At 41.2% G+C, this 72,089-nt stretch overlaps 1 protein-coding gene and 1 long non-coding RNA gene across 3 annotated transcripts; both read left to right on the top strand.

Annotated features, from left to right (window-relative positions):
• Window positions 1-24,490: 24,490 nt before the first annotated feature.
• On the top strand, window positions 24,491-38,325 carry LOC121856766. Of its 2 annotated transcripts, XM_042352456.1 has the most exons (6): window positions 24,491-25,734; window positions 27,430-30,804; window positions 31,093-31,164; window positions 34,694-34,876; window positions 35,964-36,134; window positions 37,134-38,325. In XM_042352456.1, exons 2-6 carry the CDS (start codon window positions 28,991-28,993, stop codon window positions 38,059-38,061), a joined length of 3,168 nt encoding a protein of 1,055 aa, XP_042208390.1. In that variant the 5' UTR covers window positions 24,491-25,734; window positions 27,430-28,990; the 3' UTR covers window positions 38,062-38,325. The 2 variants fall into 2 exon arrangements, with proteins under 2 accessions (XP_042208390.1, XP_042208391.1); XM_042352457.1 differs by lacking the exon at window positions 35,964-36,134.
• Window positions 38,326-43,532: 5,207 nt separating this feature from the next.
• On the top strand, window positions 43,533-45,111 carry LOC121856770. Its single transcript, XR_006087050.1, has 2 exons — window positions 43,533-43,864; window positions 43,925-45,111. It is a non-coding gene; the product is annotated as an uncharacterized LOC121856770 (long non-coding RNA).
• The last annotated feature ends 26,978 nt before the right edge of the window (window positions 45,112-72,089 follow it).

Raw genomic sequence — 72,089 nt, forward strand, 5'->3', positions numbered from 1 at the left:
CTGGGGTGGTCAATCTTCACGTGAACCATTTCCACTAATATTTACAAACACTTGTTAATACACACCGAGATTAATACTACTTGAGTCCCACCACAATATTGCAATGGAAACACTGTTACACTGTACAGGTAGAAATATTTGTGTTATCTAATGGGTTCTAATGCAACTCCTAATGGATGAAGAGATTATGCTCTTATCTGACAAGGGGGGGGGGGGGAGAACTTCATCAACTAGGGGATATATGCTTCATGACATACATACATACATGGATAGACATTTTTTAAGTAAAATTGTTATAAAAGTTTACATTCGTTTCAGTATGTTTGCATAGACTCACACACATATACACATACATACACACACACACATACATACACACACACATACATACACATACACATATACACACACATAGATACACATACCCCCTACACACTCACCATCACTCGTACACCAGACAATTCAACGGAGTTAACAGTATTCAATTTATTTTTCTCCCTCCCTCCCTCCCTCCCTCCCTCCCTTTCCCTCCCTCCCTCACTCCCTCCCTCACTCCCTCCCTCTCCCTCACTCCCTCCCTCCCTCTCCCCTCCTCCCTCCTTCTCCCTCCCTCCCCCTCCCCTCCCTCCCCTCCTTCCCTCCCTCCTTCCCTCCCTCCCCCTCCCTCCCTCCCTCCCTCCCTCCCTCTCCCTCTCCCTCTCTCTCTCTCTATCCTTTTCCTATCTTTCCTATCATTGGTTCCTACGTTATAATTCACAGCCGACACATTGACCACACCCAAACTATTATTTCTTTCTGTACAGTTATAAACCATTTTTTCCCTTGTAATCTCCCAAACTGAGTTAAAGTAACGAAATATACAAACTGGGGATAGTGAGGCAATTTTTTTCCTCTCCTGTGTAGTAAAAATATAGAAAGTGAAGGAATTTATGGTGGAAAAAATAGAAATATGATCAATATAGGTGGAGCTTCTTGACCTGTGGGTGGGTAGGTCATAGGTTCCATTAGTAGGTAATAAGGGGTAGGCTCCACTCGGCTCAAGTGCCCTTATTGTAGAGTGTAGACTAAGCCTTTTTATCTAGTATACAAAGAGGTACTGTATCCGGCACTGTACTTGATTGCCCTCACTTCCTCAACTGTAATGTGTGTGTGTGTGTGTGTGTGTGTGTGTGTGTGAACTATATAGACCTTGGCTGAGCGCTTTGTTCGACCGCCACATTCCTGATGGTTTAATATAGTGGTGATATTAACTACCAAGAATGTGTTTGATCTTAGTATTGTATGTGTGGTCCAGCGCTCGCTCTCCCTTCTCTTCCCTTCCTATCCACCTTCCTTCTCCACCTTTCCTCCCCTACACCCCAAACTTCACCCTCTCTTTCTCACTTCCTTCCCTTCCTCTCTATTCCTCCTTCCACCTCCTTCCTTCTCCACCTTTCCTCCACCCCTTACCTCAACCCATGGCCAGCCCTGAAGGTCCAGCGCCTCTTATCACCACCAACCCGTGCAGGACTCCCTAATGAGATAACGTTATCACCTGCACGCCTGATAACACACTGTCGGTCCCGGGTCCAATAAGACTAATGCTGCCTTGATTTGTCCTACATTAACACACTCCTACTGACGTCATGTTGTCTTGGGGGGGGCGGGGGTAATTTGTATTAAGAACAGGAGGATTAATTGTTATTGGTGGGAGTATTAATGTTTGTTATTATTGAAAGGTAATAATAATAATAATAATAATAATAATAATAATAATAATAATAATAATAATAATAATAATAATAATAATAATAATAACAATAATAACAATAATAATAATAATAATAATAATAATAATAATAATAATAATAATAATAATAATAATAATAATAATAATAATAATAATAATAATAATAATACTAATACTAATACTAATACTAATAATAATGATAATAATAATAATAATAATAATAATAATAATAATAATAATAATAATAATAATAATAATAATAATAATAATAATAATAATAATAATAATAATAATAATAATAATAATAATAATAAAATAAACAAAATAGAAAACAATTACAAATGAGAAAACTAAGAATGAATAATGTACAAAATGACAAAGATAAAAACAAAGACATTAATTAAAGAAGAAGAAAAACGAATAAGAATAATAGTAACTGAAGAAGAAGAAGAAAATAACATGAAAAGAACAAGAAACAAAAATAGAGGAAACGAAAGCAAAATACGAAGAAATAGAGAGGAAAAGTTAAGAAAAAACCAAATCCATTAGACCACAAATAAAAAGAAAGAAAGAAAGAGGAGCAAAGAGAAAGCAAACAGATAAAATACTATGAAACCCAGACCACCAACCACAACTTTCTCTCGCTAGTGAAAGAGATGGAAAAGGAAAAACAATAGGAAAGGACTTTACGAACGAGAGAGAGAGAGATTATCTATAATTTTCTTTCACGATTAAAAGGTGAAGAAGAATTAAGAACAAAAAGCGAAAGATTAAAGAAAGGGAAGAAGAAGAAAGGAACAAAGGAGAGAGAGAAAAAAGAGTTGGAGAAAGAAAAATGAAAGACCCATTAGGGAAAAAAATGAAAGAAAGAAAGGAAGAACAGAGACAGAAAGAAAAAGTATTACCACACCAGACAAACTTGTGCGAAAGAGCAGTGGATCACCCTTCACCACAACCATCTACCCAAAACGGATTCATTAATTTACAAGTATTAAAAAACAAATTACCTCACAAAACAGCAAAATACACTCAACCTCTTCACTTTAACTTATCTGTTCGTAGTAATGTCTTAACCTGAATATTTAAAATACTTGTAAATCCTTTTCAAAACATATTTCAGTCACCATGAGGTAATTTTTATGTTAATACCAATGTGAACTTAGAATCAGAGCTAAAACCTGGCTCTGGTCTGCTGCCACCTGTGTTAAGACGAGGACCCAAGGACTCTCACAGCCAGAACCACCTCCTGGGGCCACCGTAAGAATACCGCGTTTGGGTGATTCATGCGCTACATTAAGGACCGTCATTGACATATTCGTTGCAGTCAGGAATTTGGCGGTATCCATTTATCACCTCACCAAATACTTTTCTCCCCCGTATCTAACAAGTGGCTGAGGGTATTAATGTAGTATTATCTGAGTGTACGAAGAGGCTATTGATTATTATTAGTATTATAGCCTCTCTCTCTCTCTCTCTCTCTCTCTCTCTCTCTCTCTCTCTCTCTGTTATAGAAAGAGAGAGAGACAGAGAGTAAAGAAAAATGGACCCTACAATACAGCCTCCATAATTATTCAACTCGTTGCTGAGGTGTTGAGTCATCTGATGTGTTCCCACGTTACGCTGTTGTAGAGAGAGACTACACCCATACTATCAACCCAGTATTGATTAACTCAATTTACCAACTCACTGAAGAGCGATTGTGTGATATTGGAAGCGCACAAAATATTTCTACAACAAACACACATTTTTTCCCCCTATTTTTGTTGCGAAATATAATATTAACTTGACCAACATCTGTACATTATTGTGTATCTAGGGTATAGAAATATTTGCTCGGGGAATTATTTAAAATTATCAATTATTACAGTACGCGGAAATGTTTTTAGAGCACAAAATGTGGAATGATTCTGTGAGTATTACATCAGATTAATTGGTGTCTTTAATAAGGTTTCAGCGGCAATAATGACTGAGCCACCAATTGGTCCATCACCGCCTGTTGGGGAGGAAACTATTCACTCGGGTATACAAGTTCCTTTACCTTAATTACAGGTTATAATAACGGAGAATTACAGGGAATATACAGTATTTATTTGTTTATACATATTTATATGATGTATACATACACATAAATATGTATAAATAGAGAACAACAACACCACCTCCTTCCAGATGAATACATATACCTAAGAACATAAAAAGGATTTGTGTTTTTTCAGCCTAAGAAAATATGAACCATATATGTGACTGGCCAGGGAAGTCATGTATGTTCCTGGTCATAGGAGAAGCCATATGTGTTCCTGACCAATGGATGAACTATATATGTTATTGTATAGGGATAAACCTTATGTGTTGCCGAGAAGAGAAACAACCTTAAGTGTTTGTGGGTAAACAAGAATCCATAGGTGTACCTGAACAGAGAAAGAAACGTATTTACACACATAATTACGTAGAGAAAGAAACGATATTTACGTATAAACGTATTTACACACATATTTACGTAGAGAAAGAAACGCATTTTCACACATATTTACGTATAATTCTGATAATTGTAAATACTAAATTTGAAGGAAAAATTTGAAGTATCTTTTTCGTGTTCATTTTCCCTATTCATTCAGCCACCCTTATAGTCACCGTAATAAACAAGGTATAAGAGTTGTGAAAATTGAGATCCAGTCATAAGAATGTAGCGCCCGGATAGCCACTCACCTAGGGAGGTCTGGGGTGGGAGGCACAGGACTAGAGGTTCAGGGTGAGAGGTCCAGGATGAGAGGTCCAGGGTGAGAGGTCCAGGGTGAGAGGTCCAGGGTGAGAGGTCCAGGGTGAGAGGTCCAGGGTGAGAGGTCCAGTGGCATAGGTTACGAGGATTAGACAAACAGAGCAAATGAGTTTCAGGGATTGATGTGAGAGACAATTTGCAGAGTAAGCGGGTGACAATGGTGGCCCAGAGCAGCACTTGAATACGACAACATGAGTCAATGCCACTTAAACTAAAGCCTGGACGTAATGCTGTACTTCAGAACTCGTACTTAAATACCTTCACATACGGAATAACCTAACCTAACCAAACCTAACCTAACCTAACCTGGAGCTAAGGAAATATTAGGAAATGAAAGATTAAAGCTGTAAAACAAAAATACTAACTCACGAATGACTTAAATGATGCATAGCTTGAATGTCTCAGTTTTACAGGAACGATAAAACTCATTTTTGTTGTGTAAAGTTTAAGAAAGTTCAAAATAGTTTAGATGTGTAGTAGTCTAATTTTTACACCGGACCGTCCTACTACACCTCAAAGTCTGTTAAAACGACATCTTTTTAAAAACAGTTATACGTTTTTGTTTTTTTATGTAGTGTATAAAAGTGAAATATAAACGTACTTGTTTGTAGGTCTGTCGCGGCCACACACGTCCGCCCTCACACACAGGACCGTATAACACCACTTCACACTCTAACAAACTTTGAAAAAGGGCCAAAATGTGACCACTGACCCGGGAACTGATGCTGACGCACCCTAAAGCCCTGAGAAGTACTGACAACATCACCCATAGTAATACTGTCACTACCCATGAAGACAGTACCACCGCTGCTGACAACATTTCTCGAAGAATTAAAAGTAACATGAGATATACGTTCTTCCTTAACCTATAATTCCTAAGCAAAACAAAACAAAAAATAATAAATTATGACAGAAAAAATCCCTTATAATATTTCAACATAAGAGAGACACCGAACTTTCCTGGCGTCAAAACTTATCCGTTATTAGTACGAGTTTTAACAACATCCACTGACCCGTTCCTACCAGCATCAGACATAGTTGAGTTTGGTTTAATTTATCAGAGCCACGAAGCGGAAGACACAATGGTCAATGGCTGTATGGCTGTTCTGGGGGGACATTTTTTACATGAACCACAACAGTTTTATGACCCAGACCTTTAGGTAAGGAAAAACACCTTTATTACGCTATATATGTTTTTTACTTGATTTGTGTAGCTTAGCCTCTGAACCGATGTTAGATATTATTATTATTATTGTTTTTATTATTAATATTAGTAGTAGTAGTAGTGGTATTAGTATTGTTGTTGTTACTGTTATTGTTTTTGTTATTATTATTATTATTATTATTATTATTATTATTATTGTTATTATTATTATTATATTACTGGTAAACATAGCAGCCTGAGGTTTATCTCTCTCTCTCTCTCTCTCTCTCTCTCTCTTCTCTCTCTTTCTCTCAATTATACTTAACCCTCACCTTCCTCCACCATAAATCAACACTCTTAGGCGTTTTAATTAACCTTCAATTTGATCTGAGATTCGGGGCGGGGGGGGGCAGTTTTCCTTGCAAGTTTTGGCTCAGGTCAGAAAAGTACTTAATCTTATCTAATCAGCTCAACCCTCGACGCTTTTTACAGGATGGTCATTAAATTCCGTTGTGTTGAGAAAGTGAGAGAGAGAGAGAGAGGGAGAGGGAGGCTGGAATATAATTGCCCAACAGATTACGTTTCCGCAAGATCAGATGGTAATTACTTTGATTATGGGAGGAGGAAGAGGAAGAGGAAGAGAGGGTCGGAGAAAGAAGATGGGTTGGAAGAGGAGGAAGATAAGGAGGGAGGGGGATTAGAAAAAAGACGGCCTAAGGGAGGAGGAAGAGGAGGAGGAGATGAAGGAGAAGGGAGAGGAAGAAGGAGGAAGAGGAAGAAGGAGGAAGAAAATGAGGAGGAAAAGAGTAGAGAGAGAGAGAGAGAGACAGGCGCTAAATCTCCTGTTAATTAATTATTGATAAAGGTTTAGGTACGCAATTAACCTATAACTGAAGGAGGTACTTGGTGTGTTATTACTTTCTTATTCCTTATGAGTTTTAGAGAGAGTAAGATGAAAGTGACTCCTCTCCCCCATCTCTTCCCTCTCCCTCCCTCTTTTTCCTCCTCATTATCTTCATTCTTCCTTTACTTCCTTTCTTTATGTGTTAAAACAACTCCTCCTTCTTTCATATTCATTATACTTCATTCTCTTTCGTCTTCTTCTCTTCCCCTTCCTTCTCTTCCTCTTCCTTCTTCTTCTTCTTAATACCATCCAATCTTCTTTTGTTACATTTCCATTTTTATTTTGTTTCCTCTTCCTCCACTATCATCATCATCTCTTACATGGTGATGGCGGCTCATCTGTCCCTTTCCTCTTCATTCCTTTCCTTCAATTCTTTCTTTCTTTGTCCTCTCGCGTCATTTGGTGTCACGATGATTAGTCCTCCATCTTATTTAATCTGTTTTCTATCTCTCTTTCTCTCTCTTTCTCTCTCTTTTCTTTAATCTCTTTTTCATGTCTCTTCTCTATCTCTTTGCTTCTTCTCTTCTCCCTCCCCCTGTTTCTTTTTCCTTCCCACTAGTTCCTCTTCCATCTCCTCTTCGTCTCCCTACTCTCTCCCTCCTTCTCTTCATTTTTCTTTCCCACTACCTCTTCCATCCACTTCTCCTCTTTCCCCTCCCATCCTTTTTCCTCCCCACTACCTCCTCCACCCCTTCCCCCTCCTTTCCTCCTCCTCCCCTTCCCCCTCCTTTCCTCCTCCTCCTTCACTAGGCCACAGGGGAGCCGTCAAGGAGTCTCTATCCCCTAATAGCGGTTCCTTGATTACGTAATATTAGAGGCTTAAATAGCTAATCTATTTCTCACCTGCAGCAAGGAGGAAATGGCCATGACCTGGAAATGGCCAACTCTAGAAATGGCGAACACCTAGAAATGGCCAGAACGTAAAAATTATCAATATCTAGAAATAGTCAATATCTAGAAATGGCCAACAACTACAAATGACCACCACTTAGAAATGGCCAACATTAGTAAGAAAAAAAAAATAAAAATTTGCACAGTCGTAAGAATATCTCATATCTTCCACTATTATATAAGGTAGATAGTTGCGCTTCCACAGTCAGAGTTTCGACTATCAATATCACCACTACCACCACCACCAAAACTACCACCACCACTAACACCCCCACTAACACTACCACCACTAACACCACCACCAACCCCACCACAACCCCTAACACCACCACCAACACTACCACCACGTCCACCAAAACTACCACCCCCACCAACACTACCACCACTAACACCACCACCAACCCCACCACCACCACCCCCCACCACTAAAACCACCACCAACACTACCACCACCACCACGACTTTCATCAGCCATATAAATAAAAAATTCCAGAAAAAATTCCCACGAAAAAGTAATAGAGAAGGAAAGGTCATCTGAAAGGTCATTGGTCTATTGAATCCCCCGGAGATGACGCCCTTCAGTGCCTTCACCTATTGAAACATCGTGGCTCAACTGAAACATGTGGAGCCTGTTGAAATATTCTTGACCTTTTGAAACTTTCGTGGGTTACCTGAATATCCGTGACTTGGTGAAACTTCCGTGACCTATGTGAACTTTCGTGACCTATGTAAACACCCGTGACTTATTAAAACAACTATATCACACCAAAATATACAAACCTAAAACAAACTAACAAGTGAAACACAAATACAACACAATCAATGAATAACACGTGAATAATATAGTGAAATTTCTTACGATTTATATTTTCTTTTTTCACTTCCTGGAGAAAAATCTTATTTCAGACTAAATCAGATTGTTGGCATCACAGATCTGCCGCGTATTGGGTGCAGAGATTTGGACTCAGCGAAGCATAGGTGATTCGATCTGAGTTGTGGGTGCACTCAGTAATATTTTTTCCTTAAACTCTTTTGCCTATAGATGCAGTGGGTGAAATGTGTGTGAAATAGGCAGGGGGGAGAGGGTAGCAGAGGAGAGAGGAAGGGAGGCTGAGGTGGAAGAGGAAAAGAGGAAGAGAAGGGGTACAGGAGATGAGGGAGAGGATGTGGTGAGGGGAAGGAGTTGAGGGAAATGAGGAGAAGGAAAGAGAGGGGGATGAGAGGAGGGAGAGGAGAGGATAAAGAGAAGGAGGATGAAGGGGAGGTAAAGGAAGAAAGGGGGGAAGGAATGAAGGGGGAAGGTAGGGGAGAAGGTAGGGGGAGGAGGATGAAGGGGGAAGGTAGGGGAGAAAGTAGACGGGAGAAAGATTAGAGATGTGAAAGTGAGGGAAGAGGTGAGCTAGAATTAATGGAAAGGTTAAGGGGTAAATGGGAGAGAAAATGGTAAGTAGGAGAGTTTATCAACTTAATTAGTATATAATTACTATGGTTATTAATTACGGCTGCGGTGGCTTAATGAATAGAACACTCATATCCTGCCCTAAGTGTCGCTGGTTCGTGCCTTGGTTAATCCCACGTCACCCAAGCGTGAATGAGGTACTTTAACCATACTTATTGTGGTTAATCTAGATTTGGTTAATGTTCTGCCTCGGGGATTAACTACAGTATACATTAAATCCTCCTGACTTACACACACACATACAGAATCACAATTACATAAACTTAAATACATTTACGTTTTCACACGCACACATAACCACACATAACCATACAAACTCACAAACATAAACATGTATACACAGACATACGCATACAAACATCACATGATTCCAGGATATTTAGTCATCAGTATAACCTGTAAACCAAACCAAACCTAACCTAACCTAACCAAACCTAACCTAACCTAACCTAACCTAACCTAACCAACCTTCTTCCTACACCTACAATCACCGTTCCTACACCTTTTTAAGTACACTACACAGTATATTTCTTGCTCTACACACATCACCACTACACCTCCCTTCCCCCTCCCTCACCTGTGTACCCTTCCCCAGAGACCTCCCACTGCTCTCCCCCCCCCCGGGTAAACACCTCCTCACTCTCAACTTTTTCACCTTCGCAAAGATATTGTGTGCAAGGGAGTTTTGGTGGTAGTGGTGAAAGTAAGGGAAGAAGAAGGAGAGAGAGAGAGAGAGAGGTAAATAGCGAGCAGAAATGGGAGGGAGGATGAGGAGGAGTGAGAGATGAAAGATGTAAATCAGTAAGAATGATGTTGAAAGAGAAGGATGTAAGGAGAGAGAAAGAACAGGAGGAAGAGAGAAAGAAGAAAAGAAAGGAGGCAAGGAGAGAAAGAAGGAAGAGAACTAGGGAAAAAGGCAAGTGAGAGAAGGATGGAAGAAGGAAGCAAGGAAGAGAGAAGGAGGCAAGGAGGGATAAAGACGCCTCCCACTAGGACACTTGGTCTCACAACAAGCAGAAGGAAAAATGTTGAGTATTACGATATAAAAAAGACGTGGCTGAGTAAAGGTGAGTGTCTGGGGGGCGAGGCGAGCTGTGAGTTGTCCTGGTTACTGCACTACGAATTATAGCGGTGTGGGAGGAGGGTGTGGGAGTGTGGGAGGAGGTGTGGGTGTGTGGGAGGAGGGTGTGGGTGTGTGGGAGGAGGGTGTGGGTGTGTGGGAGGAGGATGTGGGTGTGTGGGGTGTGGGTGGTATGTGGGAGGGAGGGTGTGCAGGGGTGTGGGAGGAGGATGTGGGTGTGTGGGGAGGAGGGATGTGGGTGTGTGGGGAGGGAGGGTGTGGGTGTGTGGGGAAGGGAATGCAGGGAGGTGAGTAGGGTGTGAGAGGAATAGCCTGGGGACTTTCCTCCTGTATAGTCCCTTAAATAGAGGTTTCACTGTGGTCTAAATAGATAAAAGAAATAAAAAGATTAGATTAGATTTCCCCCAAGGGGCTAGTTTATTGGGCACCCCCTGACATCCTGTGCAAGGTGAAGCGCAGAAGCGTTACAGTGTCCATCTGGAAAGCATGCGTAGTTCATGCTTGCCTTTATGATTCATGCATTAAGGGCGTAAAAGCCTGAAGGGTCATGGGTTTTGTCAGCAAGTTACATAAAGTGACAGAATGATGAGTGTGTGGGGGGAAAATTCCCAGTACAATTTATCTGTTTATGGTAAAGTGTGGCAGGTCCCTAATAATGTCAAGTGCCAGGCCTGTCACTAGGAGGAGGGATATCTGGTCAGGGAGGGAAGAGGTGTTGGTAACGGCTGGGGACCTGTAGGAGGAGGTCATAGGGCAAGTGAGGATGTAGTGACGGAGGGTGTGAGAGTCGGGTTGGCCACAAAGTTTACAAACAGTGCGGCCAGGCTCAGGGTTGCCAATGTACTAGGAGTGGCGAAGTACAGTGGGGGTGGAGGTGATATGGTGTGGTAGGACAGGTACAGTAGGGGTGGAGGGAGGCACATAGGCATTGACAAAATTGAGGGACATACCTTTTAATATGATTGTGATGGTGTGTACGTCGACATGCCGGTGGGGTACAGGTAGCCGGGGGTGGATGAATTCATAGTTACGGGGTCATAGTTCAGGAGATTGGCGGTGAGTAAGCAGACGAAAATGACGAGTGGGTATAGAAGGTATCGTGTGAGTCTTGCTAAGTCATGAAGTAAAGGGGGGGAAATGAGAGAGAGAGAGAGAGATGGAAAATAAAGTGAATAAAAAACCTTTACATCTTAGTGACACAAAACGATGCAAAACAATTTCGAAAACAATTTGGGGACAACCTGTTTATAAACCTTTCTTTAAGGGATAACTAAAGCACGAATTTGCTTCTTCACCCATAAAAAAATGCAAAATATTTAGAGCCCCCAAATATGTGTGACCCGGGGCAATGATCCTGTTTGCCCCTCCCCCCTCCCCCCTCCTTCTACAGGTCACTACTGTAAACATAATGAAGTTTTTTTTCAATTAAATTTTATACCTATGTACTATGTTATGACGGCACAATTTTTTTTACAGTAGTATTTGTGTGTTAGTATCAACCTAGCAACAACTGCCCTCCACACACCCCACCTCACCCCACTAATAACATTAACCTCCCCAAGAAACACGTGACAGTTACCTCCAGAACAGAGAGAGGGCAGCGTCCTCCACAAAACAACCTCCAACAGTAAACTGGCTGCCACTACTGACTGGGACTATCCAGGCTTGGCTCATTAATACCTATAATTACCGCCTGGCCTGAAGTTACGACCTGAAAATTTACATATAATTAAGAGAGAAACATTTGCAATATAATTACGTTTGCCCCCGAGCTCATTCCCATATCATAATTTCAGTATAATTGTGTCATTCGTTACCATAAACTGCTTATTGCTATTATTACTATTTAAGTTCAGTTTAGGACTTTAATTTACGGTAATCGGCCGGTGTATGTGTGTGTGTTTATGTATGTGGAGGCCTATGTGTATATTTATGCATTTGTGTGTATTATGTGTGTATATATAGCCCATGATAATTTTCTTTTAAGTGAACAGTAGTGTTAGGAAGAAGAGGAATTAATAATTTTACTTGGCCGTAATAATGGTTCCGGGTGGATGACTCTCATAGCTTTTGCCGACCGGGAGAGATGGGTGTACTGTACAGCTGCTGAATAGAGGCAGGGAATGTATGCTCTGATGTTAATATTTTCTCTCTCTCTCTCTCTCTTCTCTTCTCCTTTTCTTGGCTCCTCTCTTTTTCTCACTCTCTCTCTTTCCTTTCTTTCGTTTTTTTCCATTTTTCTGTCTGTCTTTTTCTTTGCTTTCTCTCTTCTGTTTGTCTGTCTGTCTGTCTGTCTGTCTGTCTGTCTGTTTCTCTGTCTACCTATTTAAGTTATTACATAAATAAATTAAAGAGTAAAGAACCAAATGAACAAAAAGTAAATATAAGAATAAAAAAAAATATCATACGTCGTTGGCGGTCATCTTGAAGGAGAGGTTTAGGATAATAACGATAGCCAATAACGATTACGATGATGATAACGAGAACGATAAAGATGTCAAGAACGATAACGACGAGACCTTTAACTTATCGGCTCTTAATATGTTAATGATAACGATCTCGCTGATGATAACGATATAGACAAAGATAGCGATAAGAACAAAGATAGTCATGGTGATATTGATGAGAATATCTAGTTATGGCGATAGCGATATAGCGATAGTTGAAGTGATAACAAAAACGTATAATGATAACTATTGTAATAACGATAACAGCGATGAAACAGTGATAACGATAACTGGAATAAATATATTGATAACCCTTACGATAGTGAATTCGATAACCGAAGTAATTATCAAAACTAAGATAACAAAGCCGAATATAATAATGATAACAAGAGTGATGAGTGGTGATAACAATGGTATAGTTGATAACACACACACACACACACACACACACACACACACACACACACACAGAGGCTTACAGGTTAACACAATAGTGAAACCCCAGTCAAGCCCAAACAAATTCACCTGAGTTTTATATCCGAAGATCCACAAAGATATTATACCGTAAACCCCACACAATGTATGACCCACATGACTACACACACACACACACACACACACACACACACACACACACACACACACACACCGAATAACACATAACAAAACAATACAAACACAGAACAAGAATAACATAGAACAACTAAAACAAACATAGAACAAAAATAACATAGAACACAGAACAATGCAACAAATACATACACACAGGTAACACCACCACAAACACAAACACTCACAAACTCCTCAAAGGTTAGACGAAGAACAAACAACCACAAGTTTATCAAGACAGAGAAGATGAAACAAAACAGAAGCCTCAAGAGAAAAGGTTAGGTTAGGTTACGTTAGGTTAGGTTAGGTTAGGTTAGGTTAGGTTAGGTTAGGTTAGATCCCCCCTCTGCCGTACGTCCCTGACCACGATAGAGTCTCACTAAACTTGGTCTGATGTGATGGACTTTATAGCGGCCAAGTCTCGTGGTAATGTGAACACGATGGCTTTGGCTCCCTGGTATTCTTGCCTCACTGGTATTCTTGCCTCTCTGGTATTCTTGCCTCACTGGTATTCTTGCCTCTCTGGTATTTCTGTGTTTTTTTAGCATTTTTTCTCGTTTTTCCTTTTTATTTTGAGAGTGTGGGTATTTGAGCTTATATCTTTCATTATCTTTCTTTCTTTTTCTTTCCCTGTCTCTCTTTCCCTGTCTCTCTTTCCCTGTCTCTCTTTCCCTGTCTCTCTTTCTCTTTCTCTCTTTCTTTTTCACTCTGTCTGTCTGCCTCTATCTATTTATATCTCTTTCAATCTCTCTCTCTCTCTCTCTCTCTCTCTCTCTCTCTCTCTCTCTCTCTCTCTCTTATTTCCTTTCTCATCTTTGTCTTTACATTTCTTACTCTCTCTATCTTCACTGCTTAAGGAAGAATATTTCTCTTTTCCACGTATTTCCTTTTCGTTACAGCTGTGTGGAAATAACTTTTTTATTACTTTTATTTGAGCTTTTATATCCTCCAGGGACTTCATGGTATAGTTCCGGGTATTGTTTTAATCTGTAATGTAGCTTAATTTTTTTATTACGTGTATTGTATATTTTATAGGTACAGTTTAATGCTGGCGACCGAGGCTTATTTCTTTTTAATTATCTCTAAAATGTTAGTAAATTATTATCAATTGTCTGTCTGTCTGTCTGTCTGTCTGCCTGTTTACAATAATTCTGATATTAAAACTAATACTAATAATAAAAAAATATAATAATGATAATGATAATGATAATGATAATGATAATGATAATGATAATGATAATGATAACGATAACGATAACGATAACGATAAAAATAAATAAATAAAATAATAATAATAATAATAATAATAATAACAATAATAACAATAATAATAAAAAAAATACTAATACTAATAACAATAATAACAAAGGCCAAAATTAACCTCCACTATTCCCAACCAATTATGGAAATGTTAAAACACAATAAGAAAATAGAGAGTCAGTTCTCACACCTGAGGATCCGAGAGAGAAAAGTTAATTAAAGTTTGTCTTAACCAACACCTGGTGAGAAGATACCTGAGATACCTGGAGTTGAGGATCACGGGGGGGTGGGGGGCAGGAGGGGGTGAGGGGAAGGAAGAGGGAGGGCAGGAAGGGGAAGGAGGGTGAGGGAAGAGGGGAGGGTAGGAAGGGGAAGAGGGTGAGGAAGAGGGAGGGCAGGAAGGGAAGAGGGTGAGGGAAGAGGAGGGCAGGAAGGGGAATGGAAAGAGGGTGAGGGGAAGGGGGGAAGGAGGGAGGGGGAAGAAGGTGGGCATGTGGAGGGAAGGGTGGGTAAGATGGAGGGGACATTTGCTTGAGCAATGGGTGGGAAGGGGTGGGAGGGGGAAGGTGGGAGGAGGATGTGTAGAGGTGGAGAGTGGAGGTGAGGGTGTGTGGAGGTGAGGTTGGGGGGGTGTGGAGGAGGTGAGGGGTGTGTGGAGTGTGAGGGGGAGTGTGTGGAGGTGAGGGTGGGGTGTGGAGGTGAGGGTGGGGTGTGGAGGGAGGGGTGGGGTGTGTGGAGGTGAGGGGGTGGGAGGTGAGGGTGGGGGTGGAGGTGAGGTGGGGTGTGGGAGGTGAGGGTGGGTGTGGGAGGTGAGGGTGGGTGTGTGGAGGTGAGGGTGTGGGTGTGGAGGTGAGGGGGTGGGGGGAGCATGGTAGGGTAGGGAGAGGCGGGTTATCGGCTCAATAGATTACACTCTACTTTAAAATATATTTCATCAGATCAAATACTTATTCTGGGTTTAATATTTTCCAAAATGTTTTTTCCCTCAATATTATCCAGAAAGGCGATTACGGTAAATTGTTTGAATGGTTAATAAAATAAACAGTTTATTTTCAATGTATTATCGTAAATCTAATCAGTTTTTCCTTGCCTGAATGTTTGTCTGAGGAAGAAGGGAGAGTGAGGAAGTGAGAGTGGGAGAGATGGAGAGAGAGAGAGAGAGAGAGAGAGAGAGAGAGAGAGAGAGAGAGAGAGAGAGAGAGAGAGAGAGAGTGTGTGTGGGGTGTTGGAGGGTTATAAATGTGTTTTGCGTGAGTGAGCTTCAGAGACTGTGGGAAGAGATGCTATAGAGACAATGACAGGAGATAAGAGACGGAGATAATTTCTTGGTGTTATTGTAATAGGGGTACCTAGTGACAGCATCTAGGATCCCGCTTCTCTATCAAGGAATCAAAACATCTGTTCGAAATTGAATTGACGTAGACAGAGACAAAAAAACCGTAAATATCTCATCTCCTACGAATCTCATATCACTGACCCACCGAGCGAGTGAGAGGAGAGGAGATATGGATGAATGTTTGGCAGAAATTTGAACTGAACGTCATGAATGTTGAGCAGAATAGTTCACCGTTGTTTTGGGTTAGTTTGGTTTTGATGTTTTTATCCAACAAGTTTGTTTGATAACTTATTAATTGCTTTAGCGTGATCTCTTGCATGGTCGTAGTTACTGAGTGAGTGTGTGTGTGTGTGTCTGTCTGTCTTTGAAGATGGAGTGGATTTGGATATTCAAGAGTAAGAGACTTTGGGATGATTGAATCAGTTAGATGAGTTTGGTTGTCTCTGGGATGGGTAGTAGTGTGATTTCCCTTATTATGACCTAACCTAACCTAATCCTAACCTCACCTCACCTCACCTCACCTCACCTCACCTCACCTCAGCTCACCTCACCAAAGCTTATGAGACCTCACTTGAAATTTCTCTCCTGAAAGCATTTCCTGGATTCCCAATGGTTCCTGTTTTATATTATTGGACGTGGCCTCTGACCCGGATCTAGCTCTCAATGTATTATTACTCAAGGGCGGTGTCACAGCCTGTGTCCAAAATTAATGACTTACACACACACACACACACACACACACACACACACACACACACACACACACACACACACACACACACACACACACACACACGGAGCTAAATTAGTCTCAGTGGACGTGTACAGTGAATCTTATCCTACAGGAATGGTTAACAGGACATGCTACAGGCAGGTGTACAAATAGCGGCTATATTGGAGACGAAAGAAGGACACAGAGGACAGTAAACACTTCCTTGAGAACTACACACCTGAGGCTTTAAGGTGGTAATGCCTCGTGCAGTGGGAGAACCAGAGACAGAATCACGTCTTATGAGTCTTACTGATATTGACGCCATATTGGATACCATCTTGATATTGTATTTAGTAACGTTCTCCAGTCAACAGTCAGTGGATGTCCAGTCTATCGATGTCAATGAATCGGTTCTCCAGTCTCCAGTCAGGGAGAAAGATGTCCAGTCTATCTATGTCAGCGAGTCAGTTATATTTCTTAGATCATCGTTTCTTCAATAAATAAATAAATAAATAAATAAATAACACCTTCATCGTACAAATCTCTGGGAATCCTTGGCCTGGCGTCCTTCTACTTGCGATACATCACTCAGAATTTATCTCAGTATCCCCCGCGGCCGCTGCTCCCTCATACATCATCTGCCCAGACGTGGAGAGCTATCACCACCACCCAGCTCCTCCCCACTTCTCACACACGGGTCTGACGGGCAAGATCAGCTTCCCCTCGCTGCTGGGTAGGAGTGACATCGCAGTTTTTTCTCTCCTGGTTAGAAAAGATGGATCATTATGTCCAATGCAGCAGCGGTCTCCTCTCAAGGGGTGGGGAGGAGGACTGCCCGGTGTCACTGGCTAGGAGGAAAAGGAGTGTGTTTTGCCTCACTAGTTAAGATGACAAGATCAACTTCTTCTTCTTCTTCTTCTCTGACGATGATAAACGAGTCATTCTTAACGAGGTGATTAGGATGAGTAAAAACGAAGATTTTCCTTAGAAGTTAAGATGTCAGTTGGTCAGTTTACTCCCAGAAGAGCTAGTCAACTAGTCTGCACTCTCTCTCTCTCTCTCTCACTGACCCGGTCAACTAACCAAGCTTCACAAGTCATCTCTCTATTAGTGAGACAGAGGAGGGGGCGGTGGGGGTGGGGCCTCATGCTCGGCCTGAGTTACGCCTGTTGGTCTGTTCCAGCCTTGTGTGTCCTAACATTGTGCGTGTTCTAATCTACTGTGTGTTCCAGTCTTGTTTGTGTTCCAGTCTTGTGTGTGTTCCAGTCTCGTGTGTGTCCAAAGCTACTGTGAGTGTTCCATCCATATAAAAAATCCCAACGATGGACTCTAGAGAAAAAAACATACAAAAACAAAACCTTTCAATATCCCCAGAGAATAATTATCCAAAGAAAAACTGGCATAGATCCCTCAAGGGTGAATTATTAGAAGGGATTTACATGAAGCGCAACTCAGAAAAACAAATGAACGAAGGCTCCTTAGATAATAACAGAGACAGACATTCGTAACACAAAGAGAGGCTCTGACAATAAACTGAGCCTCAGAGTCTTGTCTCCTCAGGTCCTGGACAAATTGGAATAGTTCTCTCCATTGTGTGAGCTTTAAAACTTTAAGTCTCCTGTCATCTACATAACCAAGAGACCCACTTGGCTGCACTCTACCTATTGAACACTTTGTAATTGGAAGGATTTTTTTCCTCTCTCCACTTATGCAGTAAAACTTAATTCTTCGGAGGAGAAAGTCCTTTGAAAAGTGTCTCTCCTTTGTATCAGATATCCCCCCTTGGGCAGAATTAATTCTCAGCATCTTATGTCATACTCCCTTGAGGTTGAAATTTCCCATCGTTAGTTATACAGTGACTCACCTTGGCTCTACCTGGCTATCAAATTAGTTAACCAATTAGCTACTTTATAGTCTTTATTAGTCTAATTATTGTCAGGTAAATTCAGAATTTCTCACGAGGCAAAAGGGGAAGTTATGGCAGGAGGAAATATGATCGTTCAAGGAATATATAATGCAATACGAATCACCTCCTGTGTCACCACCTACACCGTCTATAACGTGGCTGAGAATACACACTTCCCTCATCGCTTACCCGCCACGACAATACGAACATCGCTAAGTTATCATACGTCGCTATACGCTGGCCGGGGGGAAGGGGATATCACCCCAAACAGGATATTTAATTATAATCGGCAGGTTTGTCACGGTGGCGGGTGATGGTGGGTGTGGTGGGGTGGTGGTGGGTAGTGGGTGTGGTGGGGTAGGGGTGTGGTAGGGTGGGGTGTGATCTAGTGCGGTGGTGACAATACGGTGTATGTGGGGTGGTGGGGAGGTGAGGTGGTATGCTGTGGTGTAGGTGGTGTGGTGGTAGGTAGGAGAGGTGTTGTGGGTGGGTGGGTGGGGGTGGGTGGGGTTGGGTGGGGTGGGGAGTGGAGTGGAGTGTGGTGGGGTTGGGGGTTGTGTTGTGGGTGGGGTGGAATGGGTGGGGTGGGGTGGGTGGGGTGGGTTGGGGTTGTGTTGTGGGTGGGGTGGAATGGGTGGGGTAGGTGGGGTGGGTGGGGTGGGTTGGGGTTGTGTTTGGGTGGGGTGGGGTGGGTGGGGTGGGGAGTGGGTGGGGTGGGTGGGGTTGTGTTGTGGGTGGGTGGGTGGGGTGGGTGAGGGTGGGTGGTGGCTCTATAGTGTATTGAATGCCCTGGAGGCCGCCACCCCCTCCTCACCGTTTATGGCGTTATTGAACACTTAAGATACATCATGCGCACGACCACACACCTTGTGGAGGAGGAGGAGGAAGAAGAGACAGGGAGGAGGAAGAGGAGGAAGTAAGAAGAGGAGAAGAGCAGGAAGAGGAGGGAATAAGGAAGAGGTCGTTGGGTATAAGGAGAGCGAATGAAAAGGATAAAAGAAAAATTGGAGAGGGAAGGAAAATAAAGATAAAAATGAAACAGAAAAATATGAAGAAAATTTACATCATCTCAGTACAGGAGCTTAAAGACCTTAGTTGTTGACGCTCACAACACAGTAAAACAGTGAACCTCCATATTTAATTTCATATTCCAGATGGGAGTTTCACATAACGGAGCCTGATATAACGGAATTTCCACCCATATAGTCCGTTAAATAGAGTCATCACTAAGATCCACTTCACCTTAATGTGTCATTATCAATCAATTATTAAATTACCTGTCATCTCTGTATTTCCTTAATTGACTGGGAGGTAAACACATATAAAAATACTATAGATATGTTCAGATAAACATACCAACAGATAATACAATCAGATACACGTCACAAATACGCCATAGATACGTCACTGATACACATTATGATGTCACTGATATATCACTAACATTTCTTTGATACGTCACAGTTTCAAACAACACCAACACTTAAACGACGTTGAGAGAGAGAGAGAGAGAGAGGAGAGACATATATACAGAAAAAGTATATATATAGTTGTTAGTGTCAGACGAAACACTTACTGTGGCAGGTGGCTCTTCTCCTTCTACACCAAAATAGTAAATACATAAAATAAAAAAACTATACCTTTTACATATTGTTATTGTAGCTGTATTTTCATACAATATTTATTATTTTGTTTACATATTGCATTCTTATTAGCATATTATTATTATTATTATTATTATTATTATTATTATTATTATTATTATTATTATTATTATTATTATTATTATTATTATTATTATTATTATTATTATTATTATTATTATTACTTAAAAAAATATGAAAGTAAAAACTTTTAAGTTCATATTAAACGGTTTCAGAAAGTGTTGTCATTGGCCATTTGATTGTTCAATGTTATCTTCTCCAGCCAATCAGTGACCACAGATCTGACATCGGCAATAACCCTTTTGGCAGTTAGACGTGCAAAACGATTTCTTAAAGAAACTGTCAAACCAATAGAGAGCTCTGACCTCAAAGATGAAGCATTATGGAATCTTGTCTAGTTATTTTTTATAAAGACAGACCAGTCTAGAGCACGTAAGGGGTAGGGGGGAGAGGTGGGAGAGAGGAGGTAGGAGGGAGGAGGAGGGAGAGGAGGAGAGGTGGGGAGAGAGGAGGGAGAGGAGGAGAGGGGAGAGGGAGGAGAGGAGGAGGGGGGAGAGGGAGGAGAGGTGGGAGAGGGGAGGGGAGGGGAGAGGGGAGAGGGGAGAGGAGGAGAGGGAGAGGGAGGGAGGGAGAGGGAGAGAGGGAGAGGTGGGGAGAGGGGGGAGAGGGGAGGAGGGGAGAGGAGGAGAGGTGGGAGAGGGAGGGAGAGGTGGGGAGGGGGGGAGAGAGGGAGAGGGGGAGAGGGAGGGAGGGGGGAGAGGGAGGGAGAGGTGGGGAGAGGGAGGAGAGGGGGAGAGGTGGGAGAGAAGGAGAGGTGGGAGAGGGGGAGGGGAGGGGGGAGAGGGAGGAGAGGGGAGAGGGAGGAGAGGGGAGAGGAGGAGAGGGAGAGGGGAGAGGTGGGGAGAGGGGGAGAGGGAGGAGAGGGGGAGAGGAAGGAGAGGTGGGAGGGAGGAGAGGGAGAGGAGAGAGGGGGAGAGGGAGGGGGGAGGGAGGAGAGAGAGGTGAGAAGGAGGGGAGAGGGGGAGAGGCAGAGAGGAAAAGAAAGAAATAGGTGAGAAAATATGGAAAATGTGGAGAGAGAGAAAAAAAAAAAGAGAGAGAGAGACTGGCCAGAGAAAAGAAAAATCTGAAGGGGAAAGGAGAAGGGAAGGTAGGGAGAGGAGGAAGGAGGAAGGAAGAGAGTAAGGAGAGAGGGAAAAGGGGAGGAAGGAGGGAGGGAAGGTTTGAAGGTATCTGGAGAGAGAGAGAGAGAGAGAGAGAGAGAGAGAGAGGAAGGAAGGAGGGGTGAGGGAAGGTGAGAAGGTGAGGGACTGGAGAAACAGATGGGAGGGGTGGGAGGAGAGGGCGTGTAGGGCAGGAGAAGGATAGAATTCTGAGAGGGAGATCTAAGACTTAGAGGGATGGAGGGAGTGGAGGAGAGGGATGTGAGAGTCAGGAGGATGGGAGTCAGGAGAGGGATGAGTTGGGAGAGGATGTGAGACAGAGGAGTGTGTGAGAGTCAGGAGAGGTGTATGTGTGTGAGTCTGTACAATAGTCTTATAATTCTTACACGCAGAAGAGACTCGTCGGAGGGACTGGTCACAACAGCTCAGTATTTCGTGTTAAAAACAAAACAATATCAGAGATAGAGGCTAGGGGAGAGTCATTTATTCTGAATATTTCGCTAACTGAGAGAATCAACTATTTGGTGGTATATTATAAATGTTTTAGTCTGTCTGTCTGTCTGTTGGTGAATGAACTACTTGGGTTTCTTACCCCAAATGTAGTCAAGTTCAAGTTGTTTTTTCTGCTGTTGTAAGTACTCTCTCTCTCTCTCTCTCTCTCTCTCTCTCTCTCTCTCTCATCGAAATAAAAACTAATATTAAAAAAGAAGCAAAACAAAAAATACCTTTTCATCTGATACTTTTTTATACGTCGTAACAAATACATGAAAATTAATGCCATAGAGATTTTTTTTTGTATGTTGAAATATTTGTGAATGTTGAGCACAAACATAAGTAATTTGTTCATTAATGTAAGATATTTCTGAATATCCAAAACAAATACAAGTAATTTTATTATTTCTTTTAGTTAATTGATGATTTACAGGATCGCGAATAAAGAAAAAAGAAAAGAAAGTCAATTAAAAGTTTAATAAAGAAAAAAATTAGGAAAACAGATGGCAGGAGCAGTGCAAAGACTGAGGCAATTACTGCGCTTGCTCTCTTTCACGACAAATATTTGCACAGTCTACAACGTGCTTCAGCCGGATAAATATTCCAGTATTCGTCCGGTTATAGCTCGGTTACTGCTCGTTCTGCCATTTAAGTTTCTGGTGAAAATTCAGGTGTACAGCGGGTGGAAATTCGGGTGTACAGCGGTTGGAATTCGGGTGTACATCGGGTGATAATTCGGATGTACGTCGGGTGCATACATTATTATACACTTGACGTAAAATGTATAATAATAATGCCATAATTGAATGCATAAATAAATCAATATAACTCTCAAACTGATATTAAAATCACATGAGAATATTCTATAGTTAAATATTTAACACAAGAATACTGAAGAAGTAAAGTTCCCAAATATTTCTACGATATTTACATTACACTATCATCTCCCACACACACATATATATGAGATATTCCCTCTGGTTTATAGTGAGTATTTACATTTAGCATTGCAAGTAATGTTACACCGTGTTAAAAAAATAACTTGATACATGAAATATATAAAATATATTTTAGAAGATCTGCGGAAATTGTATTAATTCTATCTAGTAACTTCAGTTAATTTCGTAAAAGGTGTTTTAGATGATGTGAAATGTATCTATCCATTTATTTGATAATAATCTATGTTAAAATTTCAAGTTGATTAAAAATATAAAAATTATAAATGGATAAAGTTTCCACCATTTTTTTAGTCATTACTTTATAAAATAACAAATAAAAACACAAAAATCAATAAATATCCTCCATTGAAGTAAAGTTTTAAAACTAATTATTTCTACTTTATCTATTTCCAGGTTGAGCTGAAGAGACACCCTGTCGAGGCTCCTGTTGTTCCTGACGCTACAAAAGACCCATAAGTCACCTAAAGGTCAACTACTATGGTCATCTGAATATACCTGGAGTCAACACCTATGAGACACACGACAGATTCAACACACACAACTCCTATCGACGGCTTTTGAAGGACAGGGAGTACAAGAACAAGGATCCTTTCTCTATATATTCATCCTGAGGAAAGAAAATACCATAAAACATATATTTCCTGCAGTAAAAGAAAAATATATTCCACCATAGTTGTTATATTTTTCTTTCTTTATATAATTTTAACTTAATATCTGTTTTTTCTTTTGGTGGGGGTTACTTATTTATTCATTTATTCATTAATCTATTTTTTTTCGAGATAAATCTGCCATTGGCGAAGAATTATTTAAATACGTATATAAGACGGATAAAAAAGTTATTTGTATGGAAATAAAAAATATAATTGGTAATAAGAGAGTGTGTGTGGGGAGGGGTGTCTGTCTGCGTGTGTGTGGGGAGGGGTGTCTGCGTGTGTGTGGGGGGTGTCTGCGTGTGTGTGTCTGTGCGTGTGTGTGTGGGGGTGTCTGTCTGCGTGTGTGTGTGGGGGGTGTCTGCGTGTGTGTCAGGGGTGTCTGCGTGTGTGTGGGGGTGTCTGTCTGCGTGTGTGTGTGTGTGTGAGTGAATGTTCATATATCATTATAATAAATCAGATATATAGTCTAATAACTTTAACTATATATATAACTGCCTATATCACATTACATGGACTACAAAACAAACGGTAATTAAACACAAACTACCGTAACTATAACAAGATCTATAAATAAACACATACAAAATATTTCAGTCATTTGCCATGGAAGTGAAACATCAAATATAAAACATACCAAAGTTGTACACATCAGAGCGGTACATTTTTCATGACACAACCCGTGTAGAAAGATATATCCCGCTGCCAATTAGCGTGTCAAACATTAGTAACTTGGCCATAATTTAATACATTATATCACTAACTTATAATATATTCTCGCATTATATTACCACCTATATTCTTACATTATGTCATCACTTATAATATATTCGTACATTATATCACCACTTATAATATAGCCAAACATTATTTCACCACTTACAATAAATTCTTACATTATTTCACCACTAATAATATATCCCCACATTATATCACCACTTACAATATAATGACATAGTCTAATAGTATTCTTGTACAATATAACACCATTTTTTTCTACTATATTATCACCGTCAAACAGTAACCACGAACGTAAACATTTATTCACTGTAATGTTTTTAGTATTAGTTTTATCTGTAATACGAGATTTCGACTTTCCAAATATTCACAAAACAATTCTCGAAATGTTTAGCGTCATTGAAACATTCTCTTCGTGTACAGTGGTTATGCCTTAGGGTCTATATACCAATGTCACTGACGATATTAAAATGTGGGTGTCTGTGTGTGGGTGTGAGAGAGAGAGAGTCCGTTTGTGTGTGGGTGAGAGAGAGAGAGAGTCCGTTTGTGTGTGGGTGTGGGTGTGAGAGAGAGAGAGAGTCCGTTTGTGTGTGGGTGAGAGAGAGAGAGAGCCCGTTTGTGTGTGGGTGTGTGTAACCGGTGCCGCCAGCCAAAGAGTGACATGACAAAATACCTTTACACCTATTCACCGATACAAACGAAGTCACCTGAGACTTATACCTGTAATAAATCCTTTTGATCCGGTAGTAATGATTCAGGTCATTAGTGGATAATCTTGTCAACATCATTATCCTGACACTTCCACAGATCTCGATTTTTTTCCTCCGTCTTTGCAATTTACCTGAGTCATAATACTTGGTCATTAACTCCACGTAACTGAAGCTTCATCAACGTGTAAAGGTGAAATAAATAATATCATGAAGGTTGATGACAATAATTTGATAAAGTGTATTGGTGAAGTCTCCATCATTTATCCTTCCCGAGTTGATATTGAAATGACTTTTTTTCTCAAGGTTTTACTTCATTTTGCTATTGTGGTGTTTTTTACTTGTGTTATTAATCTCTCGTGAAGTCAAAATTAAGCATCTTTATTTTTTCCTGGAACATGTGAAGTGATTATACTACTTCATCATATCAAAAGTTCCTTCACAACATCAAAAGTTTCTTCACAACATCAAAAGTTCCTTCACAACATCAAAAGTTCCTTCACAACATCAAAAGTTTCTTCACAACATCAAAAGTTTCTTCACAGCATCGAAAGTCCCTTCATAACATCAAAAGTTCCTTCATAACATCAAAAGTTCCTTCATAACATCAAAAGTTCCTTCACAACATCAAAAGTTCCTTCATAACATCAAAAGTTCCTTCACAACATCAAAAGTTTTTTCACAACATCAAAAGTTCCTTCACAATATCAAAAGTTTCTTCACAATATCAAAAGTTTCTTCACATCAAAAGTTCCTTCAAAATGTCAAAAAAGTTCCTTCACAATATGGAAATTTTTCTTGTACTAGATATGGAACTTGGTCAAAAACTGTACGGAAAAAAATCAATCACGATCTTAGAAATTTTCCCCCCTCTGACATAGTTCTTTTCGCTGTCTAAGACTCTGGTTCTCTTGTCGTTCATGTCACACAACTACTCCTGGAGATAAAATAGTCATTCCCCTAAAAGAATGACACAATCTCCTCTCTTCCAGAATGACACGATTTTTTTTCCTCTTCGTCTAGGAATAATGGAACATGATATTATGATTCTTATTCTGCCCCGAGAAAAAGCTCCGTACCACATCCCAGAAGGCATCACAGTCCGAGGTATTTTAACATCTTTCATATGATTCTGTAATCTAACCTAACCTGACCTGAATTGACCTAATCAAACCAAACTTAACCTAAACTAACCTAACAAAAACTAACATAGCTTAACCCAACCCAAGCCAACCCAACCCCTCTATAATACTAAGACACTCACTTACCAACTAACTATAGGCATCTCATGTTGTCTTGCAATGGAGGACCAAACTAAATCTTCCCTTATCTTAGATCTACATTATATTACCTACACTTTCCAGTAACGTTTAAAACACACCTTTACCCCCAGCCAATATAAAGGTCCCTTACACTACTCTGGACCTCAGGAACACACTACTATCACCCTTATCCTCCTCATACATAAGGTCTCTTAGCCTCACTCTGATGGGGAACGCTAAAATGACCCTTATATCCCTCATACACAAGGTCTCTTATACCTACTATGATGGGGGAACTATAAAATCACCCTTATACCACACTATCATAAAGCCCCCCCACGGGAAATGGGACACGGAGGCTATCTCAGTCATTGTTTCAGGGCAAGTCAATCTAAGGGAGTGATTCCTGGGCCGGGAGGTACACAGCATTGAAACCAGATGACGGAGAATGAGATCTGTGTTCAAATTGGCTACTCTACTCGCTTGTTGTGTTCACGGCTCGAGTTCGGTCTGGGGGAGGGGGAAGGAGGTGGGGGGGGTATAGGGAGGGGGAAGGTGGGAGGGGGAAGGTGGGAGAGGGAAGGAGGTGAGGGGTCGGGGTTCGGGGAGGGGTGAGGGGTAAGGGGTAGGGGAGGGAGAGTCTATTCCTACGTGGGAAAAGTTGTCACAGCTTTAAATTGAACGTGACTTGTGAATAGTAATGGAAGAGGTGACCTGATGTAGCTTTTGTTTACGAGTTTTTGTTATGGTAGATGCCCCAGGCTGGTCACGGTGGTGGCGCTGGGGAAGGATATAGAACCGTGAGATGGAAACAACCAGTATCTCGTTAACTAAGGCCTGCAGGTAGCTAGCTGTTAAGTAATTACCCAGGTGATGTTGTATTTAGAGAGAGCGAGAGAGTGAGAGAGCGAGAGAGTGAGAGAGAGAGAGAGTGAGAGAGTGAGAGAGAAAGGGCTTTGTCGTGTCACCATTATGATTAAAGGTGACTTGAACAAGATAACTTTGGGTCTTGTGTACTGAATTCGGTGGTTTTGGTGTGATAGAAAAGGTTAATCCATGTATTCAAATGTCTCTTATATATTTACATATTTTCTGCCAATCTCTGCCTCCCTTACAAACCATCGGCCAATCTCTGCCTCCCTTACAAACCATCGGCCAATCTCTGCCTCCCTTACAAACCATCGGCCAATCTCTGCCTCCCTTACAAACTATAGGCCAACCTCTGCCTCCCTTACAAACCACCGACCAATCTCTGCCTCCCTCGGCCAATCTCTGCCTCCCTTACAAACCATCGGCCAATCTCTGCCTCCCTTACAAACCATCGGCCAATCACTGCCTCCCTTACAAACCATCGGCCAATCTCTGTCTGCCTTTCACGCAAACTTTGACACATAGATAACTGTATTTTGTATATTTTGTTCATTTGTTTCAATGATTGTTATCCGTGTTTCAGTGATTTATACTAATCGTGTTTCTGTGATTTACCGATTAATATTTCTTCGTGTTTCAGTATAATTCATGTTTCTTGTTATCCTCACAGAGTAACAGGAAAAGATAACGATAAGAGATAACAAACTGGCCTTAAATACACAAAAGAGAAAGATTAACAAGAGATGAAACTGATAAGAGATTTATGTGTGTGTGTTTTTTTTCTGTGTCATTATGAAACACTTACGACGTTTGTCTTCCAAAAGCAATAATATTATGCAATTGTGGATCACGAAAACAGTAAAGGATGTCCCATTGTTACTGAGACTGATGAGTAAACGTGGCACATTATCGTGTTCTGTGATAGTGAAGGTCTGTCTGTCTGTAAACATAAACGGTGTTAAATAACTCGAAAAATAATATATTACTCTTGCGAATAATGTGTATAATATCTGTGTCTGGATTGAGAATACTTGAATCTGTGGAGGAAATATTTTAAAACGAAATTTACAGAAGCAGAAAGTGAGCATCGTATCTGGTCAAGAGAAACTCACAGTGACTTCAGTTCAATAAGGGAAAAAAAAGTTTGAGATGTTTTACGGTGAGGTAATCAAGACCCGGGAACTGGCCAGACAAAAATTGAAGCCTGGGATCGTGGAAACCTAGCGGTGCGGGTGTGTTGTTCTCTGCCTCACTGACCTTAGATACACTCCTTGACCCAGTGACGTATACAAGAACATCCATCACCTGGGTTGACCTTTATCATTCTGTATAATAACAAAAACGTGACAAAATACATTCTGTGCTGTACCAAACGATCATTATTTCATCAGTCTTTTAGTGACAGAAAACGTTGGGTGAGAATTATTTACCAGGTTATTTAAGTGTGTCTTGGGATGAGTTACCATAGTACCATTGCCAAGATCATCATCCATCTCTAACTAATGTAATTTAAGTGCAAATTTACAACTGAGTGCCGTGGATATTGGATGACAGCAACGAGAGAACTATCATCTTTATTTTCAGCTATCAAACAGTGCCAAGCTTCCTCACCCGTTTGAGCAATACTTCCGTTAAGATTTACGATCGACCAGTAATGCCAGCATGTACTACACAGCCTACGGGAACTGGCTATGATGTTCTTGTCATGTGTAAAGCTGGAAACGTCTTGTGAAATCATGACACCTCGCCTGGTGGGGGAGAGTGAGAGTCGTGGTTGTCTTAGTGTAAACGAAGGTGTGGGAAGTGAGCCACCTGTGTGACCTCAGACAGTGTTTCGTTCACTAGAAAACCGAGACGTTGGCTAAATGAAAATTGGGGGGTTAAGGTGAGACGTCTAGGGAGAGAAAAAATATATTAGAGATAAAACAAAACAAAATAGAGAGAAAGATACAATTAAGATAAGAAGTTTCGTAACACACACACACACACATCAGGTGTAGTAACGTTAAACAGATGCGCACACAGTTCACTATGCAACATTACACACAAAACACAGATTATAGATGACATGCCACGTGCATAGAGGACATAATGGCGAGAGTTACTGCTGGCATGAAGTGTGTTGCGTGACGCTGAGGCGGCCACTCATCCTGCAGACACGCGTGGGTCACTGTACACGCGGGCCTGAGTGTGGACGTCTCCTAGGATGGTGACTCAGCATCACCCTCCATATGATGAGGACACTCCAATTTTATAGCGGACTACGTCAGTCTGGAAGGACTCTAAACATACAGGTATTGGTGTGGGCGTGCTTGTGGGCGTGGGTAGCGTGTGGCGTGGAAGGTGACTGTCCGAAAGAGTGCGAGTGTAAGTGGAAAGACGGGAAAGAAACAGTGGCCTGTCTTGGCGCCGAGCTCATCGATATTCCGCGCAACCTTGACCCGTCCACTCAGGTGCTCGACCTGAAGCACAATAACCTGCAGATCCTGCCTCGCGACGCCTTCGTCAACACAGGTCTGGTCAACCTACAGAAGCTCTGGCTCAGTCACTGCAACCTGAAGCACATGGAACGTGGCTCCTTCAACATGCTGGCCAATCTAGTTGAGCTTGACGCGAGTCATAATTTACTACGGTCAGTGCCCACCGCAGCGTTCATTGACATCTCTGGTCTGCGGGAACTGAGCCTCGCTAACAATGCTCTCACCAGCATCCCCGCTGATGCCTTCGCCCCGACGCCAGACCTCGTGCACCTGGACCTCTCCAGCAACCGGATACACAGCGTCGACCCGAAGGCTTTTCGGTGTCTCTCTTCCTTGGAAATCCTCAAATTATCCAGCAACATGTTGGTAAATTTACTTCAGGAGTTGCTTGTACCACTGAAGGCTCTCCATGGCCTCAACCTCAACGACAATCCCTGGAACTGTGATTGTAGTCTTCGGCCTTTGCGCCAATGGATGCTGGATCACAAGATTTCCGGCGTTGTACCACCAAACTGCGCTCGTCCTGAGCGACTCAGCGGTAGTGGCTGGCACTCTTTGACCCTGGACGAATTTGTCTGTGCGCCGCACGCTACTGCCGTAGTTCCGAGGATCCTGGCTAACCACGGCGACAACGTGTCCCTGGCTTGCCGTATCGAGAGAGACGTGGAAGCCTCCGTCACTTGGCTAAATGGAAACCGGCCACTAGAGAAAACCAAAGAAGGTTGGCGCTACCACGTGCTAGAGCTGGTCACATCCAACACTGCGATGTTTATATCTAACCTGACCATTGTGGGGGTCAAAACAAATGACCAAGGTAAATACAAGTGTCTAGCAGAGAACAAGGCGGGACGAAGTGCAGCCAATATGACTCTGAAAGTATCGAATGACATCACGGAGGTACGACTCGTGTCCATTGATAAAGCGTATATGACCGGAGGCCTCTTGTGTGGTTTAGGTTTTCTGGTCGCAGTCTTGTTGCTCGTCAGCTGCATCGTACACCGTCGGCAGCGAGTACAAAGGTTTCGTAGACAAGAAGAAGATCGGGAGGGGAGGCAAATAGAAGGCAGTTGTACCACCCCAAAACCTATGGTCACCACGCAGAGGAAACCTTCAGATTATCATGTTATTCCATCTGGTGATTCAGAGGAGCCACCAATACATCCGGAACAGACACAGGAACCCTGGCTGTCGCGGGAGGCGGCTAACGGTGGGTATCCTCGTGCCAGTTACCTGGATAATGGAAGATACGACGACTCCAGCCTGGAAAGATACAGGGAAGATGTAATCGATGACCTGAGAGAGCAACAAGCTTCTCCCAGCGCGATGTCCTACGCCGAGCTTCCTTCTACGGAACTTACAAGGAGGAGGAGCGACCTAGGAGACAAAGAGAGCCTCAAGAACCTGGAGTTCGAGACAGACATCCTTCGGCGTGAGTGTAGCCCCACCGGTTCCACCGTGTCTGTGGTCAGCAACGGCCAGCTCACCGACATCCTAAATCGGCCTTATTCCCGGAGGCTCGACCACCAGGGCTTCCAGTCATCAGACTTCAACAGCATCGCTAGAAAGTGAGTTCGTGAACTGTTCTGACTTAGCTTTAGTACGTATTGTGATGTCTTAGTCCCGTCTCTGATATACGGTGGAATTTAACCAACAACTCCTTTTATAAAAATATTCCTCGTAATTGTTCCAAACTTGCTTAGAGTCGCTACGTTAAACTAAAATTTGTTCTGACTCAGTTCATCAGTAGACCTTTAAGCTAGATTTTAATGTGCTAAGCTTTCTATTGATTCACTCCATGAATATATTCTCTGGTTAGTGTTATATTCTGATTCACAATTTGTTTCTCATTTCAGACACCGTCCTATTATATGTGATGACAGAAGGCATGACCGTCTTCCGTATGACCCGTGTGCTCTCAACGGCAGGTGAGATGAGGTCACCTAGGCTTGTTCTTGTCATCTATGTTAGGTCATTAGGGACAACGTAAACTGCATTTTGACAAAAAGGTTGTAGTGGGTCAGGATTAAGTAAAGTAAGACGATAAGGTTTGATACCATTACTTTAAAAGTTTGTTACTTTATATAAACAAGAGGTGGAGGAGAAAGTAGGTGCAGGTATGAGAGTAAAGCAGAAGATCTGATGTTGAGTTAAGGGATACTAGGCAATGTCAGACAGAGTTCTAATAGATAAATTTAATCCTAAACCAATATACTTGTCAAAAAAATCAGGTTTATACTTAACAAATGATAACAGAGATCTTATAAAATATTTGTGAAGGTGTGAGGAAGGATATAAGAAGCTGTGACTTGCATTGGATATCTAATTGCTATTGGCGATTTTAATACTAAAACTGAAAAGGGAAGAAGCACCAGAAGTAGAACCGCAGGAGTTAGTCAATAGAAAATAGAAATGAAAGAGAAGAGAGAGTAGTTAAGTTTATGTAATGAAAACAAGATGATTATTGGTAAGTCACGGTTTCAACATCACCCGAGGCATATTTATATACAGATGTCATCCCCGAGTAATGAGCGTGTTAGTGAGAGGAATCAAACAGATTATATTCTATTTCGAGATAACTTGAAGCTCTCGGGAACCCAAACTAAGACCTTCTCGGGGACAGACTGTGTCCCGGGAAAGAGATTTATTAGGATAAATCTTAAAATATAAAGAAAACAAGAGGAATATAGTTAAATTTGGGGATTAATTGAAGCCAAGGACAGAGGCAGAGAATTAATAAAAAACTGAGACCCAAAACAGATTTTGAGTATCGTTAAAGGAAGGACGTAAAGAATTAGTTATATGATGGTCGAGGAATGAATTAGAATATATTGATATTAAACAGATGGGAGAAACGTATATGACAAAAGTGTGAAAGTGAACGTGGGTCCCATAGCCAGGACTGCCCGCCAGAGACAGTGACGCCGGCACTGTCCCTGACAACCTTCACTTCCCCTAGGCACTCATATATAGCTGACTAGAAACACTGACTCTTAGTACTGAAGGTAAGTGTTATAGCCACTAGACCTCTTCACTAATTTACAACCAGGCCAGAATTAAATTGTAAAATAAAATTTAAATAAATTGACAAATAAAAATTTCACCGGAAATAAACTTTATAATGAAGTTTATAAAGAAAATAAAAAGCAATATTGATAAGCTAAGGATGATTTAAAACATAAATTAGAAAGGGATACAGTTGAATGAGAGTGTACAGATAAATAACGTATCAAACAAGAAGAAAAAGACAACATAATCAATAAAAAATAATAATCCGACTCTGACACACAAGAAGTAGAAGAAATAATAATGAGGTGGAAACGAAAAGGAAATAAAGTTAAATCGAACACTTTAGGAAACAGCAGTTCAGGAAACTACGAGGAAAATGAAAAACAAAATGACAGAGCTTGTGATACTGATCAGCTTCCAGCACAACTTCTAAAACAATACACGAATAAAAAATAAAAGAGTTAATTGTGTTTTCAGAAAGTTGCAGTAGATAACAAGTCACTTTAACGAGGTACATCACAATCTCCAGTTGATAAGCAAAAAAAATCAGACAGAAACTCTAAAATATTTTTGCATATGATGTGGGTGTGTGTGTGTGTATGTGTGTGTGTGAGTGTATGTGTGTGTGTGTGAGTGTATGTGTGTGTGTGAGTGTATGTGTGTGTGTGTGTGGGTGTGTGTGTGTGAGTGTATGTGTGTGTGTGAGTGTATGTGTGTGTGTGTGTGGGTGTGTGTGTGTGTGTAATATACCTTCCCCAGTCATAGCAGGTCCTCACCATTCAACAAAGGTACATTATACAAAACTTCCAACATCCACAACAAATTAGGTGAACATTATGAAGTTTTCTGAGTGTATTAGTAAAGCCTCGGTGAACTAATTAAAAGAGAAAATATTAATACTATAATGAGCGCGTTTGTTGATGATGATAGTTTTAACCCTCGCTCCATAGGTACTTGTTACGATCTACCGATACGCTGTTTGTCGGTCACCAGAGGTCACTCCAAACATCAACAAAGACAAAATAATTCAGCAAGTGTTCTTATTGGTCGCCAGGCTGTCTTATATAACCAAACAAATAGAATTGGGTGATTAGGTGGGCAGAATGGGGTATCTAGACACCGGGGTATCAAGGGGTACAGCAGGGGTATCAAACAGCATATCTACAGGCCAGCCTAGGGGGGGGTATTATCTAGGGTACAACAGCTAGGGTACAGCAGGGGTATCTAGGGCACACCAGGGGGGCAGGGGGGTACACAAAGGGTACAGCAGGGGCTAGGGTACAACAGTTAGGCGGGGTATCTAGGGTACCGGTAGGTGGGTACAGCAGGGGTATCAAGGGTACAGCAGGGGGGCCTAGGACAGCAGGGGTATCAAAGGGTACAGCGGGGTATCTAGGGTACAGCAAATTCAGGGTACAGCGGGGGTATCAGCAGGGGTACAACAGGGGTAGGGTACAGCGGGGTATCAAGGGTACAGCAGTATCTAGCAGGGGGGTACAGCGGGGTATCTAGGGCACAATCACAGCACAGGGGGGATCAAGCAGCGGGGGTATCTAAATCAAGGGTACAGCGGGGGTGTATCTAGGGCACAGCAGGGGTATCTAGGGGCACAGCAGGGTATCTAGGGCATATCTAGGGCACAGCAGGGTCTAGGGCAGTAGGGTCAGCGGGGGGTATCTAGGGTACAGCGGGGGTATCTAGGGCACAGCGGGGGTATCTAGGGTACAGCGGGGGTATCTAGGGCACAGCGGGGGTATCTAGGGCACAGCGGGGGTGTCTAGGGTACAGCTGTGGAGGGAGGCCATCTACCGTAGGCTACATTATTGACTATTCTCGCTTAGCTCTCTAGCCTGCACACCTGTAATTGCTTGTAATTTGAATATACTATATATATCACCTGTAGAATATTTAAAGCCACTGTAATATCACCTCACTGTCTCAACCTCATATGCACCACCACTGTAGCTCCCATATATACACACCTATATAGCTCCCATATGTACTCACCTGTATAGCTCCCATATGTACTCACCTATATAGCTTCCATATGTACTCACCTATATAGCTCCCATATGTACTCACCTATATAGCTCCCATATGTACTCACCTATTGTATAGCTTTCAAATGTACTCACGTATTATAGCTCCCATTTTGTACTCACTATCTGTATCTATCTGTAACCTCCACCTGTAACCTCCACTTGTACCCAGTAACCTCCACCCTCTGCCTGTACCCACCTGTAACCTCCACCCTCTGCCTGTACCCACCTGTAACCTCCACCTGTAACCTCCATCTACACTTCATGGCCCACGACCTATGTCCTTTATCGTTACCCACCTGTAATCTCCATCTGTATCTACCTGTAACTTCAACCTGTAATCACCTGTTACCTGTACTCAGCTATCTTCCTTTGCACCTGCTCTGAGCTGTTAGATGCCTACCTACAGGTGCTACAGCGCCCTCAACCTGGCGATGAGCGAGGCAGCCTCCCACGCCTTCTGCTACCCCAGGGGGAGGCGAGCCAGAACCCGCTATCCCTCCCTCCCATCCACGCCCATGCTAGACGCTGACGACCGCCTCGCCTACGCTCACGATGCCAGGAGACTGAGGAGGCTTATGGCTGCTAACAGGTGAGGGAGGGAGACAGAGGGAGAGAGTAGGCGAGGAAGGGAGAGAATGATTGAGTGAAAGAAGAAATGAGACAGAGAGCAAGAGGGTGATAGGGAGGGAGAGAAGGACGGAAGGGAGGGTGATAAGGAGGGAGAGAAGGAAAGAGACGAAGGAAGGGGTTTGAAAGAAAGAAAGAAAGAAAGGAACGAAGAAAGAAAGACAGGAAGGAGAGAAGGAAGGAAGGAAGGAAGGAAGGAAGGAAGGAAGGAAGGAAGGAAGGAAGGAAGGTAGGAAGGAAGGAAGGAGAGACACAGGAACTATCACAAAAGGTCAGAGGCGATGAAAAACAAAACAGAAAACGGAATCAAGAGTCCAAATAAAAGATGTCATCATACTCAAAGTTCACCACATACCTGCACTTGATACGTCCCTGTGAGAGACGAACCTTGGCCTACACACACACACACACACACACACGCACACACACGCAGTATTATTCATGAACATACACCTACACCACACTATACCACCATCATTACACCTACACCACACTGTACCACCATCATTGCACCTACACCACACTGTACCATCATCATTACACCTACACCACACTGTACCACCATCATTGCACCTACACCACACTGTACCACCATCATTGCACCTACACCACACTGTACCATCATCATTGCACCTACACCACACTGTACCACCATCATTGCACCTACACCACACTGTACCATCATCATTGCACCTACACCACACTGTACCACCATCATTGCACCTACACCACACTGTACCACACACACCACACTGTACCACCATCATTACATACCACACCACACTGCACCATCATTACACCTACAATTCGTTATTAATTGAAACAACACCCTACACCACACTGTACCATCATCATTGCACCTACACCACACTGTACCACCATCATTACACCTACACCACACTGTACCACCATCATTGCACCTACACCACACTGTACCACCATCATTGCACCTACACCACACTGTACCACCATCATTGCACCTACACCACAGTATATCACATCATTGTACCACCACTGCACCACCCTCTCACGCTTCCTCTCTTTCCCAGAGGCGTGTACCGTTCTCTAGAGGGTACGGGAGACCTGTCGAACTCATATCGGTACCAGTACCACGCCGCCCAGCTCGAGAACTATCTGAAGGAGTATCGGAATTTACAGAAGCGTTTCTACAGGATGAAGGAATCATGCGACCCCGTCCACAGGGGCGGTTCCGCCTCCAGGTGGGAAAAACCTTTCTTTATTTACCCATTGGGAGGGGGAGTAAGTTAACCTTTTTTGTTAATTCTTCTTGGTTATTATTCTGGTAGTTAACTTTTCTCATTTCCAAGAGATTTTTCTCTGCTATTGTAAACTGATTTTGATATTTCAGTGAATGATTTATTTTATATCTTAAGAATTAATTTTTCTATATCGTATAAAAATATTTTAAAATTTGGGTAATTTGTCTGTAATTATTTGTACTTAGTTTTCCTATAATGGCCACAGTGGTATAATAAGTTTTCATTACTCTCTAAGTCTACTTAACCAGGACTACATCACAAAATAAGGCATTGAACTTTTTCATATGTTTTGGTTGACAGATATACTTCGTTAGACGGATATTTTAGATCTAACGCACCCTCGATATAACGGATTTTCCTCTCCATTTGTCCGTTAAATAGAAGTTTCAGTATAAATAGTGTTCTTTTATAAGTCATAATTTCGTTCCTAGAATAACATGAACAATATATTAACCGGTTGAATGGGTCCATTTTGCCTCGACCAGGATTAAACGAGAACTCTATGATTGGGCTAAATAATTAATTCCCTGCTATGATTTATCTATGACTGTTAGTTAGAACAATTAATTAATGGGTTTTATGTATTTTCACTTTTGTACATAACAGCAACACTGTTTATTTTACGTATTTTGTAGGATTATATATTTTTTTTTTAATTACGTTGCTTATACTCATTGTTCTTTGTTAAAAGTGTAACCATAATATATCTGTTGGTTCAATATTACGTTTACATCTTCATTTATTATTTGAAAATCTGCATAAATGGGTCACTATATATTTATAGCTTTATAACCCCTTTAGTACGACGACCTAACCCCATTAAGTCATCAAGCCATCATGGGTCATCGTACTCAAGGGGTTAAATCAGAATTGACTTAACACAGTACAGTGAGTAATGACTAATGTATGTAATAAATGTTTTTTATCTCCCCACGTCAGACTGACAGCATACGCGGACAAAATGGATGGTTCTGGGACACTCTTGGGTGATCTGGCTGGCAGCCTGTCCCGTGACGTCACCGGCAGCCTTACACGTGATGTCACGAGCGGATTCAGTCGTAGTAATCTGGCCCGTGACCTGACTGGTAGGTTGTCTCGTACTGGCAGCTTGAGTCGTGACGTCAACGGCAGGCTTAGCCGTACTGGTAGCCTCACCCGTGACGTCGCTGGTGCCTTGAGCCGAGCTGGCAGTCTGTCCCATGACGTCACGAGCAACTTAAGTCGTGACATCACTGGCAGCCTAGCTCGTGACGTCACAGGAGGTGTGGGCTTATTCCCGGGTTCCCCCAGCCCGTCGTCGCCACCGTCGCCATACCTCGACATGGAGTTTGGTCGCCCTCGTCGCCGCGCTAGAGCCGCCACGGAACCGCTGCTGGACGTTTCCCAATCTGGAGTCCTGGGACACAGGAAGTCCAGCCTGGGGATGATCTCAGGGGCCTCACTTGGACACTCTGAGGTGGTCAGGGATGTGCTGAAAGGAAGGTCGCGAGGGCCTTCTGATCCCATGATTGACGCCATGCACAGTCGGTCGTTAGGGACCCCGGAGTCCATGTTAGACGCTATGCAAAGTCGAGCGTTTGGCTCGACAGAAACTGTGAGGGACGTAATGTCAAGTCGGGGTCTCGGTGCCGCTGAGTCCATGATGGACGCCATGTCTGGCCGGACAGCGGATGCCATGGTGGAGATGGGACCTGGGGAGTCACAGCGACAGTCAGAGCCCCTCAGGTCCATCCTCAAGAACCGGTATGAGGGCGGCGGCCTCCTGTATCAGGGGAAGTACTCGAACAGTGCCTACTACGACGACGACGACGACAGGACCACCTACAGCCCTTCAGAATATAAAGACTACCTCGACCACGGCTCCTGAGTCACCACCACCACCACACTCTAGCTGTTATGGAAAGTTAGGAGTAAACTTTTTATATTGCCAACTGCTCTTGTTGTCTGTTGTTGTTGTTGAAGTTAGATGCCTTCTTGAGCTAAATGCTGTCGTTTTTCCTGTCTTTCTTAACCATCTCGGCTGTCGACTGTCCTCCCCCCTTGGTGCTACGGTGGTACATACGTAGGCGTTCTTCAATACATATCTTCAGCACACATCTTTTCAACCCCCACCCCCTCACCCCCTCACCCCCTACACCCCCTTACCCCATACACCCTTCTTCTCCACCCTGTCACCCTCACCCCCTACACCCCCTTTACCCCCCACCCTCTCTGCAACCCCTGTCACCTCCCCAACCCCTACACCCCTGCAACCCCATACACCATCTCACCCCTGAGCACCCCCAGCACCTCATCTTACACACCCCCCACCCCACCTCCACCCCTCACCCCCTCATCTCACTCCCACACCCCCCATCCCTCCCCACCCCTCCATCCTGTCAACCCCCATCCCCATACACCATTCACCTCTACACTCCTCACCCCTATACACCCCTCACCTCTCACCCCACACCCCCTCACCCCCATACACCCCTCACCCCCACACCCCCTCAGCCCCCAGCACCCCACCCCCTACACCCCCCTCACCTTATACACCTCACCCTTACACCCCCTCACACCCCCTCACCCCTACACCCTCACCCCCACCATTCCCCGTCCATCAGAATAGTGTTTTACTGGGATTTTATTTGTTTCACATCTGTGAGCATTATTGTATTTCACTTAGGTTTATCAATACATATATAAAACAGACGTACAAACACAGCCTTGTACTACACCCAACCTCTTTCTGGCTATATTCCAAATACCATCATCATATTTATTTTACTAGTTGTGTCTTGAAAATTTTTTAAGTTCATTTATATCTGACTTTAAAATTTTTACACTTCCTTATTTACGGTTTCCCAAATCACCCATTTTGTGTTTATTTATATTATTATTGTTGTTTTTTTGAGAGAGAAATAGCTTACCCTAGACAATCAATAGCGTAAGTGAATATTCAATGCAATTTGCCTTCCCAGTGATATTTTTTTAACACTTATTATCATCAATATAGTAATCTCTCTATTTACCGGACATCAATCTAAAGGGTATAGTCCGTTAAATAGGGGTCTTACTGTATCAGACTACCGGCGCTGGCTATACTTAAGAATAATGGTTAATAGTGTTCCCCAAGACAATGATGATTCTTCCCACCTAACCTTTAAGACGTGAGACCTTAACCTAACCTAACCTAACAAATCCTTACCTGACCTGACCTCACCTGACCTGACCTAACCTCACCTCACCTAACCTAACCTAACAAATCCTTACCTGACCTGACCTGACCTGACCTGACCTGACCTAACCTCACCTCACCTAACCTAACCTAACCTAACCTAACCTAAGCTTTACTAGGAAACTATACTGTACTGTATTTAGAGGCGAATTAATTTTCTTGGCATTAAGTAGCTGCCCAAATATCATAGGAAATTACTGTTGTAAATAAAAATTAAACTGAGAAAAGGTCCTTGATATTAATATACAAATTAGTGTCTATTTAACTTAGAAGCTTAACCCTTTGAGTCCTGAAGGGTTAAATCATCGTCGTCAAAGGGTTAAAGTGGGATTTTGATCCGATAGAGTGAACTGGAAGCTTGATCTAAAAGCTTTATCTAGAAATGTGAATTGGAAAGTGTAAGTTGGAGGAGTGACCTGCCAGTCTGATCAGGGAAATTGGGAGCTTCAGTTTGGCTCTGGACCTGGGAGCTTGACATGAGAACTTGTCTGGAAGCTTGATATAGAAGCTTGATATGGGAAGCTGATGTGGGAGCATGAAATGAAAGCTTGATGTGGGAAGCTGATCTGAGAGCTTGGTCTAAGAGATTGACCTGAGATCTTGATCTGGGAAGCTGAAATGGAAGCTTGATCTGGGAGCTTGATATGAGAGCTTGACTTCGTAAGCTGATTTTGGAGCTTGATCTACGATTGACAGCCTGATCTTAACTCTTGAGTGTTTTGGGATGGAAGTGACTAAAAGCAGGCTGATCAGAGATCTCCTCTGAGTATGGGAAGCGTATTTGTTCTGTTCTGAGTAGTAGGAAGAACAAATGGTCTGTTCTGATTAGTGGGGTAACAAATGACCTGATCTCAGTCTGTTCTGATTAGTAGAAATAACAAATAACCTGATCTCAGTCTGTTCTGAGTAGTAGGAAGAACAAATGATCTGATCTCAGTCTGTTCTGAGTAGCAGGAAGAACAAATGACCTGATCTCAGTCTGTTCTGAGTAGCAGGAAGAACAAATGACCTGATCTCAGTCTATTCTGATTAGTAGGAAGAACAAATGACCTGATCTCAGTCTGTTCTGATTAGTGGGGGGAACATATGGTCTGTTCTGATTAGTAGGAAGAACAAATGACCTGATTTCAGTCTATTCTGATTAGTAGGAAGAACAAATGACTTGATATCAGTCTGTTCTGATTAGTGGGGGGAACATATGGTCTGTTCTGATTAGTAGGAAGAACAAATGACCTGATCCTGCCCACTTTATCAGGTAGGAACACCCATCTCAGTCTGTTCTTAGATTAGTAGGAAGCAGAAATTAATTAACTTGATCCCCAGCCCACCTGATTAGTAGGAAGAATAAATGACCTGATCCCAAATTTGAATGGTGTTTAACCAAAAGAACTGATCAGCCTGTCTTGATTAGTGGGGAACATATGGTCTGTTCTGATTAGTAGGAAGAACAAATGACCTGATCTCTCAGTCTGTTTGAGTGCAGGAAGAACAAATGACCTGATCTCAGTCTGTTCTGATCATGTCTCTGATTAGTAGGAAGAACAAATGACCTGATCTCAGTCTGTTCTGATTAGTAGGAAGAACAAATGACCTGATCTCAGTCTGTTCTGATTAGTAGGAAGAACAAATGACTGTTCTGATTAGTAGGAAGAACAAATGACCTGATCTCAGTCTGTTCTGATTAGTAGGAAGAACAAATGACCTGATCTCAGTCTGTTCTGAGTAGTGGGGGGAACATTATCTGATTTGAGGAATGAAAATAATACCTAAAGAGAATTTTGCATCTATAGTCGCCAGATCAGCCCTATTTCCTTCTCATTCTCTCACATTCTCTCTCATTATCTCTTATTCTCTCATTCTCTTTCATCAACTCGTAGTCTCTCTCATTATTTCTCCGTTCTGGGCCACATACCGGGTACAGTACCAAGTAGCTGCTGTACTTATTATGACCGCCAATCACAATTGTTTTAGAGAGGTTAAGCTTGATTTTGATTGGTTGTAGTGCTGGAGTTTCTTGACTCTGGTATGTGACGGTGATACTGGTATGTGGGTTCGGTGGTACTGGTATGTGGGTTCGGTGGTACTGGTATGTGGGTTCGGTGGTACTGGTATGTGGGTTCGGTGGTCTGGTATGTAGGTTCAGTGGCAGGCTACTGTTATGTAGGTTCATTGTTATTGGTATGTAGGCGCAGTGGTATTGGTATGTAGGTTCAATGGTATTGGTATGTAGGTTCAGTGTGGTACCGGTGAGTTAGGTTCGGTGGTACCGGTGTCTGGTATGAACATGATCCAGTATGTTGCTTGATATGTTCCCAAAATATAATTCTGTTATATTTGCTTTACATGTGGCCTCAGTATGTTGTTGCAATATGTGGCCTCAGTATGTAGCCTCAGTATGTGGCCCCAGTATGTAGCCTCAGTGAGTGGCCCTATGGCCCTAGTATGTGGCCCCAGAACATGGTGTCAGTCTCCGTATGTTAGTGGAATGATTCACGAATATTTGAAGAAATATTTCCACACGTGCTGCAAATTTGACCACTGAAACAAGGAAGATGCCTAATAGTCTCTCCTTATTCAAGTTTAGGTGCGCCAACAGCTCTATATATGATTGGTAACCTGCTGTTTAAGTCAAAATTAGGTCATTAGTGTAGGCAATTATGACCTATGAAATCCATTTAACATTACCTTCTTAAATTCAGTTGTAATAAATTCAGCTTAATTATCACTAACTCACTCACTAACTGATTGACTCACTCACTCACTGACTCAGAAAAACTGTCACTGGTGGGAAACAATCAATAACAGAGAAGAAAAAAATTATGCCTAGGCTGGCCCGACGCACAAGTAACTGTTCTGTTTCTTTTAATTTCGTTCACTATAAGTTTAAGTTATTTCATTCCTCAGTTCATTATGTGACCCAAGTTACTGAAATAATTAATAAATCCGTAATTACATATTTATCATCGTCTCCCTTATTATTATTAATATAATTTTCTTTGATTACTTCCTCCCTTAAAATTTCCTCCACGTTCTACTCCCACTCATCATAGAAAGGAATTCCCACTACATATTACTCACTTTCTCTAAATGAACTAAAACCTTCACATATCAACACCAAAGCACTTTAGACACGAAGGATAATGATAAGGATATGAAATATAACTGGAGATTATTTGAAGTTTAGATGACGTTTCTCTCCTACTTAACAATGATCTTATATTTTATACGTTATATGGTAAGGAATGTTTTGGTGGCTTCCAGCTTGTCTTATAGCCAAGGGAAGTCAAGCCAAGGGAAGGGAAACTTTGCCAAGGAGAGCCAATGGAAGCCAAGGGAGGCCAAGGGAAGGGAAGGCATGCCATCAAGAGTTTTTTTTAGGTTGTATACGAGCAGGCGGTGAAGGACAGCGGTCATAGATCAAGTGTAAGAAGAAAAATTCCTCCCTCGTAGAAAAGCTGGCAGCCGATAGTGATAACTGTTGAGAAAAAATACGTATTTTTTTTTTGACGATTGAGTTAAAGAACAGGCGGGTGGGCGGCTGGGTGGGTGGGTGGATGGATGGGTGGGGTGGGTGGATGAGTGGGTGGATGGTGGGTAGGTGAGGGGTATGAATAGTTGAGGGAGGGATGGGTAGGTGGGTGATAGTTGGTGTACGATGGAGTCAGGGAGCAGGTGGGGAGGCGTGTGGATAGCTGGGTAGGGAGTTGGGGTAGGTAGGTAGGTGAAGTGGGATAGGCTCAACACACCTGTCCTACGGATATTAACAGTAGAGATGGTGAAGATGATGATAATAAAAAAATACAAAAATAAAAGTTGCTGTTGGATTTTGAGTGCCAGAGCTAAAGCTAAATGAGTGTCAGAGCTAAAGCTAAATGAGTGCCAGAGCTAAGGCTAAATGAGCGCCAGAGCTAAAGCCACATGTTATTTCGTCACTGCCACCGAGTAGGGGAAGAAATATTGTCTCCACTTATAAAACAATTCTCCAGTTGTTTTTTTCATATATCTTGTGTATACTGTACTAAGATAACCTAACCCAACCTTTCCACTGATGCATACATGTTCCCCATACAGTGACACCTCTATATAGCGGACTTCTCTTTCCATATAATCCGTGAGATGGGGGAGGGGGGGGGGGGGGCATTTCACATCTAACGAACACTCGAGATAACGAACATTCCTCTCCAAATAGTCCGCTAAATATAGGTTTCACAGTATGTCCCCTTATTTGTCCTCTACTATGAATCTTCCAGTCTTCCGTAGCCGCATCAATGTCTTCCTTTAATCTTACGCTCTTACGGCTAGGTAGAGGTGACGTCCGCATATTTTCTACTAACTTAAAAGGTCTCAAAGTTGCCCCTTGTAGTACTCCCTTCAGTCTTAAACTATAGGACCCGTCACTAGTGTTCCTTCTGTTCACGGGATTGATTAAAGATACGGAGCCAGATGATGTCAGGTGATGTCAGGTGTTCCCAGGTGATGTCAGGTGTTTCCAGGTGATGTCAGGTGTTTCCAGGTGATGTCAGGTGTTCCCAGGTGATGTCAGGTGTTTCCAGGTGATGTCAGGTGTTTCCAGGTGATGTCAGGTGTTCCCAAGTGATGTCAGGTGTTCCCAAGTGATGTCAGGTGTTTCCAGGTGATGTCAGGTGTTTCCAGGTGATGCCAGGTGTAATGATTGTGTTTATTTTGTATCATTATGTCATTGATGTAACTGTTACTTTCTTATTGTTATAAATGAAATTATTTTGTTAGATATATGATAGTGAAATCTTTATATACCGGACTTCTCTCGCTCCATATAATCCGTTAGATGGAGGTTTCACATCTAATGGACCTTCAAAATAACGGAATTTTCAGCTCCATAGAGTCCGTTAAATAGAGATTTTACTGTACTAATTTTTCCTTCAATACTAATGCTACTTTTTTTTATATGATTATAGTATATTAAGTTGTATAATTTTTTGTCAACTTTGATTATATGTCAAAAACTCGCTAATTAGTTTATCCTTACAGGTATAATTACAAAAGGTGTAACAGGGTACCGTGTCTTTAACCATGCCCCTATAATGATGACTCAGTTGTTAAGAGGTGTAAACTTCTGAGCTGAGGTGTATTGTCCGTCATCCACCCCCCCCCCCCCTACTTGTCAATAATTACCCTTAAGCTACTCAATATTGATCATTTTATTTGGGCAATATTGATTAATTTATGGTTTAATCTTGACTACTTGATTGGTCCCTTTTAACTGGTCATTATTCTCAAATTTTCGTGGTTAATATTCATCAGTTTTATGGTTTTATATTGACCAATTTTGATTGGTTAATATTCCTGATGTTATTGTTTAGTATTGACCAGAAGTGATGGTTTATATTGGGGTCATTAATGGTCAATATTTGGCTAATTAATGGTCAATATTTATCATTTTATAGGTTAATATTTGCAAACGTCACCGCTTAGTATTGGGCTTCATTAGTGGTCAATATATACGACTTTACTATATGATAAACAGCCATATAGGTAGTCAATATTCTACAGTTTATTTGATCAATATTCTTAACCCTTCTACTGATCAATACTTACCACATAAATATTGTTCAATATTCGTCACATTACTGATCAATAGTCCCAACTTTACTGATAAATATTTCCTAACTTTACTGATCATTATTCCCCACTTTACTGTAAATGAAGTTTCTGACTGACTTACCTTGTATCATTAATTCCTTCTATAAAATTTATAATGTGTAAGCTTGAACGACTAACCTAACCTAACCTAACTAAACCTAACCTAACATAACGTAACCTAACGCCTCAATATAATGAAGGTTTACATTGGTTAGTGAAGCAGCCATTTGTACATTCAATGACTAAAGTCTGTTCGTCTCTCCCACTGAGCCACTAACCCTCGAGAGATTTATACTCATGAAACCGACGCATTTACGGACAGAATAATGTATCAGTCTACTGCTGCGTCGGGTTCACGAGTCTGAATCTGTCGAGGGTCAGTGGGTCAGAGGGAGAGACGAACAGACTTTTGTAAATGACTGTACAGAAGAGAAATAATGATGATAAAGAGAAAAAATTATAACGGAATAAACAAATAACAATTACATATATGTGTGTGTGTGTAATAATAATAATAATAATAATAATAATAATAATAATAATAATAATAATAATAATAATAATAATAATAATAATAATAATAATAATAATAATAATAATAATAATAATAATAATTAACGGTTTATTGAAAGAGCATCGCAGCCGGAAGGCTGAAAATATACAGTTGCATAATTGGGGAATGGGTCTCTTGATTGATAAATAATATACAAGTAACATATGTGATACAAATATGATATATAATAACAAGGTGGGGAGAAGGTCATACTGCAGGGCATTTCAACATAGTGACAGTGTAAAAAGGCAATACTAACTGGGAGTGAATACACTAGTTGATTACAAGTTATTGATAATGGTTGGGACTGGGCTGTTCTTATAGCGATCAGTGTATGTGTGTGTGTGTGTGTGTGTGTGTGTAAGTCCCAGAAACTGTATCCAACGTATGTGTGTATATAACTTTTTTAATCTTCATGCAAATTACAAAGGAATACTCTTTGACTCCCACAGGAAGCAGTAGTGTTTGTTACTCTGCTCTACTTACATATAATGATATTTGCATTTAGAATGTAAACACATGTACTATATCAGCCAAGAGTCTGAGTAGCCTTCCTAGAGCATCGTCTCTATTTATACGTGTGTGTGTGTGTGTGTGTGTGTGTGTGTACAGAACGACTGAGTCTTGACACACCAAGGCTATAAAATATTCCGAAGTGTTCTGAATGAATTATGAACGACAACTGATGTCAATCCTCCCTAGTTAACTATTAAGACGTCACCAGCAACACACTTCTTAACCCAGCCCAGCCCAGTCCAGCCCAGCCCAAGACGAGAAGTAAATTACATTCGCTTCGGAGTCATGGAGAAACTAAAGGGATTGTTTACCAAGAACTTCCTATTATGGGTCAAAGGAATTCGAAACGCATGCGTTGGGGCTTCAATCCATTGTTCTGAAGCCTTACTGGAACATGAGAGAGCAACTGGATCAAAGAGGTTCGAATCTTTGACCCTGAGTTGAGAAGGTGAGAAGGATGCATTACACTGAAGATTATATCGACATTTATAGTATCCTGCCACAAAGGCTCAAGCAGACATGACAAGAGACGCTCTGAAAAAAAAAATATGAAAAAAGCAGCCCCAGAAAAAATAATCAAAAGACTAACACAAACTAGAATTCACAAACAAATTTCAAACAATAAACAACGCACAAACAACTTCAAACAGAGTAAACAACGCACAAACAAACTTCAAACAGAGTAAACAACGCACAAACAAACTTCAAACAGAATAAACAACGCACAAACAAGCTTCAAACAGAGTAAACAACGCACAAACAAACTTCAAACAGAGTAAACAACGCACAAACAAACTTCAAACAGAATAAACAACGCACAAACAAGCCCTGAAATGCAATATCGAGTAAACAAATTGACAGTGAAAAGAAATGAATGGAATATGTAAACTGATTCCCAAATAAAATTAATAAAACTGACACTGGAACATTATAGTTGACACAGGTATTATAGACACAAGCATTATAGACACAAGCATTATAGACACAAGCATTATAGACACAAGCATTATAGACACAAGCATTATAATTTACACAGACAAACCCTGAAATATGTTAGTCTAATAAAAAAACTAAAATATTATAGCTTATATAATCAGCCTTTAAATAATTATCAACATAAATCGACCTGAAAAATATCCAACAGAAACCGACCTGAAAAAAATTAGTAAAGTTGAAAACCCTGAAAAATTTATTCAACACAAACCGACCTTGGAATAGTTACTCCTCGCTAATAGACCTTAAAACATGCAACACAAACCATCCTTTAAACATGAAACACAAACAACCCTTAAAACATGAAACACAAACAAACCTTAAGACAAACAGAATACAAAAATAAAATCGAAACACTAAAATCGCACTTTACAATCCAACAGTACAATCTACAATCTAAAGTCTACAGATATATTCTACAGTTTACAGTGTATATTTTGCAGTAGTTTTCAATATTCTGTACTTTTACAACCTAAAGCGTGTAAGGTAAATAGTGCAGTTTATACAAGTATACCGTCAAAGATAAAATTTACAATCAAATACACAGTTTAAGTTACACAGTTTACAGTACAGGAAGAACAAGTGTGATCATCTACAACACAGGTTTGTATGAATGTGTATGTTTGTGTATGCTATGTGACTCTATGCATGTATGTAGATATATTTGCATGTAACTCTATATATGTGTATGTACTCATGTTTTTATTATCTTTAAATATTTATATATGTAAATGAATATGTAAATGAATATGTAAATGTATGTGTAAATGTACACACACACACACTTTAACATTGGTTCTTTGTTTACTTATGAACTGTGTATATGGGTAATTATTAATGCAGCGGATTTCCAATAACCTGTCAATACGTTCTCCACAACATGAGTGCACAGTTAGCCCACAATACCCAATTTGCAATTTATATTTAAATAAAATATCACTACACAACAATATATAACAATAGTATGAACAAAATACATAATACAGCTATACAATGACAACAGTATATACAGCGTTTAACTATAGTATGGTTCATCATGAGTATTGGTATTACTGTACACTGAGGGGGATGAATGAAACACTTCTTCTGAGTAAATTTCTTTCTTGTTGAAATTTAACTTGAAAATACAAATAAAGATACAACTAATAATTTTTTTCAGTGAAGTCAAATAACCTCATATATTACTTGTTAAAAAAAATACTAAAACTGGAGCCTAAATTACCCTAGACAATAATTCAAATCCTTCCTCCCCATCATCCACTATCCTGTTATAATATCCTATGGTCTTATTGCTGTACATGATATAACGTGTACCTGTCACTCTTTTCTGGCAGGTGGAAATTAATTTATATGAAAACTTTCTTCCATTAACCTAACCTAACCTAATCTAACCACAAAACCAACCCACATACTTGACCTTTCTGATGACCTAACAAACACTTTATATTTGTTCCTCGCTACACGTATGAAACTTGTACTATTATTGTATAAAATATAATATGTTCCTCTGATTATTGTTTTGTTTCTTTATATTTCGTTCTTTCCTCCCACGTAGCAGACAGCCACCATTGAACACTATTTAGGGAATACTTTCAGTGGGTTTCATTCTTTAGATCAACGGGAAATTCAACATATGTCAACTTCTGTTCATAACATTTCACAAACTATTTTCTTTAACAAACTTTCCCGCGAAATGTCAAGACAAACTTTCCCGCCAAATGTCAAATGGACGTAAACAAGTACAGTAGCTTATAGAGACAATGGAAGGGTCAGTGACCGCAAGAATCCTCGTATACAATATTAACAAAACAATTCTATCCTGGAATAAAAATAATCCCTTTCATTTTCAAGTTTTTTCCCCTAAAATTTTCATACAACAAACATCAAAGGTCAAGATAAACATTACAGTGTAGGATTTGTTGACTCTAAATTCAACCTTTACTCTTGGATAAAGTCTGTCTCTCTCTCTCTCTCTCTCTCTCTCTCTCAGTTCCTTCACCAGGTTGTCACCGTCACAAGCCACCAACTAGGTATTCATCCGTCTAGTGGTATCTGATCCACCCAAGACTTAAGGTATTCCGCTTCTCATCCTTAAAAGAAATGCTCACCCAAAGTAGTTCCCGTCTTCTGTGAGTTCTCTTAACCTTTCTTATGTCCCTTATTCTGTACTGCTCTCTCTCTCTCTCTCTCTCTCTCTCTGAATATAGACTCAGAACTCTTATCTCTGTTATCTCTAAAGTCATATATCTTAAGGAAACGACTTCTCGTATAACCGTCCACAATATCAACACCTCCGCTCTAACTCCTAGTCATGATGTCATTCAAGTGTAATCTTGTTCAGTTCCCTCGATCATAATCTGGACAGTTCTCTTGGTAATTATCATACGAGTTTATTTCAAGGAGTCTATTTCCATTTAGAGACTAATCCTTTATACCAGTCAACATTGTCATTAGCTTTGATCTTAATACAGCTAAGAAAAGCCTCTTGGAATTCTCACATCTCTAACATTGGAAAAAAAATGCAAGGTAAGAAACTAATTTTCCTGTTGGATCTCGTCATTGCTTCTCTTCTAAATAACTTCTTTATCCTCCCAGAGAACAATACTACCCAGATGTGTGTGGGTTGACGACACTTTACAGCACCGCTCATATAGGTTTAGCAGCTGCCAAATGGTCACAATTACACAAACAACTTAAATAAACTTCTTTTTTTTTTTACTCTTTTTACAAGTTAGTGTCTGCCATCACCATAACAGACAACAACGTAGTGAAACAAACCTCTTTTCCTGATTAAACTTTACCGGGTGTCATCATATCATCACCATAACACCAAACAACGTACTTAAACCTGTCCCCTCCTGCATAAGACGACTCTCCTGACAGATAATTGCCCTAACATAAAACAATAAGAATCTTAATACCTAAGTACGTGTTAGTAGGTGTCAAATGGTCGTCACAATACACCCAGCTCATTATCACCACCTGGCATAAACAGAACGGGTAACATGACTGTGAATGTGAGGCATTAAACCTGGCCATAACAGGTGGGCTAGTGGCCACACCTGCGCTTAATGAAGGTATTCTGTCGCTACCGTCTAATTAACTGTGATATGTTACTGGACAGGTGTTTACTTCACGAATATTGGCGAGACTTCATTATGTATTTTTTTTTTTTAGGCGGGGTGGATGAGTGTCTGATGTGTATGTGTATGGTTATGATGGTGTCTGTGTGGTATGTTGCTGTCTATGTGGTATGTTGCTGTCTATCTATGTGGTATGTGTTCGTCTAGTATTGACGAGAATTAATTATGCATTTTTTTAGAGGGTTGGGTGAGTCGCTCATATGTAGGCCTATGATAAAAGCAGAGAGAGAGAGAGAGAGAGAGAGAAACAGGAGAGAAATAAAACAAAACAAGAGAAAGGGAAGAGAGATAGAGAAAATTAAAAGAGAAGATTAACCTATTTCTAAGCGTCAAAATTCTGCTAAGACTCACAGCACAGTCGTACTCAAACTCAGGCCACTAGTTATTTTCGTAAACAAGTCTCCAAAGAAAACAGACTCCCAGGTGGTCGTAACTCCCGCCAAAAGTATCAGCTGGTGGTGTTGGCGGGAAAAGTCCACAACTTACAGGGTTGCCAATACACCGTACAGGGTTGCCAATACACCGTACAGGGTTGCCAATACACCGAAAGGCTATAGACTGCAATTTTTTCGGATGAGTTTTTTTCATGAATTTAATAGCGTTTATTTGGGTTTTAATATCATGGACTTTAATGGGTTTATTTATTTATTTATGAGTTTAATATTTTATTATATTGGTTTAGTAAATGAATGATAGTAAAGAAGAAAATATATTCCTCCAGTATTATGACGTCACACCAGTGGAAACCAAAAATCCCTAAAAAGAAAATTTACTGTTTTTTTTTCCTTTTTTATAACGTGAATTGATTATCTTTTAGTTTCCCTTCGGTTTCCCGCCATTTTCCTCAAACTGATCGCATATATATCTAAGAATTTGTGTCGCGTGATAAGCAAAGATGATATATTTTCACTCAATTTTTTCCTTCGATTTCTTCTTTTCACAGTCGTCCTTTCCCATCGTATAAGGAACCTTGATATATCAGATAGATAAGATATAAGAGACTTTCGAGTAAAGTTATGTAACATTAATAATATTTCAAACTTAAAAACGTCTTTGAGATGCATCTTAGAATATGATTTACTTATATGACCGTCTTGGAATTGTAGATATAAGACTCTTTTGTGTGTGTGTGTGTGTGTGTGTGTAAGAGGGAATATGTCTGTGCATGTGCATGTGCGTGTGTGTGTGGAAAAATGAGGATGTTTGTGTATGTGTGTGAGGGAGGGTGTATGTGTGTGAGGGAGGGTGTGCGTGTGTGAGGGAGGGTGTATGTGTGTGAGGGAGGGGGGTGTGTGTGTGAGGGAGGGTGTGTGTGTGTGTGTGTGTGAGGGAGGGTGTGTGTGTGTGAGGGAGGATGTGCGTGTGTGAGGGAGGGTGTGCGTGTGTGTGTGTGTGTGTATTTGTATGGCTAAAGACGGTCACAAACAGCGGAGAAGAATTTTCAAAAGATCTTGAGTTCGCTGACGGGAAAATATCCCAAAGAAAATATTCCAACAATGCGGCCGCCTTCTTTGAGTCCGCCAGCCCAGCGATTTTGATAACCAGGGACCCAGAAACTCGCTCTAGTATGTTGTTAGTATTAAGGGAATGTGGTGACGTATGTTGTTCGTATTGAGAGTATGTGGTGTCGTATGTGTTGACATATGTTGTTAGTATTGAGGATATGTTGTGACGTATGTTGTTAGTATTGACGGTATGTGGTGTCGTATGTGGTGACATATGTTGTTAGTATTGAGGGTTTGTGGTGACGTATGTTGTTAGTATGTTGTTAGTATTGAGGGCATGTGGTGAGGTCCGATGTTAGTATTGGAGGTATGTGGGGACGTATGTTAGTATTGAAGGTATGTGGTGACGTATGAGTATGTTGTTAGTATTGGAGGTATATGGTTCTGGGGAGGTGTCCTAACATAGATTGTATAAAATTTATCTGAATGTAATCTTGAAATTCTGATGAGTGCTGACCCATTATATAGCGAATGACGAGTTGTTAGTTTGCATTGTATTGACACTTCCACTAAAATCACAACGGTATGATTGCTGGTCTCTACAACAACAGATAATCTCTCCATTTTGAACCGGAAACATTATTCATTTTTCATAGGCGAGTAAAATTTTAGATAAATTGTAATGTTGGTGTTTGCTTTTATTTTGTTTGTTTTATGTACACGTGTTTGTTTAGTCAGAGCCATCAGGTGCCCTCAGGACGTCACCACCAGGCAACCGTGAACGCCCATCAGATGCCCCAAGGACGTCACCACCAGGCAGCAGTAGACGCCCATCAGAGCTCTAAGGACGTCACCACCAGGCCGCAGTAGACACCCATCAGAGCTCTAAGGACGTCACCACCAGGCAGCAGTAGACGCCCATCAGAGCTCTAAGGACGTCACCACCAGGCAGCAGTAGACGCCCATCAGAGCTCTAAGGACGTCACCACCAGGCAGCAGTAGACGCCCATCAGAGCTCTAAGGACGTCACCACCAGGCAGCAGTAGACGCCCAACACAACCCTCTGGACACTACCACCTGCTCTGAGTGTCCAACTTAACCCTCAGGACACCATCACTAGTTGTGGATGTCCTGTCTCTTGCTTTATCGAGTTTTTTTGCGGGTTGATAGGAGGGGGACAGCTGCCGGGTGTCTAGCTGACTGTAAGATATGGAGGGAGAGTGGAAGAGAGTTTTGGAAAGAGGAGGAAGAGAGGGAGTGAAAAATCTGTGGAGGGGAAAGGGGGCTTGGAGAGATGTTTGGGGGAAGTAAAGGGAGAGGTGTACAAATGATGGAGAAAAAAGAGGGAGAGTTGTAGAGATGATGGAGAAAAAAGAGGGAGAGTTGTAGAGATGATGGAGAAAAAAGAGGGAGAGGTGTAGAGATTTGGAGAAAAAAGAGGGAGAGTTGTAGAGATGATGGAGAAAAAAGAGGGAGAGTTGTCGAGACGAGAAAGGAGAGGGAAATGTGTAAGTAGAAAACCACAAAAAATAACACAGTTTTGGTAAGGTACTCTTCAGCACTATTCAGGCCAATGTAACATATCACTCTCTTATCCCTCATACTGTAAACACGACACCAACAACACCTTGCTCCACGTGCTCCGGAATCGACCATAATGCTCCTAACCAAGAGAACGGTCGAGCATAAACTGAAGGTTACACAGAGTTACTTAAACCCAAACACTGAGCAATAGCTGCCACCTAATACAGACTCACTACCTGTATAATGTTTTCGATTTTAAAGGAATACCATGAAGATTTTTTTGTAATATACTATAACATTTTGAGACGAGACGTATATAGTTTCTGTACAGATATTTCAAGTGCCAGAAATACTCATAATTCTTTAGGCAGAGTAAATATCATCATTGCATGAGGAAAGAGTAAGGAGGAGGAAGGAGGGAGGAACAAGGAAGGAAGGAGGAGGGAGGAACAAGGAAGGAAGGAGGAGGAAGGAGGAGAACAACTGGGGGATCACCGAGTTCTATTACACTAAGTTAGTCATTAAATTCAACTTTTTGTTCCTGTTAATCGATCAATGTGTCATCCTCGCGTCTGAGGGCTGTCAGCTATGGTCCTTTATCTAAACTTTACATCACTCAGGAACTCAACATTTAATTCCATTCATCTATCTTTATCTCTCCCTGCCCCTCTTACCGTCAATATTGCTCTTCATATTTCTATAATTATCCATTCCTTCCACTTCCTCTTATTTTCTTTTATCTATCTTCCTTTTCTCCTTCTATTTTCACCATTCCATATCGCTTTCCTTCTTCTAGTTTCGCTTTTCCTTTCCTTCTTCTCTTCCATTTTCCTCCCCTCCTCTGCCCTACCATCAACCTGCCTCCTCACTCTCATCTTCCAACCCTTGGCTGTAACTGTGCAAGTGGACTTGTTCAACTTTTTCCATTCCCTAAATGGCTTACTTTATGTATTGCGATTTACTCAGAGTGTGCCAGACACGGTCGAGCAGTGCCATTAGAGCCGAGGGAAGTGCCAGTACTAGACACGGTCGGAAAATGCCATTAGAGTCGAGGGGAGTGCCGCTGTTAAGAGGAGAGTTAAGTGTCACTATTACACACAGTTAGGGAAGGTTCATTATATCCGGAGGAAAGTGGCCGAGTCGTGTCTACTGTCTAGAAGTGCCATTAGAACAGAGGGAAGTGCCACTACTAGACATTATTAGAGAATAGCATTAGAGCCAGGGAAAGTACCACAGAGTAAGGGATGCATGCTAGGGGGCTAAAAACACACCTGGAAGCCACCATATATTGTCTAAGGGAATAAATAGTAAAATGAACCCATTCATCTCACTACACCTAATCTGACTTTTAATGTGGTTTTTTTATGTTTTTCTCTCAAGAATATTGTTGATCACGTGCCATCTCATAGAGACTTAAAATACTGATTTTATCTCTCAATTTATCATATAGTTAATCCTCTGTTTCTCAGGGATTATTATTGTGTAATCCTGTGATATTTTTCTTAAATCCTTTATATTTTATTACACAGAGCAGATTTTGTCGGCTGATACGTAATTCCTTCAAAATATTAACACCTTGAATCTTTACCTTCATCTCTAAAGTTAATATTAATTACTACCTATCATTAACACCAGGTAAATATCTAGTTTGATTATCATTCTTCTAGTCGCTAACCATACACCTATTAATGTATTAGTAACAATAGTTATAATGTGTCTTCATATACTCTGAGACACTAACTCATATATGATGTTATTTCCCTCACTGTATCTTTCATAAGATCAAGTTTACTGTATTTACATTCATTATAGTTAGTCTCGTCTTTTACAGTGAGATGACATATACGTCTTGTGCTATGGCAGATGACTTAAGCTTCTCTTCTTTTTCTCTTAATATGCATAAGTCTTTCTAATCTTATTACCATTATTAATATCATCCTGGACTCTGCTCGACTAATCCATATTGTTTTTGTTTGTTTTTTACGATTTTTACTCACATTTCACGACACAGTCACTGTTCCAAATGTTATTGATGTATTTCCCTGTATTAAAAATTCCAAAGTTACATTTTTCCTCTGGATACTTAAAGATTTATTATATAAACAAGTGATTTTTTATGTGATTCTTTATAATAGAAATAAAATATATCCAGATTTTTAGTGGTGATTAGTAAGGCCAGGAAATATAATTAATTAAATTTATTCATAAGTATACATGAAAATTTGTTATGTAGGTAAAAGCTTATACATAGAAATTATGCATATCGTCCACTATTCTTTTGGTAGCCTCCCTGTACACCACACGTCCTTAACAGTCTTCCACCTTAACAATTCTCAGCATCTCACCTTCCACTCTTCGACCTTAACAACTATCTCCAACACCAAAGCCATCCACTGCTGTTACCATCACTATTCTTGAACTTAAAACAAACGAATATTCTCAGCTTTCTCTGGGTTAATTGTCGGACGGGAGCGTAGGATTGGATTTCCCCATTGTGCACTAACACTCTCGACAGTCAGGAATAAGATGAGGTTATACTTTCGCCTGTGCTTGCTGAGGGCGGAACAACCCTTTGGTGGAGTGAACAACCTGACTGTCAAGGATCATGGGTTGTTGCTGTTCAGTAAGTGTCGAGTGTGAGGCGGCAGAGGATCAGTACACACCAGCCTAGTCGCTTAACAGGAAAGAGTTTTTGTTGATATGTAAAAAAGCTAGTTGTCTGTGTCTGTCTGTCTGTGCTTCTGTCTATCTATGTGTCTGTTTATCCATCTGTCTGTCTGTTTATCTGTCTATTTGTATATCTATCTATCTGTCTGTCTATCTGTCTGATGAAAGGAAAAATAGATAAACAAAAAGAAGAAGAGAAAAGTAAGTTAAATATTGAGAATTAAGACGAAAATATAGATAAAATATAATAAAACTACAGGGTACAGTAAAACCTTCGTAAATTACTAAAAAAATCTAAATTAATTAATAAACATCTAAGAATAGATCCCTTCCATCTTCTCTCTCTCTATGACAAAGAAACAAAAACACAACCCAAAATAGAACGAATGACACCATACTTCAAATATTTTTTTTTTAACAACGTGTAGACAAGAGACGAAATTCAAATACATTTTTTTCAATGCATACAAATGATTCCCACAATGATTTATAGTTGTAGAAAAAAAAATGTGTATCAAATATATCAAGCAGAGTAAAAAAATTCCATGGCCTAGAGTTCGACACATTTGGAATTGGATAAACAGCTTGACACGTTCTGTTTGGCAGCTTGATACGTTCTGTTTGGCAGCTTGATACGTTCGGTTTGGCAGCTTGGCACGTTCTTCCTATCACCGTTGTTTAACCAACTGATCTCATCCTCTTTCTATCTAGCTATCTCTCTGCTCCTTCCTCTTCTCCCGTTTTTTCTCTACATTTTCCTTATTCCTTTCATAAAACCTCTCTCTCTCTCTCTCTCTCTCTCTCTCTCTCTCTCTCTCTCTCTCTCTCTCTCTCTCTCTCTCTCTCTCTCTCTCTCTCTCTCTCTCTCTCTCTCTCTCTCTCTCTCTCTCTCTCTCTCTCTCTCTCTCTCTCTCTCTCTCTCTCTCTCTCAGATCTCTTCCTCCATATTTCACGGTCAGCTGGACACCCTGCACCCGTCCCCAGTCTCCAGCTGCGAAAAATATTCGCTCCATAAACCAGAGGCTGGACGTCCTTAGATGGTGAAGGCGTCCACAGCTGGTAAAAGGTTCCCAGATGGTGATGTCGTTCACAGATTGTGTAGGCAGCATCAGAGGGTAAAGGATCCCGCAGATGGTGTTGGAACCTCCCAGGTGGCGATGGAGCCTCCAGATGGTGATGAAGCTCCAGGTGAAGATGCAGTCCCCAGTAATGATGGAGCCTCCAGATGGTGATGAAGCTCCAGGTGGTGATGGAGGAACCTGACCTAACCAAAGAGAGAGGTAAGGTTACCCTTATGGTTCGACTAAGGTCAACTTCCTCTATAAAGAACTTTTAAAGTCACATATTTAAGCAGTAAGGTAAAGAGTTAAGAATACCACTTGTGGAAGAGCGAGTTATAAAAGTTGTTTTAAAATTCCCTTTTATGTCGTTTAATGTAAGACTTAAGTTATAATACCTCGAGGTTGTGTCCTAGAAAAAAAAATTCCGAGTTAGAGGAAAAAAAGTTTTGTGCATTAAGATGGTGTTACCAGAGATGTTGTGGATGTTTATATTTTGTTATTTTTGTTTCATCTGGTAAAGAAAGATTAAATTAACTGAGAGTATTAAGTAGATTTTAGGTGAATAAATATTTCTGGGTTCTGTGCAGGAGAAAATAATAAAAAAAAGTTGATTATACTGGATAATTCACTCGCTCAAGGACCATATGCGTCTGTGTGGACAACAGTTGGTGCTACAGACTTGCTCTCGTAGGCACATAGTAAGGGAAATGTTTGCCCACACCTGCCTGATGACCTCTGGCCGCAACACAGGTAATGGGGACTGATTCATTTTTAACTAAAATGTTGGGCGGGCGGCAAATGTATTTGTTACACTATCTGTATGAAACAAAAGGCAGACCTTCACAAATGTTTGTTAACAATGTGTTCAATTAGCACAGAAACGCTTGGTCTAGTTTAATACAATTTTATCATCATATTTCATTTTGTTTTTTTCATATTTTTTTCGGGTTTAGTGTTGGGTTTAACATATATAATATAAATCACTCTGGGATCTGTGCGGGAATTTATATGTTTTTGTGACAACACAATGCAGATATAATCACGAAATTAAATAACTAAAAGTTGAAATACAAAAAAAAAATTGAGAAAAACATGAAGCTGTTACTGATTTACTGTTACTAGATAGAATATAGCTTACGAATAAGTCAAGTCTTAGTGAATTAAAGTTTATAAACGAAAGGATAGAATCTCGTCCACATTGAAACATCTAAACTATATTACCCACGACCAAGATAGTTAACAACAAGCCTCAGTGAACACAATCAACAACACCCTGGTAAGTGAGAGAACCTTTTTCACTCCACTAGATATCTACTGTTATAACTTCATGATTGGTTAACAGGAGCCACATGACCTTACCACAGTTATGCTTACCTCTCTAAAATTTTACCTAAGTGTCTCTCACAGGTAATCATGGTCCACCTTCACCAACGAGTAGTGATGATATTGTGAAGATGACATATAGCAACACTAACTCAGACCACAATAATCCCATTACTCCCTCACTGGTAATGGGATTACTGTTGCTGTCACTACGCCACAATGAAGGCAGACTCCGAGGAAACAAACATGCGACAAAAAACAATCCCGGATTATCTAAGAGTTATAATACAGACGAACTTATACGTAATTTACAACACTTATAAATGTATTAACTCAAACGTGAAGAGTTATAACCGTAGACTTTTTCAGCCAACCCCCCAAAGCATTAACTCAAATGTGAAGGGCGACGACCGTAGACTTATTTTTACCGAGACTGGACTGTTTTGTCTCTCACTTGCGTCTTGATCTGAGGAAGTTTCACTCTTCTTCACTATTGCCAGACTGTGCCTTCAGCACGCCAAGTCAGCGTTAAAGGGCCATGTAGGAGAGGCTGGTTTCCTTATGAAGTTGCTCCGAGAACTGCTGAATAATAGGCAATTGGCAAACCATGTAAGTTGTCCTAGCTGGCTGGCTGACTAGATCGCCCAGGCTGGAGACGGGTGAGGGTTTCTAGAATTAGTTTTAAGCAGTTCAACGAACTACGACACACACTACCACGACTCAACCACGTCATGTGACCGACTTTTTCTTAGTCACCTAAAGCGGCAGACTGATAGGATAATATTGTGGTCATCCTTACAATGGTTGGGATTTATACTTATGGTGAAAATAATGCCTTCACATATTCCTTATAGAACATATCAGGGGCATTAGGAGTTAATCGTGTCCAAAGCCCAAGAAATAATGTTCTCCGAGGAGTTGCTATGTATCTCAAGAGTTGACTGGTGTCCTTGGAGACGTTGGTGTCCTAGGAGACGTGCTGGGAGAGACACAAGATACCAGACCAGACCAGAAAGAAGTTCTGTGTATTGGCTTTGCAAGGGCTCACGTGGGTTAGTCTCTCAGTAGGGGGGGGGGACCTGTTATTAGAACCGGAGAGAGGGAGAGAGAGAGAGGGACGGGGAGAGAGAGAGGGAACGGGAGAGGGGAGGTAAGAAATAGAGCAAAGGGGGTAGGAGATGGGGAAGAGAGAGAAGGGAAGAGGGGAAAGGAGAGAAGGAGGAAGATAAAAGAAGGAGGGGGAGAGTGGAAGGGAAGATGGAAGAAGAAGAGGGAGAGTGGGAAGAGAAGGGGAAAGTGAAGGGGGGAGGGGAAGAGGAGGAAGGGAAGGGAGGAAGGGTGGAGGGAATAATGGGAGGGGTGAAGGAGAAAATAAAGATAGTGTGGAAAGAGAGGAAAAGACATTATAGTTTGTGAGAAGACGAAAAAGAGATAGACTGGAGAGAAGTGTTTTTCTCTCCTATATCTCTCCTGCTTCCACCTTCCTCGCCTCTTCTTGCTTCCTTCCTACCACCTTTCTCTCTCCTTCTTCCCACTCCACCTCTCCCATTCCTCCCCTAACCCTCCCACCTTCTTCCTCTTCCTCCCTCTCTCTCTCCCAACTTCCTCCCCTCCCACCTCAACCTTCCTCTCCTCTCCTCCCACCTTCCTATCGTCTCATCCTCTCTCCCCTCTTCATACACCCTCTCTCTCTCCCTCCTCCCACCTTCCTCCTGTCCCCCTCTCCTCCTCCCACATTCCCCTATTCTCCCACCTCCACCTTCCTCCGCCCACCCCTCTCTTCCTCTCCTCCTCCTCTCTCTTCCTCTCTTCTCCCCTCCTCTCCCAGGGCCTGACAGAACTCAGGTGGTCACTGGGGTTTATTTACTGTGTTGCTCCAACGATTTCCTTTTGAGGAGGTAAAATATTTTTGTCGTTTCTCACTTCCTCTTTTTTACTCTTTCGTCGTGTGATAAGTTATCTTTTTCTGTCTTCCTGTCTCCTCTTTCTTCCTCCTATCTCTGTGTTATCTCTCTGTCTCCGGTTTCTTTCTTTATCTGTGCGTTATCTATCTGTTTGTTTGATTTTAAGTCCGTATGTCTGTATTTCTTCGCTTTCATAGTTTTACGGTTTATTTATGTTTCTTTATAGCTGCACTAGTTACTGTCTGTCTGACTGTCTGTCTGTTCATCAATCCATCCCTCCAAGCACACAAATACCTACACAAACACACAAAAACAAGCACACACACACACACACACACACACCTCAACAAATCAAGACACGTTGCCTACATATCAGACGCTGTCAGGCATCACATCAACACCTGAGTGGCTCAAACACGTCAGTATACCTGGTCCTTCTCTAAAGGCAATTAATTAAACAAAGAAATACAGGTAAACTGATAATTGAAATAAATGGTACAGTAAAACCTCTATATAACGGACTATATGAAGGAAGGAAGGAAGGATTGCATATCCACAAAAAAGATCGTCCCACCGACCAACAAACACCAAAATGTAGTCCACTTGTCCCCACATGAAAAACCTGAGTACAATACTTTAACTCCTTGATTACGATATATTATCCCCTTGAGTACGATGTCTTAACCCCTTAAGTGCGATATCTTAACCCATTGTACGACATCTTTATCCATTGAGTGCGATATCTTAACCCCTTGAGTACGATATCTTAACCCATTGTACGACATCTTTATCCATTGAGTGCGATATCTTAACCCCTTGAGTACGATATCTTAACCCCTTGAGTACGATATCTTAACCCCTTGAGTACGATATCTTAACCCCTTGTACGATATCTTAACCCCTTAAGTACGATATCAACCTCGATATCTTAACCCCTTAAGTGCGATATCTTAACCCATTGTACGACATCTTTATCCATTGAGTCGATATCTTAACCCCTTAAGTGCGATATCTTAACCCATTGTACGACATCTTTATCCATTGAGTGCGATATCTTAACCCCTTGAGTACGATATCTTAACCCCTTGAGTACGATATCTTAACCCCTTGAGTACGATATCTTAACCCCTTGAGTACAAAACCAACCTCATGAGTTAATTTCTAATCATAATTTTCAACACGATATATGAGGCGTCAATATATACATTATCTCATCTGTTGAAGCATAAATGGACGTGTGATTTATGAAACGTGATATAGTGACGTAGTTCCGGGAGCAGTTATGTTGAGTAAGTTGGTATATTGAAGAGATAATGTTGTGTTGCTCTCTGAGGTTTGTTATTATGGGTTATTATAAAATGTTTTCCCATTTTATGTAGATGAGGACAAGTATGCGATTAGTTATACGTAATGAAACTATTCCTTCGTGTAGCTCTTCTTAGGTATGATATTAGTGAATGTTATTACAGTTTAAGAGACTGATCAGTACATTCAACTGTATAAAAAAACATTAATATTCAATCATTTCATAGAGGATTAAATGGGTTTTTCATTAATGTAATCATGAATGGAATAAACTTTTTTAAAGGTTGTATTTTTTATTAATTTAATCTAACTTGTTAAATACGTTGCATCTTGTTGGTTGTATAATATATATCAATATTTCACAGTCGACTACTAAAGTCTTGTTCGCCATTTCCCTTGAACCACGAACCTCCGAGAGATTCAGACTCGTGAACCCGAACACAATAATGTATCAGTCTACTGCTTCAGGTTCGTGGTTCAGGGGGAGAGGCGAACAGACTTTAGTAGTTGACTTTACATGAAGTTGCCCAAGGGAACACTCTCTAACAGTGGCCTCACGAGCCTTTAGGGACAGTACGGAGACATTACCCAGATCACTTGGCCTTTGGTGTTGAAGAAGACAATATTGCAGTCACTGTACTCGATCACCTTCACTTCCCCAATTATAAAGTTCTGTACCCATTAACAGCTGGGAGGACTGGGATTACCCTTGAAGAGAACCAAAAATCACTAAAATAGAAAACGAGCGCTGTACCCACTCAGCCACTGCGCCCCAGCACACGAGTTACATGCAGTTATGTTAAACAGGACTTTGGCTTCTCGTTGTATAAGTTTTCTTTCTAAGGCGGAAAGTCCAGCCTTTTGAAAGTAGTCTTGGTAAATTCACGAGAAACTTGAGACTCCAACATTCTGGTGAATAAAAAATAGCTGTATTGACTGCCAGAGATGCAAAGACGCTCTACAATGTTGGTCTTGTTGACAATAGGTTGTTTGGGCTCTAAGTCAAGATGAAATCCAAAATGTTTAATTTAATACCCAGGGGTTAGGTTAGGTTAAGACAGCTTAGGTTAGGGTAGGTCAAGTTAGATTAGGTTAGGTTAATTTTTAAACTTCTAAATATTAAGAAACTTAAACCTACAGAGAAATAAGTAAAAATAAATAGGAAAAATAAAAAATAAACAATACGTGAAGCTCTAATATACCGTTCCCTCTAAACGTCTTGTGGCCACAGAGACACTGGCCAACATATGCACGAGCGCGTCTTGCTAACTGCATAGTGGAGAGCATCAGTCCATAGCAACACCCGGGCAGACCATGTGAGGAACCACAACCATATTGTCCTGCGAGTATGTTGGTGTTGTTGACATAGTGGTGGTGATGGTGGTGGTGGTGGTCTTGACATGATACACGTCATAACATTGGTGCTGGTTTTACATGGCAATGCTTTTTGATATGGTGTTGGTGTTGATATGGTTTTGGTGTTGATATGATGATTTACTTGATATAGTATGAGTGTTGATTGGTGTTGGCATATGGGTGGTGTTGACATTTCATATCATATCAACAACAACACCTTGTGACATCAATAACATGGCTACATAAATACCATGGCAACTTTGAACTTTATTCCTGTAAAAATAATACCCAACCTAACCATCATGATATATTAATGCCAATTTTATCCGACTCAAGACTTAAATTGCTACTCATCAAAAGACTTCAGACTTAAGACTTGCTCAGTGACTCGTGACTTACTTAAGACTGATCAATAATGACTTAGACATGATTTATCTCCCCACAGTCAAAGGAGTAAAAAAATATAATTCCACATTAAACGAAAACAAAAAAAATATCCATTCATTCAGCAGCAAAAAAAAAAAGTTCCCCGTAATGAAAACAATAAATAAGCAGTAACCAATCAGAATAATCCATCATAAAGAAAAAAAATGTGGGCCAATCAAGGGAAACGATCACTCAGGCCGTCAGCACAGATAATGTAAAGAAAACTGTCCGCTAGTCCCCTGGAAATGGGAAAATTAAGAAAATTAATCAACAGAAAACGTTAAGCAAACTACCCAACAGAAAATGTAAATATTAAACCAATAAATAAAAACAAAACAAAAAACAAAAATTAAACCAAATAATCAACAGAAAACATAAAATTTTCTAACTACTCTAAAGAAAACATAAAAATTATAAATCCTGATAATGTAAAGAAACCTTAAAAAAAATTATTTCACTTCAACAGAAAACGTAAGTCTTTCCCCCCCCACCCGACCCCCACCCACCCGACCCCACCTCACCGACCCCCCACCTCACCCGACCCCACCCCACCTCACCCGACCCCACCCCACCCCACCTGGCACTCAACAGAACGCGAAACACTCCATTAATCATCTCCAAAGAAAGCGCCTCAGTATCTCCCCTTGAGTGGACGAAGGAGGAGGGAGAGGAAGAGGCGGGAGAACTGCAAGCTGGAATTACAATTTGTATTTTTTACCTGTGTTAACAAGGCGACAATCAGAGCATGAAACTAAGTAACTGTACGCTCTCTCTCTCTCTCTCTCTCTCTCTCATTTTGTGACACCTGATAATCATGCACATATGTAGACGAACAAAGTACAATTATATCTAAATGCCTAAGTACACCTAACCATATATAATTCATTCAAAGTTTACCTAACCTAACGTAACCTAACCTAACGTAACCTAACCTAACCTAATCAACCCAACTTATCCAAACTAACCCAAACTTCTATAATTCTACGAAAATTTGTTGAGCTTCACTGCAGATACAAAGTACAATCCTGGGAAACGAGGCAACTATACCGCATAACTAAGATACCGTGTTAACAGTGTCAGCCACATCCCTAAGCCGTGTTAATGATTGCAGTCGTAGAACAAAAACAGTTGTTGTTGTTCACGCAAATACTGACAAACAGCGTGGATGAACTGAGCTAAGATGCATAGTAAAAAATGAAGGTAATTATGCTGTCTTTTCTAATTTATTATAGTAAGATATTTATCATCAGTTATAAACCCATGATTTAGGAAAGGTTCTGAGATAAACGAGTGAGAAAAACTTAATATCACGACGGTTGAGAGAAGGTGTAATGGTGGGGGTCATGGTGGGGGGTCATGGTGGAGGTCATGGTAGGGGGTCATGGTGGGGGTCATGGTATGTAATGGTGGGGTCATGGTGGTGTTGGGGGGTCATGGTGGGGGTGTAATGGTGGGGTCATGGTGGGAGGTCATGGTGGAGGTCATGGTAGGGGGTGTAATGGTGGGGTCATGGTGGAGGTCATGGTAGGGGTGTAATGGTGGGGTCATGGTGGGGGGTCATGGTGGAGTCATGGTGGGAGTCATGGTGGGGGTGTAATGGTGGGGTCATGGTGGAGGTCATGGTAGGGGTGTAATGGTGGGGTCATGGTGGGGTCATGGTGGAGGTCATGGTGGGGGGTCATGGTGGGGTGGGGTCATGGTGGGGGTCATGGTGGGGGGGTATCATGGAAGGGGAAGGTGACATGTCCCAAACTAACGTAGTCTTCAATATTACTATCAATAACCATAGGGGGAAAAATAGAATGGAAAAAGACTGAATAAAAAAAGAAAGAGAGAGAGAGAGATTAATGGATGACTAACAATACACGTGTTTCATATAAAATAATTGAACAGTACACGTGGGTAGAGAACAGTGAACTAAACAAGAGGGGTGTTGGAAGTTGTGTTGGTAGACAGAAGATTAACCATAAGCTGATATACTGGGATGATGTAAAAGTGTTGGACCTTGAACCCGTGTTTTGTGTTTTTGGTGGGAGTGAACATAGCAGCAAATAGAAGAGGTTCAGGTGTACCGAGATTAAAAGAATTTATCGTTATCAAGTGAAACATATATTTGTACATTTTCTTTTTTGATACACAAACCCACACCCACAAACTAAAGCACCCATCGACACACCCCCACTCACCTATACAAACACCTCCATACACAAACATACACACACCGACATATAAACACATTGACACACAAAAATCCACCCACACCATCCATACACACCTACATATACCTCCCATTGTTCATAAACGATCAGGCACATACACACGACAACACTGCTAGAACAGTTTCCTATCAACAGACCTTTTCACCCACCACGATAATGCTCAGTAATGCTCAACCCTGTACTCCCCTGAGCATGAAATCGCTCACTAAACCACAAAAATAAAAAAGCTGGAAAATAAAACAGGTTTTTTTTTCCGTATGGTGACCAGTCAGTTGTTTCCCTGTTTAAATCTGTGTGTGTGTGTGTGTGTGTGTGTTTGTCTCTCTTTCACACAGTCACAGCCTCTGGTAAATGGGTCATATAGTATTATATATTATAGCTCTCATAATACTCATATAGCCTCACAAGCCTAATTATAGCTTTGTGTTAAAATTTCCTTATAAAAAATGGATATATTTTATGTGGTTTGTCAATATTAGCATCATAATAGACATCATCGTCGACCTTAAGACACGATAGAGTAAAACAAAAGATAACTGGGAACTAAATAACTTTGAAGATATAGTTACTTAGAGAGGGACACGTGAGAGGTAAGGAGGTGCCGAGTTATTAAAGGAGAGAGAGACAAGTAGGGTTCAACAATAGCACTCGGCTCGTCAAGTGCTGTGTGGCCTATACATAGCGGCAAGGGTCACGCAGGCAGTCATATGTTAGGAGTAAACACCGAAGTAATATCAATAGAAGAGTGAAAGGGACATGGGAGCGAGGCGAAGAGACAGAACACGAAGCTTTGAAGTTAGAAGGGGAGAGATGATAAGGTGAATTGATATCAAGAGCCCAGCCACACACCCTCGAGTGGATGATACCAGGACCATAGCCACACACTCTCGAGTGGATGATACCAACACCGCAGCCACACACACCCTCCAGTGGATAATACCAGGACCCCTGCCACCCATACCCTCCAGTGGATGATACCAGGACCCCAGCCAATCACACGACGCCAGCGTCACTGCTGTGTTCCCAAGCCATGCTCCCTGTGCTGTTGCTGTTGCTGTTGTTGTTGTTGCTGTTGGGGTTTAGCATGATCTATGCTGCTTCTATCGCCTCTTTTATCTTACTATCCATATCCTTGTGTAGTGTGTTGGCCTCCTTTCATCTTGCCAGGTATTCTGTTTCGTCCTGTGGTGTCTGACGTTAGCCATGTACCCCCAGCCCCTGGTGTCAGATTCCTTTAGGAACCTGGTGATGCTCCCTATTCAGTCTACCACATTGACAAAACAGAGCACTTGCCAAAATGGAAGGAGGTCACCACACTACACATGGACAGGAAGATAAGAGGTGATAGAAGCAGCATATATCACGCTAAACAACAACAACAACAAAACAGGAAGCATTGTTTGGGCACATTGCAGTAACGTTGGCATCTCGTGATTGGTCGGGTTGGTAAGCAGGAACAGACCAAAGAGCGAAGAGCAGGCGGTGCACCCCAGAGTTTAACTTTCATAATTCTTAATTGTTGATATAATATTGTAATTACTAACCGTGTTACTCGCTCAAAGACCTTAGTTGTTGAAGCGTAGTAATATCATTATAACAACAACCTTGTTTTCATTCCTTTAAGAAAGTCCTTCGAGACGACGCGTCAGGAATAAAGTTGTCTCTGAGTTACTTTTGTAACTTCTCAACAATCTGCACAAACGAATCCCACTCAAAAACAATATAATTTATATACCTATGATGGTAGAGGAAGCCTTGGCGTCACCCATCATGTCTTGGGCCAGGGACCATCCTGCCTGTGATGGTAGAGGAACCCTTGGCGTCACCCATCATGTCTTGGGCCAGGGACCATCCTGCCTGAAACAACAATCATGAATGAGGCAACAGTTCTGCTTTCGTTATATACAAGTTTATTGATATTTAAACCAAAATTATATGCAGAGTAAGACAAGAGACGGTGGATACTTCCATCCCTCAACAAGGATCAGTACAGCTTAACACAGAGAAGTACAACAAGTCATTATAGTCAAAGAAGAGTAACTCGCTCACACACCTACACTGACAATTTTACGGAGCTGTGATTGCTAATCGTTAAATTAGGCATATTTTTCTACGACATTTTCTCTAAAACTAGTGATGCCAAATACTCATATGTCCTTTTACCCCTCATAGTCCCGCCCACTGTTTGGTTAGGTTAGGTTAGATTAGGTTAGGTTTGGTTTGGTTAGGCTAGGTTAGGTTATCATTCTAGACAATAAAACTTTATTATGCTCTATGTGAGCCCATTGTTATTACGTTATAGTATTAACCACGAGTAAAAAAATCTGGAAAACTAGCCAAGAAAACTACAAATCCTACAAAAACTTTGTGTTCTTGACGTGAGGAAGAAGTTGTCTCATACATCACTTGTCGGATGATGGTTTATGTGTCAAACTCATGAGAAGTAGAACTAAATTTCCCTGCAAAGTTTCACCCTCATAATCCTACAGTTCCTCAAACGCTAAAATACTTTAAATTATCACTTGGCGTATTATTCCTAAATAGATAATGACTGAATCGTTTATAAAATAATATGACTTATTGTAAGGAAACATTTTATAGTCCTTTCACACGTTTTCATACTCAGCTGATGGATCGAGATGCCATATTATAAACACACTGGCAGCAAATTGGCTTATTTCTCATTTAACTATAACAATATGTCTATGTATTCCACCAAGTAAGTCCTCGTGAATGTTATTTGCATTTTTTAAGTGATTGTTAAAGATTTTTAGTGAAGGAAAATAAGGTAAGGTCTTATAGCTTTAGCAAATGATTGTGTTAACGACTGTGTCAGCTATAGCCAACAACACCCTCATCCTTCCTCATGTTTAACACATTAACCTCAACAAAGACAACCCGTGTTGACCACCACTTACCTCTTGTCTTGATGTTATATTCCTTCGACAACCCTGACACTTTACTGTTCCACTTTATAACCATTTACTGTTCCATCTCTTTACACGGCGACAGTGGCGACGATATTGACCATCGCGGTTCAGTCGGTTCTTGACACTGATTCGTAAAACATGTCGAAGCAGGTGTCGGATCTTCACGGGGCTGTAAGATGACTTCAAATATATCTCTCGCTTTGAATATATGAAATACCTGAGTCACTGATGTAGAACCCATAAATTATTCTCTGTACATAAGAAACCTTTACTCCTATAAGAAACCTTTACTCCTATAAGAAACCTTTACTCCTATAAGAAACCTTTACTCCTCCAGCTATAAAGATTATTATCCCATATGAACGAGTTTACTCTAAGGAACACACATCACTGCTGGTCATGAACCTCTGAAACAACACTTCCCGACTCTCTCCTCATCAGTGTTTCAAACTGTCCCTCAACTGTGAAGACAGTCTGAGAATCTGTTTTTTTCTATATATATTTTCTATTAACTGAATATAACAAAAAACAAAACACATAATGAGATAAAGTAGAACTATATTGTGTGTGTGTGTGTTATAACTACAGGTATTTAGTTATGGTGAGGAGGTATAAAGGTGAGATGATGGAAAGCTCATTAACCTGTAATTATGACCTGGGCCTCGGTAATAAGTAGCGGGTAAAAGCAACGAGGTATTAATTAATAAGTGTCATTGGCCGTTAAGGTGCAATTGTGGCGTATTATTGCTTGATTAACGGGCAGGTGTCCATGATGGTTAAGCCTTTGAGGGGTGGAGGGGTGCAGCATCTCTCTCTCTCATATTAGTTGTTCCTCTCCCAACTTTTATTACATCTTTATTAGACTTTGTTTCATGTTGTTTTTAGTTGAGTCAAATACTGTACTGTATGTTAACTGAGGGATGTGAGGTGCCACAAGAGAACCCTACCCTAGCCTACCCAACCCAACCCTACCCTACCCTGCCTACCCTAGCCTACTCACCTACCCTGCCCCTACCCTCCCACCTACCCTCCCTACCCTACCCCCCTGCCTAACCCTACTCCCTACCTACTACCCTACCCTACCCTACCCTACCCTACCCTACCCTACACGTTAACTATGAGATTTAGGGACAAGACCTGAGCTATTGACCTTTTAAAATCAGGGTCCTTGAGTTCATCCGTGGCTTGAGGAGCTCCTTCAGGGGTCTACTATTTCTCGGAGTGAGTGGTAAGATGTGTGGTCTTGCGGCAAAGTATCTCATTTGACTTGAGTTATGTAGAACACGTGCGTCTTGTAGTGCCGAGTAAGATGTTGGTCCTGTGGTCGGTTCATGACAGCTTGACTTTACTCTAATACTTGAGTTTTCTTCCGTCTTCCATCCCTCCCTCCATCCCTTCTTCTTTCCTTGCATTCTTCCTTTCCTCCCTCTCTTCCAACCCCTCCCTCCCTACCTCCCTCCCTCCATCCTTCCTTCTTTCCTTGCATTCTTCCTTTCCTCCCCCACCCCTCCATATCTAACCCCTTCTCTTCATCCCTCCCACACTCCTTCCACATACATTCTTCCTTCCCTCCCTCCCTTCCTACCCCTCCCTCACCTACCTCCCTACCTCCACCCTTCCTCCCTCATGTCTACTTTTCTTTGGTATTACACACATGTTGTTGCCCTAGTGTTTCCCTCGCCCTGTCAGTGTTAAGTATTCTCGTCTCCACCCCAACCAAACTCCTTGATCTTCTACTGTTTGTACGGAGATCTATACATCCTTAGCCCTATATCTCCTCCAATTTGTCCAAAGTTTCATACACTAGATTTACCCAAACTGAGGGCACATTTAATTGACTCACTTAATAATGTCTTTATGAGTTTTCTTTTATACAGGTATGAGGGGAAAATTAACCTGTGGGTCTTCTAAGTGATGGGGGTAAGGGTGATGGTGGTGGTAGGGGTGATGGTGGTAGTGATGGTGGTAGAGATGATGGTAGTAATGGTAATGGTGATGGTAGAAATACACTTACTCTTCCTTCATCTATTTGTTCTTGGCGGGTAAAACACAGACAACAACACTACGTAATCAGATTAGAGATTGGTCAATTCATGAGGCGGATTATGAAGCGTCCGGGATCCGATTAGCAAGCGGAGTAGAGGATCGGGTACTAGGGGAGCAGGAGGTGGTGGGGGATAATGGGATGGCAAAGGGAGCGTGGGATAGTAGTGAGGTAGTGTTAGGGGGATATAGTGGGATAGGTAGTAGGAGGGAGGGAAGGAATAGTGTGAATAGAGAGACGGGAAGGATCGTGTAGGAACAATAGGGAGGAAATTGTAGAGGTCTGTGGGGAGTGGAATGAAGGGGAGCATTAGGAATGAGGGAGGAGAAGGGAGGGAGAGGATTATGGGGGGGGTGATAAGGAATACATACTAGATTAGGGGATGGTGAGAGGGAGATCAGTGGGTGGAGGAAGGGAGAGGAGGGGAGGGGAGGGGAGGGGAGGGAAGAGGGGAGGGGAGTCTTGGTGGAGAGAGTGTTGGTGGAGGGAGTATCAAGACCAGCAAAAAATGTAACATAAAAACAATGACTGAACACAACAACAATAACAACAACAATAACAACAACAACAAGTATTAAAAATGTGTGTGTGTGTGTGTGTGTGTGTGTGTGTGTGTGTGTGTGTGTGTGTGTGTGTGTGTGTGTGTGTGTGTGTGTGTGTGTGTGAGATTACGGTCATACTCTCTTTCTCTCCTGATATTACCTCCCTCCCCTTACCTCCCTCCCCTTACCTCCATCCCTTGGGCTTTATTCATTGCTTAATAGTCTCCCTTGTACCTCGTCCTACTTGTGTTAAATTCCCTCCCCAAATATTCCCTCTAGTATCTTCTCCTCTTGGTTAATATTCCCCTGTGTTTCTCCTCCTGCTTGTTTTATATTCCCTGTTTAATATTCTCTCTCTTGTACTTCGCTCAGGTTGAAGTTATTTTATGCACCTAATATCCTAAGTTGTCTCTTGTGTTCGTATTAGCATAAGTCTGACGACGTTCAGTCCGCGGAGCTGCATCAGTAGTGTGTGTGTGTGTGTGTGTGTGTGTGTGTGTGTATTTGAGATATGACTCCGCTCACACCATCATTAAGAAACTGGAGATGTGTGTGATATTGATGTTATGCCGAGAGGAAAGACTGAGAGACTGAGAGACTGAGAGTTGAAGCGTCGAGATGGCTGAATGAGGGAGAAACTGAGAAGAAACTAACAGAAGAAACTTAACATTCTATACAATATTTTTTTTCTTCATATGATTAACAACTTCATAATCTTCACCTAAATCAAATATTAGTCATTTTTTTTTTTTTTCATTTTTTTCCCAGAAGGCAGCGACCGGCTACCTCCTGAGGCTGTTTAACATAGCATAATATATATAATATATTTTTGTATTTGCCTTCACCTTGCCTGTGTTATATTAAGTGTCTTATATCCCCCCCCTCCCCCCTTGTAGAGCCTCGAACTTACGCTATATTGACTGTACCTTACTCATAAATAATTAGTATCGTGTACTTTAAGTCTTGAAGTGTTTTTTATGTTAACACTAATTTAAATCTAATCTCCAGTTCGCATTGCTGCACTTGCGGTTCACTAACATCAAGGAGCGTCTGATTAGCTTTAAACTCGGCGCTGAACGTAAGACTTGAAATAGATCTTGGTGTC

This window comes from Homarus americanus, unplaced genomic scaffold (assembly GCF_018991925.1).
Source record: "Homarus americanus isolate GMGI-L3 unplaced genomic scaffold, GMGI_Hamer_2.0 scaffold46833, whole genome shotgun sequence".
In the NCBI taxonomy this organism is placed as follows: domain Eukaryota; kingdom Metazoa; phylum Arthropoda; class Malacostraca; order Decapoda; family Nephropidae; genus Homarus; species Homarus americanus.

Bases quoted from the DNA above. Each gene is read 5' to 3' on its own strand.
- LOC121856766 (XM_042352456.1), top strand. From the start codon at position 28,991: ATGATGAGGACACTCCAATTTTATAGCGGACTACGTCAGTCTGGAAGG. The intron at 34,877-35,963 runs GTGAGGGAGGGA...TCTCTTTCCCAG, and splicing joins AGGCTTATGGCTGCTAACAG to AGGCGTGTACCGTTCTCTAG. The intron at 36,135-37,133 runs GTGGGAAAAACC...TCCCCACGTCAG, and splicing joins AGGGGCGGTTCCGCCTCCAG to ACTGACAGCATACGCGGACA.